We start from the raw sequence: 72,089 nt of genomic DNA, 5'->3' as shown, positions 1-72,089 counted from the left end.
CCCGGTTTGGCCGAAAGGGTGCGTTGGGAGCGCCACGTCGCGTCGCGTTCACTGGAACGCGCCCTTTGGTCCAAAGCCCCCGCCGGTTTGGACGAAAGGGTGTGTTTAATAATAATGAATAATTAAATACAAATATTCATAAGAAAGCTGAATATAAGGTATTTTGTCAAACATTGCCAATTTGCACGTAAAATAGTGGATTTTCAATCATTTAAAGCATTGACAATTTGAGGAAAAGAAAGAAAAGTTCAACTAAGAATAATAATGATGATAATAATAATAATAATAATAATAATGATAATAAAATCAGATACCCACCCTTGCAATAAGCCACTTGGCGTGAAAATTATTATTATTATCATTATTATAAGTATTATTATTATTGTTATTATTTTTATTATTATAAGTATTATTATTATTATACCGTGAAACAACACGCACATATTATTATTATTATTATACACACAACACGCACACATGCACAACAGATACATCTCACAAAATATACTGAGGCAGGGTCTCAAGTGTAAAATATAGTAAGGTAGGGTCTGAAGAGTTAAACGTTGTGAATGCTGACCCGACATCAATTTTGGCCTTGCCTTTCCAGGACACATCTGCCGTAAGTTTTATAATTTTGGGGACACCAAATATCTCCAGGTATACGAATGCTTTCCTTTGTAATAAACACACACCTGCTAAATATAAAATTGAAGGTAAGTTACTTTTATTTATTTGAAAGAACCTTGAAATCAGTCATAATTTTTACATGTATCAATATTATACCATGAAACATTTCCACCGAAAAAATCCTCATGCAGCATGCCGTCATTGTTTTTTTTTACCTTAAAAAGAATGTTTGTGCCATTTGATGATTTATGTTCCTATGCAAATTTCACATATCACTCGTCTTTTTTATTTGTTCAGCTTTCTTATAAATATTTGTATTTATTTATTCATTATTATTAAACACACCCTTTCGTCCAAACCTGGGGGGGGGGGGGCTTTGGACGAATCTTCGCGTTCGCGTTGACGCACCCTAACGCGACAGCACCCACCCTTTCGAAATAAGCAAATATGGAGTAGTGTGTGTGCAGCGCTTTGTAACCGAAAGGAAAAATGCGCTATATCAAATGACTTTTTGATTGGATTGGATTGGATTCAGGCTAAAAATGGGATACTTCTTGCGACGGCCTCCCTAATGTCTACATTGAAAAGGGCAAAATTAATAAGTCTACATTCATCGTATACCAAACAATCTTGTCAGTGTTTTGCTCTTAGTTTGTTCGCTGATAGAAACCTAATTGCTATTAGGATGGCAAGTAAAACTGATGAGATTGAAAGAGAGATGTGACACCAATGTTTAAATTAGAATTCTGGCAGGCTCATGGAAGTGAGGAAGTAAGTTAAACATTGTCAATGAAAAGAATGCTTATTCCGATCGAGGGTGAATGATTCTAATCTATTTTGTTTTATATATTCTTGTTCAATTTTATCATAAATCTTTTGAATCTTTTAAATTCTTGACTAAATTTATTCAGCCACTGCATTCAGTAAATTCTGATCAATGTCTGCACCTTCATATCATGAGTGTGTTTGATTATCTTTCAAATACTGGAAAATATATGAAATATGACATTATGCCATTATTTATTTTGATTTATTTTTATTCCTGCATTCACATCGGAATCAGAATGTCAAAACATAGAAAGGTTTTATATAACAAAACTGTAGTATTTTTTCAACAAGATGTATTATACATTTCACAAAACTATAATTTTTAATGGAAATCCATCGTGGGCGTTTAGGCTTGATGATGATGACGACCTTGTAATATTATATGCAATATGACCTCACCAATACTATTTTCAAATAATGATATAGAAACCTATTTCCTCATGTCTGATACATGTTCTTGGATACGGGAGTTTTGGGGGTTTATTTTTTCTAAGAAATGCCTATTGTTAACCGTGATGTTTGAAATGGGTCAGAGTTATTAGGTCTTATTAGGCCTCACTGCTACAGATATTTAAATTATCCAAAGATGGTATTATTCTGGTCAGCGTGTATATGCATCATAGTGAATGATCCCGACATATCGTTTAGAACGTGAGCCGCTTTTCGAATACAAGAATACTATCTCCATCACAAGTAATTATCTTGCCTGATGGTGAGATCATCACACGAGATAAGAAAAGGTGAAACAACCTATCATCCTCATCAGTCATTCTAGTTGATAGAGGGAATGATGTCACTCTTCTCATCTTCACTTCACTCCCACTCATCACCTGATCAATCACACACGTCTTGTACTCAACATCTGTTTTCACGACGTAGAGGTCGTCTGTTATAGGATCAACACTTACATCACCGATGACATCACTGTTGGGGATTTCCCTTTGACCACCTTGTCTGTCTATGATAGGTACTCTCTCATCAAACGGGATAGGTTGAGCGATGATGTGACCTGATGATAGCACACCTCGCATCCATACATCCTGTTTACATATGATGGTATTCACGATCTTACTATCAGCTGGGTTGATGACGTATATCTTAGACTGAAATCGCTCAGCAGCGATGATCATCCCATCACGATCAACAGCTACATCCACCCGTGAGAAAGAGGTCCCTGAGTTTTGGGGTATTGTGACGTCATTGATGCGCATCCATTGTCTGTCATACACACTGATGAATCCAGTCAAACTGTCCCCTGTACAACCTGTACAGCGTCTACCGCATACTATCTTGTCATCATTCAGTAATGCACAGGAGATAACCCATGATGTATAAGTACCTGTTATCACTCTCTGGATGTGTTTAGTGTTTATATCTAACATGTATGTATGCTTGCTATCTAACTCCAAATCTGTGATGATCACATTACATTCATCTATGCAGTCAACAATAGTTGGGTCTGTGAATTTATCTCTGACATTGATTGTATCACTAAGCATCCACTTGCCATCATACCCACCAATCCTACCATCATACTTCTCTCTCCCAACACCCTTCACAAACCTCACACCTGATATGCTATCAGTGACTTGTTTCACATTATTCTTATAAAGGGGTTTCTTTAGTTTATCACTCACTGACATGTTCACACTATGACCGTCTTTAACAATGTTTTTATCGTCTTCTAGTACTGTATCTATGGTCTGTATTGCATTCTCTAATGTTTTTGTGTAATCCTGCAATGATTTCATCAACTCTCTGATCTTCCTATCCTTCTCTTTAACAATGTTATCAATGTCTCTATGAAGACCAATCTTCTTATTGTCCATGTGTCTTTGTCTAATCTGTGCATTTGTATGGATTAATTCAAGTTGTTTCTCTCTCTCTTCATTGTTCTTTCGAATCTTCTCATTAATCTTCATAATCTCTTCTTCAAGTACTTGATTCTGATCATCAAATTTTTGGTTGATTTTGTCAGCCTCCATCTTCTCCTTGACTTTATCTATGTTGATCGCATCCTTGATTATGGAATTAACTTCATCTTTCAAAGCTTGTAGATGGGTGTCTGTGTCTTTCGTGCATTGGTCAATTTCATCTTCATAAAGACGACCTTCTTTTAATTTGTCCCTTCCCTTTTCTTTTATACTTGTAAGTTTTGCTTGAAGGTCTACGATTGCGACATCCATATTTTGTCGCACACAAGGGTCTAAATGATCTACTGCACAAAAAGAACATAAAGGTTTACCATGACCCTTACAATATAATTTTACCTTTTCATCATGTTCTTCACAATAAATATTTGGTACACCTCTTTTAACTCTTGCGATGCATCCTTCTTTAGAGGCGCAGTCATCACAGAGTCTCTTCTTCTCCTCCACGTAGTACGTCACATCTGTGATTGATTGACACTCCTTTCCTTCACATTGTTGGTCTGGGTTGAAGTTAGTTGCCATGGTGACCTGAGTAGTGATCTGATGGAAATGAATGGCAAAAAAATTAAGAAAGGAAGAAAGATAGCTAGATAGAAGAGAGAGAGGTGGGATGGGTGGGGGCGAGCATTGTGTTTGTATGTATAATTAGTGAAAAAGAAAGCTATACAAGATTGAACAACATTTTACCGATTTCAAAAATAATAATTCATAGAAACAATTTCTCTCCTTACGTTGGCAAATCCCTATTATGAACAATTCTTTTTCTTAATCTTAAAAAAATCTTACAATTAACGATGCCATAAATCACAAGAAAAAATATTTCTGATTGTTGTGAGAAAATAAGAAAACTTTTTGCTTTTCATAATTTGACATTTTACCTGTTGTGGTAAGCGCTCTCCAAGATACCTTATTCATCAAATATTCGGCGTGGTTCCTAATGCAGCAGAAAGATGAAGGTGTACTCGAGGCTGAAAATAATATGAATTGAATAGAATAGAAATAATAATGTCAGACAATAATTACGATGAAAATAGGGATTGATAAAGTTATGATTTTTCCTATTTCTATGGAACCCATCTATACATGGCTTTGTAAATACAAATCTCCTGACCATCAGGTTGTTATTAACTTACAAAATGAATCTAAAGTGATTTACTCAGGGTTTTTTTCCACAATGAGAAAATAGGATCTTCAACCTATAATGTTGATCGAGGTCTTTTGTGCTCGTTAAAGCTTTCTTGGTTTATATACATGTATATATGCAATCATATTCTTTACGCTTTGAGTAAGCATAACCAGTTAGATAAGTAACTGTGCGTAAGCCTTGATGTGGAATATTTAATACCTACATTCCCGAATATTGTTCCAACGAACTGAAATTTTGCAGCTCCGTTTTTAACGGATACTTCATTCTCATTTATACAGTGCGTATTGATAAGAATTTTACATTTTGATAAAGCTCTTAGAATTGAAAAAGAAACAATTTTGGGTAATCAATTCACATATATTCTTGAGTTTTGGTCTCATCTCTCAAATAAAAGTAAACATTTTGACAGAACGTTACACTTGGGTGAGCAATGCCCATTTTAATAAATCTCACAGAAATCGGTTTGCGCAGAAATGTTCATTGATCACGCTGTGTCAATTGAAAACGGAGAAAACAAACTGACCGTGCGGTTCACTTTGCATTTTTAGTCAATTGAATAAAAAGAAACATTTGAATATTCTGTAAAAAATTAGCAACCCAAACTAACATTTTTACCCCAGGTAAGCACAACCATTACCCTTTTATGCCAGCTTGATGTTGATCCGAATGAAAACAAACATGTAATTGAGATATTTCCAACATTTTTTTACTAATTACTAATTATATTCCGGAGCATAATGATTAACAAAAAGAAAATCAAGACAAGCAATTTCATCTGAATCACATCTCCGTGTAAAGCCAGATGCCATCATAATGGCCTCGGTGTGTGGGGGACAGGGAAATCGGGGCTCTATGAACTATTTCGGGCAAGGAAACAAATTAGAAACGGTAAAAGATATTTTTAAATAACTATTTTATAAAGTCAATGTACTCTTCATGATTAATGTTTACCTTTATTCATATAACTATTTATAATTTCTATGCAAATATTTTTTTACAAACTTTTCTAAAGTAAGTGGTGCTCACTCAAGCGGAAAGATTTTTACCAATTTTTAATTGTGGAAAAAAAAATTCAGGATATTTTACATAATATTTCAGGTTTCTCCTAAGTGCAATTTTTTTTATACGCACTGTAGAGGAAAGGAAGAGATGAGCAAGAAGAAAAAGAGGTTAAAACCTTAGTCATATCCCTTTCAACCGAAAAAAACATGCATCTGCAGACATTACTTACAAATCAACTAGTTTGGAATTATGCCACTACACGTACTCATAACTACCCAATCTAGTGAGATAAGAGTCTTCCTAGAGATCACCAAGATTGATAAAGGAAACAAAATACTCATCTGATAACCCAAACTACAAGAGTGTTTCCCCCTTTGCCATGGGAAATTATTCACTTTCAGATAATGTTTCAAACAAACTATGAATAGAAACTCGGCCAATATCGTTTTCTCAGAAGAGCATTTATAAAGTATCATTCTCTCACGATCATTGTCATATCGCCATCAACGACACAATGTGGAGAAGTCACTACTTAGAGGAGATAGTAGTCCTCCTGTCCGAAATCATTTCATCAATTATGAAAACAAATATTTTTATGAATTTACCAATCAGCTTGATAATACTCAGGATGTTCAATCAAATCTTATTGCGGGTGAAAAACGAAAAAAAAGTATTAACATTTTATAAAGAATTACAGTAGAAATGTAGTGTTTATTCTTATCACATGAATTTTGGGCTTGATTCATTTGGCACAAATATAAAAATGATATTCTTTTTTTCTATTCAAACATAATAGAACGTAATATTATCAGATGCAAACGGACAGATTTATACAGAAAACGGTAGAATATACACTGCATGTAAATGGATACCGATAAACTGATCGTTCTCAATTCTTAGATAAAATATTGTTTATTTCCTCGATATCAACCGACAAAGTGACATTGTAGGGTCTAACGACCTTTTTAACTCACCATATTGATCCTCCCCGATGTATTATGACGTCACCGTCTATGATGATCTCTTGAAAACAATTGGTGGTTTTGATGTTACTTTAAAACTTTGTATAAACTTCAGAGACCGATATGTTGAATAATAATTATCTATGCTGCGAGACAAGATGGCGTATGTACATGATCAATGTCGTTACACGTCTATGAATTACGCAGTGGTAATTCCCTTATTTCAGGGGTAATTTTCACACATGGCTAGGCTGTACTACTGTGTGTCGGATGAATATTGCATATGAATTGAGAGGAATGTCACAACTCAGTTTTCAGTAGTCACATGTTTACATAGAACATGATAATACTAGCTTCATGGTGGGAGCGTCGACAAGTGATGAACTTCATTGATTCCTCTGAATAGATTAGTATGAATATGAATTAAAGCAAAGCGATGGGGTAAGAGAGAAAGAGACAGTAGCAGTGAAAGAGAGAAGAAGAGAGAAGGAAAGATAGGGAGAGAGGACCAATTTCGCAAACAAAGTAGGAACGGCAAGTAAGTGGTGCAGAATATTAGCTACGATGGGAGCATCAATGATAGAAGGACGTGCTTCGGTGCTTCTTGTTAATATGCTGTATCAATATAAAAATTTATTTATATTTTATGTATTTATTTGTTTCAAAAACAGGGAAGCACATTCAACAATTTGTTGGTCTCCCATGGTCCCCTGTGACAGTGTACATAGTATAACATAACAATTATAACAAATCATTTACATAACAGTATCATAATAAGAGAGGCATAGATAAAATGGTAAGTACTTGAATGAAAGCATAGGAATGTTTATAAAAAGAGAGAAAAGAAACAGAAGGAACTTGCAGAAAACCGACATTTGACAAAAAACAGGAGCAGATGGGGGAAAAAGAAAGAGAGACAGAGAGTGAGAGAATAAAATCATGAACTATTTGGAATTTTACAAACAAAGTAGGAACTGAAAATGGTTGTAAAATCGGTACATGGCAATATCTTGTAGTGATTTAAGATTTCTATATTTATCTCAGTAGCTTTTTGTAATGTACGTGTATAAAATTGCATGGGTGGTGGCTCGTCTAGGGGGGGGGGGCAGACTGCCCCTCCCCCCGTAGGTACGCTAGTGCCCCCTTCCCTCAGGATTTTTTCAGGGTGTGTTGTGTGTGTTATTACCTATTTGGCAGCAAGCATCAACTGGGATTCAGGCGGACATCCCAAAATATAGAAATTTAACCCAAATCATCTCTTTTAAAGCGAAGACTTAAATTTTCTATCAGTTTTTGTTCGTCAAATGTAAAAAAAAGACTCTTTAACAATAATTTCAAGGCCCTTTGGGGAAACTTCACAACCACACCCTTTTCACTCGTCATATAATTAGAGCTGGTATGAGCTTCACAATGAGAGTATCGATGAGGGCGTGCTTCAGTGCTTCTTAGGAATGTATACACAACAAAAAAGTAAGTCTCCCTTAAACAAGCATCCATAACTTTCAAACCAATGGGAGTTTTTAATATAGTTCATTTAATTTGTATTTTATGCCATGCTTCAGTGAGCACCGCTAGAGGGCAAAATTTTCACTTTTCGAAAGGCACAAGCCAAGTATCATGACTTTGATTTTACTTTATTGGAACGAATTCCACATTCTCATCATAAGAAATAGTCAGAGGGCTTGTAAGATGTGTTTTCTGAAGACGATAGAACCTTTTCCCTAAATTTTACGGTTGAATAAACAGATCAAAATTTTTATAATTTGATGTTTACCCTTTTCTTTCGATAAAAAAAGAACAAATGTCACGACGGTTATTTTGGCAAAGATTATCTTCAACAATTCTCATCATTTTAACGGTTCAATGAACATTTAATGAAAACAAAAATACGATTTTCTAAATCATAGGCAACGATGGATATCTGTCACAAAACTCCTTGCATAATTCATTGAATTCGATTTTTATGAAAATCCCGATGTCTAAAGTTTCAGTGTGCACACAGTATTCGAAAATTTTGCAAATGAGATTAAAATTCAAGGCCTCGGCCCTACTCTGTGCCGTATCGGATTATTATTTCGGTGTGCGCACCTTTAGGATAGTGTTCCTCTGAAGCCATGTGCAAAGTTTCACGAAAAAAACTATTGGCAAAAGTAACAAAAATCGTCCATAAAACAAACCCTCATTTCCTTTTTGTTAAAAAATTTGACTTCCTCTCTCATACACATTGTGTACACTATGGTGTATTGCTTAACAATAATCAACCCTCATTCAATATGGTGGGACTCTTTTCAAGGCTGTCTTTAGCGATGTCATTTGACAGTAATGTTTATCAACCTATGGGCAGAATTTTGTGCAAAAATGAAATCGATTCTTTTTATTTGTGGATGAGTGAGCACGCATCAAAGTGGGAAAACGGGGCATTTTGAATGTCACTTACTCATATTGAGGGGTAATAAAGTGAATGATTGGGGCACATTCGGTTTCAAATGTGACTTAATTAACTTGGGAAAGAATACTGTTTATAGGCATAAATGTATTCTTTTCTTACTTATTTCTCAGGATCAATTGAATTTATGGACAAATAGTGGTGGATCCAGAATTCTAAAAAGGGGAAGGCCGAGTAATTGGGGGGGGGGGCATCAGCATTTTCAAATTTTTACATGTTTTAACATGTTTAACAAGTTGTAGAAGATACTACTCTAAACCCTATGATGATACGTCACAAAAAATTGTGCTCACTCAACCATAAACATACGTTATCAAAATTGTGTGTGGAGTGGCTAGATGATGGATAGAAAAACAGTAGTAACACCATAAAATTCACCTAAAAAGAACATTTGCCCAACTTTGTATTTACACAATCTGAAAAACGACTCTTATGACTTTCAAAAAGGTTATTTTTAATTCAATCATTGATTTCTCATGCGTGACTTCACCGATCAATATCATTTTTCACCAGGAGTTGTTTAATGACTGTAGAGAAATACCTACGAAATATAATATTTCAAAATTATTCCGTTCAAAAGTTACAGCGATTTGATTTAAGGGGGGTGGGGTTAAATTTTTGTTGTATATATATATCAATATGAATACGATTTAAAGCAAATTAATGTTTATCTAAAGGGGGAAACGAGAGACATAAGGAAGGTGAGACAGCATTTGAAACGTTTGAAACTCTATAAAGTAAGAAAGGAACAGTGAGCGTATAATGAACACATATGGCATGTATGTAGGGTGCTTTTATACGAGAACCAGTGCTGAATAACCGTTTCTGGAACAGTTTAAACTGGTTAAGAATTGATGACAATGAAATATGGATGTGATCCATGAGCAACGCGGTGATCGGAAATAGGACTACATTTTAATAACTCCATCTTAAAGGTATTGTTTAATTTTGTGAGCAGCCGATTTTAAAAATCTCAAACCAAGATGAAACATGTGCACAAGTGCATGTTTTAGAACTAATAGTCCCTGAAAACAACCATTATTGAGAACGAAAAGCTAAAACTACAAGGCAAAGTCTGATTTTATAAATAGGCGCCTTATAAACGCCTAAATAGTACACATAAGTGTATGGGATGAAATTAAGATGGTGTTTCTGGTCACTTTATATTTCAATTTTTAAAGCACTAAATATTTTTTTTCAAACGGAATTTTTGTCCTTGCTTCATTTTTGTAACATATCACAGACACAGGTGACAAGTGTGACCTTCTAGCTCAGATTTTTAAAAAGTCAAACCATTGTTAACCAATCTGGGTGTGTTTATGCTTCCATTGCGAGGACAGAATAAGCGATTTAAAACGTCGATTCAAAACGCCGATTGTAAACGTGGTTCGGGAGTGCTGCTTCATGCTTAACTTTTCTGAGCAAATCATGATCTCCAGTTGGCTTCGCATCGTAAAGCGAGGTCAAATTGGGCGCGCCTTTTTTGAAAGTTTTTTTCCCATTGTTGTTATTACGTAGAGATAGCATGGAGCAATACGACTGTATTTGCCCGCAGATTTTCATCTCACCGGAAGCAGGTAACAAATGACGTCATTTAAACACGTTTACGATCGCGGTTGTGTTTATGCTTCCCCAGAAAGCCTGATGCTGGTCAAACGACGTTTACAAACGCACCTTTTTGTGAGTTTACGATCGGCGTTTTGAAACAGCGTTTATATGAAAGTAAGCATGGACGCGACCGTGTTTGCACTAGTCACGTTTGGAAACGCCGATTCTGGCCTGAAAAATGGAAGCATAAACACGACCTTTGATACCTTTGCAATCCTGATTAAAAATTGATTGCATCTGTATTAATTAAATGGGGTAAAGAAGCAGCGACCGAAATAAAAGATTTTAAATTGCTGTTGACTTGCACTTGTTCAAGTGACTGGAGTCTACCATATCACGGTAAGACGACCTTTCCGGGCTTTATACTATCATTGAAATTCAATTCTGGCCTTTTCCATGCTTAACAAAATGACAAATCGAATTAAAGGGGAAGTTCACCCTGAAGAAAACTTTGTTGCAAAAATAGCAGAAAAATATAGTAAAAAATATTGGTGAAGGTTTGAGGAAAATCCGTTAAAGAGTAAGAAAGTTATTAGAGCTCAAAGTTTTGGATCTGTGACGTCATAAACGAGCAGCTGCCCCTTGTGTTATGTAATATAAAATGCATGAATTTCAAATTTTGCATGGTTCCTGATGACTTAATTTTGTTTTCTATTCATGTTTGGGTGTGAAATGATTTGTCTATTGATATACAAAAGGTACAGTGAAAACCATTTTCAATTTTCTTAGAAAATTGACATTTCATTGATTTTTTTTACCATTCGCTATGAAGGAATGCTGCTCGCATATGACGTCACAAATCAAATAATTGAAATTCTAATAACTTTTTAATTACTTAATGAATTTTTCTCAAACCTTCGGCAATATTTTTTATTATTTTTTCTGCTATTTTTACTATAAAGTTTTTGTCAGGGTGAACTTCCCCTTTAAATGCATTAAGTTTAAGATGGCGGACATTTTGACAGTATACAAACCTTTACTCTTAAGAAACTTGTTCTCTTAAACTAATTGCCAACATTATTTTATGTTGTCTCGTTTTGTTTCAAACTTGAAATTTGTCAACAACCACCTTCCCTCCCTATCACACACGCACGCACGCACCCGCACACACATCCACCCAAAACTCTTTTCTCTCTCCATTGTACTAACTCTCTCCCATTCTCTACCCCTCATCTCTGTCCTCCTTATCTCTCCTTCTTTTGTAATCCATTCATCCTTCATTCATTCATTCACACACACACAAGCGCGCGCACACACACACTCTCTCTCAATACTAAATCATTCATCTATCTCTTTTTCATCCCATCTCTTTCGACAAAACCCCTCAGCTGTCATTTGTGATTTGACTTGTAATATCAAATGAATTTCTGTGTTGTAGAAAGCGTGTGCGTAGTGATTGCTAAAGTATCCTTGTATAACCCGTTCTCTAGAATACACACACACCTATCAGCAGCCACATGCCCACTACGTACGTCTAAAGCACCTCGCCCACATAGCCTCACACACACTCGAACACCCCCACACACTCTCTCACTCTCTCCATTAAAATACACCTCCATTCCCCTTCGCCATCTCTGTTCTTCATCTTTATATTTCCTCTTTTGTTCTCCCTTCTCCCCCCACACACTCTCTCTCTCCATTCTAATTCACCTCCATTCCCCTTCGCCATCTCTGTTCTTCATCTTTATATTTCCTCTTTTGTTCTCCCTTCTCCCCCACACACTCTCTCTCTCCATTCTAATTCACCTCCATTCCCCTTCGCCATCTCTGTTCTTCATCTTTATATTTCCTCTATTTTTCTCCCTTCTCCCCCCCACACACTCTCTCTCTCCATTCCAATACACCTCCATTCCCCTTCGCCATCTCTGTTCTTCATCTTTATATTTCCTCTATTTTTCTCCCTTCTCCCCACATACACTCTCTCTCTCCATTCTAATACACCTCCATTCACCTTCGCCATTTCTGTTCTTCATCTTTATTTGTCCTCTATTATACTCCTTCTCTCCTCCCACACACGCACACACACACACACACACTTTCTCTCAAATCAATCATCTTTATCTCACAAACTATATCTTTGTCTCTGTTTAAAAGACAAATCTACCCCAACAAAAACTTGATTTGAATGAGAAGAGAAAAATTCAACAAGCATAACACTGAAAATTTCATCAAAATCGGATATTAAATAAGAAAGTTGTGACATTTTAAAGTTTCGCTTCATTTCACAAAACAGTTATATGCACATCTCGGTCGGTATGCAAATGAGACAACTGATGACATCACTCACTCACTATTTCTTTTGTATTTTATTACATGAAATATGAAATATTTTATTTTCTCGTCATTGTCATGATGTGAAATGAAGTTTCATTCCGCCCTGAAAACGTGGAATTCCATTATTTGAACATTTTGTGCTTTACGCAAGGAGGTTCTAATCATCAAATTCGTAAAAATTGAAATATTGCATAATTCAAACAATAAAAACAAAAGAAATAGTGAGTGACATCATCGACTCTCTCATTTGGATGTAACTGGCTCGTTCATATAACTATTTTGTTAGAAATAAGCGAAACTTTGAAATGTCATAACTTTCTTATTTTACATTCGATTTTGATGACATTTTCAACATTGTGCTTGTCCGATTTTTCTCTATTGATTCAAATTAACATTTATCTGAGGTGGACTTGACCTTTAATCAATGCACTAGCTCTCTCATTGGTCCTTTGCACTCTCTCATCAATAACCAACCTCAGTGTCTTGTAACAAAGAAATAAAACCAATCTTACGATCAGTCATATCACATTGCAGTAAATGTTGCTCGTTAAATTGATTTCTTTCATGTACATATACCATATATAACATATACCCCAGTCAGAACGTTAATGTGAAGCTGATCATTGCATTTTATTTTTCACCAACATTCACAAGTTCACAGATGTCACAGATGTCATGGAATAAAGCAAACGAGATTGAATGTGTGTCTGTATTCAATCATAAAGAAGTGATTTAACAATAGAGACCAAAGTACAACATCTACTCTCAGTGGCCGGTAACACACACATTTACGATCAATTGCTCATTATAAGCATTGATTCTGGTTGGTTCATTGTGATTATTCTAAACAATGATGTACGTGATCTTGTTATGCCATTTATGCCGTTTTACGATTGACTGTAAACTTTTGTGAAACGGTGACTAAACTGGGTATTCCCAACCTCATTCTCGACGTGCTCAAAGAGCCTACAATAACAACCTTTTGCTTCCAATTATTGTTCGAAATCAGCGTGTTGTAAATATAAACTGACAAAAGAGAAGAGACTGTGATTTATGCCAAACATTCCCCAGAACAATATACATTACGCGAAAGAGTCAAAGTGCGATAGAAAATGAAAACAAAACAAAAATCAAAGGTAAATATCCCACTGACGTCATGTTTCTTTTACTTAGAACCAAAAATTAACATGAAACATATCAATTTAGTTGGCGGAGATATATACATCGAGTAAAAGATATGTTGTGGCTTCCATTACCAGCTACTCAAAAACGCGACTTTATAAGCTTGAATAAATTTCCTAATTTATGATACATGATGAATAGATATTATCTTAATTACAACTTATATCATATAAGAGATATCAAGAAAAATAATTAGATCATGCACATATCAGACCTCTGAAACATATATTATTGTTTTTTTCTTGAAACGTTGGGCATTGCAGTCATGTCGAAAATAGCATTAACACATCATTATTATTTGGATATCATAGTCAAAATTATATCGAAAAATCTCTTCCATTAAAGAAAATCAAACACGTAGTTGATGTAAACACTGATTTTACTAGAAATGTGCAAAAAAAGATAATCAGTACATGTATTTTCAAAGATATACCATGAGACAACGCATAGAACTGAAATTTTAAAAATCAGTATTTTCCTGAAACCAACATTCTTATCATTTTCTGCTGTTTATCAGCACAACGCTTATAATAAATTAATGAGATCTCTACATTATATTCTAAAGATGAAAGAGTTTCAAAATTACAAAAGGAATGTAACTATTTTTCATTTATCAACATTATAAGCACGATCATTATGAATTTTCACAAAACGATAGATTACGAGGCTATCATATCACTATATATATATTCGTACAAAATAACACCATTTTCGAACAATAATAAGCTTATTACACCAATTCGAAAACAAGTATATACATGTAGCCAGAAACATTAAGTGCGATTTGATGATAATTGTTCTGCACTGTATAAAATGCAATCGATATCAATATCCTTTATACAATTATCTTTTGTCTAAGTTCTGTATTATAAAGTTATGTTCACTTTATTTTATTGACCCTTCTTACTCTTACAAATAACAAATTAGTATACTAGTCACTGTATTCCGGACCGTCGTCGACATCACTATCATTAACATTACCATCATCGTCATCGTCAACATGATCATTGTCACAATCTTGAGCAGTATGGTATCAGGCCTATTGATCAAAGAACTATCCCATGTATCATAGAAATACACACATTTCCTAAATTATATTGTATATACAGTATGTTATGTATGAAAGAATGAACTAGTTTTCAGATCGATTTAGCAATGGAACCATCAATCAAAGACGAATTCTTATCATCAGCACAATAATCATAATCATCATCATAATCACCATCATAATAATCACCATCACCATAATCATAATCATAATCACCATCATCACTATCATCATCATCATCGTTATCAGCATCATCATCATAATCACCATCATCATCAATATCATCTCTTGGCGGTAGGTACGTAACTTTATATAATAATAATAATAATAGACAAGTTTTATATACCGCTTTTCCCAGAGTGGCTCAAAGCGTTTACAGCATATTATTACATTGGTCATAGGATTTATTTCAATCCGCATGAAAAGTACACAGTTTCCACTCCCTGGGATCATTCCTTGCATTCATCGCAGCTTCATTATAGCGCTGGTAAATTCCAACATACAATATATTTCGCATCCTACCGGTGTAGATTAACGTCTTGCCAAAGGACTCTAGACCGCGGTAGGATTCGAACACACGACCATCTGTTAACAAGGCGAGAGTCAGAACCACTATACCACGGCTCTTCCATTTGTTCACTTCTCTCGTCCAGCGCTCATAATGATATAGATTTTGCTTCTTAATATACATCATGTTGAAATAACAATGCACATTCATTTTACCCTCTCAATACCATGTTTTGCAAACTTCATTGACTTACTGCATATCAACATAACTATATATCATGAGACAAGGGCGTAAATGAAGGGGTATGGGGTATACATCCTCCTTTGTGGAGAGGGGGGGGGGATGGCATGCACGATCATCCCCCCTTTTCAAGACAGTAATAAAATTATCAAATGATTGATATTACTGTAAATTCGTGACTCACCTTTGAATGCGGCCAAAGTGCTTACATGTAAATTTGCCTAATTTTGAATTCTGAAAAAAAAAATTTTTTTTTCGCGCAGTCGCTCCACTCCCGCGCTCAATCTAATCTGACAAGACTTTGGCCATGACAAATCCCTACGTTTAGCATATAGTAAATATCCTCTGCATAATGAGAGTAATACGTCCCGTTGTATTCATTGTGTATGATGCCATGGGCTTTTAAATATGATTATTACTTTGATCATAAACCAATCAAAACATCATTTATCATACACTGGTGGTTAAGGGTGTGTGTGTGTGTGTGGGGGGGTGTCATACTATCCTTGCATCTTTGTGGAAGCGGGGAAAACAGGTATACTCTATACTTCGAGAGTTAAGAGAACGATGAGTTACTGATGGCATTGACCAAATCAATGCCGTTAATTAAACACAGAGGCAAGTTTGCACATCACTATTTCCCTAACACTTTGCGATTTCATCCGTTTATAGGAGACTTTAATTAATTCCACAAAAATTGTTGAACATTTCAAATATGAATTCTGTTGCAAATTTTGAATATTGCATCACCTCTCAATATAATCTTAGCTTATTCAAAATCTTTTCTTTCTGCAATATTGTTATCGCATTTTTTCATCTGTTTGGAAGTTAATTTTGTGGCTTGTGATGACTTATAATCATTTCATAAGCACCCTTAATCCCGATAATGATGAATGCCTTTTTCATTCTCACCTCACCTCTAACCAGTCAGCACATGAGTTTTCATTGAATAGAATATGGACTGTTTGATACTTATTTGCTCTCTTTATTTCTTTTCATTTTCTTCTGTAGTTCTGTAATTTATTGCTAATTTACCTTAATCATCCTCTGAAATAATATTCACATCATTTTAAACGACTGAAGCATCTTTTCAAGGCTAGCAAAATGCGCCCATTCTATTACATACCCCTTGAAAGATGATTTGGTCATCATTTCGTCTTACGACTATCCAAAATTATATCTATCCCTCGCTTCGCTTGGTCGCATATTGATAATTGCTCTTATTCGTTTATTATAACCTAGCAAATCCTTTTCAACAAAGCCATCGAACGAATTCCTTATATGTCTTTAGTAATATATACATTTAAAGTATATACACAGTTATACACTGCCCGTGATGTGATAATTACATCCCAGTCTTGAAAGTGTTTTTTTTACATAACTTTGTCTTCCAAATACTCGCTCGCATAACTAGATTAAAATGTACACCATTACTCAGTTTACATCTATAAAAAAAAACCCGTTAAAGTCCTTAACTCCAAGATGGTAGCATTATGTACATAGACATATACCCCCGAATACATAGCTTTTAAAGGTGTCCCCACTTTGCCTGCATTTTCAGATCAGTATATTGCTATCACCCCCCCCCCCCCCCCCTTTGCTCGGATCGGATTTACGCCAGTGTTATAAGGGGAATGATGTCTAATGCTGAAACATAATCTACCCATTATCCCTGCGCCGTCAGCGCGTTTCCGTTTTACACCCTGGCGAAGGCATTTTCCGGAAAAGAAGCCAAAAAGCGACTAGTGAAGAGTCTACACACGTCGCTGGGTTGCATGCAGCGTGCGACACAGGCGAGTCCACCACCGCATGCAATTTGCAGTTACTGATCAGAGCACAGAGTTCCGCGGCAGTCAGGAGTGAAATCCGAACATGCTTTTGCAGTCGCGTTGTTTACGATAGTTTTTTTTTTCTAAAAATAAATTATTAACTAAATGAATAGAATGACAGACAAAATCAAAATAAAGAGATACTTATAATGGAAAGACAAATTTAAGTTTGATGGATTGATACACTTAGAAGCTGCCGAAAGATAGATATAGAAGACTGATAAATAGATAGAGACAAGATAGACAGATAGATAGATAGATAGAAATAGAGAAAGAGAGAGAGAGAGAGGTGGATAGATAGAAAGAGGGAGAGATGGATGGATAGATAGAGAGAGGGGGAGAGACAGAGAGGTCGATATATAGAGGGAGAGGGGGGAGAGAGAGAGAGAAGGATAGATAGATAGAGAGATAGATAGATAGATAGATAGAGGGGGAGAGATGTTGTAGAAAGACGGACAAAGAGAAAGAGAGAAAAAAGACAGACGGATGCTAGAGATGGAGAGAGATAGAGAATTTGAGAGACAGATAGATAGATGTTAGATAGAAAGATAAAGAATCAGAGAGACAGAGAATGTAGACAAATTAACAGATAGATACATACATAGATAGATAGAGAGAAATAGAGAAAGACAGACAGATGGATAGATAGAGATAGATAGATGAGAGATAGATAGATGTAAGAAAGATAAAGAGGGAGAGAGACAAAGAATATTAACAGATAGATAAGTTAAAAATAGATAGATAAATAGATAGAGAGAATAAGAGAAAGACAGACAGATGGATAGATAGATAGAGAGAGATATTAAATAGATAATTAAAGAATGAGAGAGACAGAGAAGATTATTAACAAATTAACAGATAGATAGATACTCTAGTTAAAAAATAGATAAATAGATAGAGAGAAATAGAGAAAGACAGACAGATGGATAGATAGATGGATAGAGAGATAGATAGAGAATTTGAGAGATAGATAGATGTCAGATAGATCAAGAATGAGAGAGTAGAGCGACAAATTAACAGATAGATACTGTAGTTACATAGGTAGGTAGAGAGAGAGAAATAGAGAAAGACAGACAGATGGATGGATAGATAGAGAGAGATAGATAGAGAATTTGAGATAGATAGATGTTAGATAAAGAATGAGAGAGACAGAGAAGATTATTAGATAGATAGATACTGCAGTTACATAGATAGATAGAGATAGAATTTGAGAGATAGATATATAGACAGATAGAGAGAAAGACAGACATCAGCAAATCGGCAAGGCAAATGATCAAGGTAAACATTCGTATTGAACCTGGAAAGTATAAGCTCAGCTGCATTTGCGAGTACGGTATGTTCTGTGTTGGAAGCTCCTTCGTTCTGCGGATAACTTCGGTGCGGACTTTGGATCGCGCGCCCAGCTGATAATGTAAACAAACGTAGACGTAGACTCTTCACTAGTCGCTTTTTGGCTACTTTTCCGGAAAATGCCTTCGCCAGGGTGTAAAACGGAAACGCGCGTCCCGCGCTATCCCTATATCTGTCCTTCTCTCTCTCTCTCTTTATGTTCAACCTTCCTCATTCCCTTGGTTTTCCTACCCTCCGTTTCTCTCTTTCTCTCTCTCCCCTCTAAGTCTATCATGCATCATAATATCAATATTCAACATGTTTTCCACCTTTATTATTTCAGTATCACATCATGTTTATTCTAAATATATCTATACCGTCCAACAACTGCAATTTCGTGAAACTTTAAGATCATTACAAGAGGGAAGATAAGTGAAAATGGTAAAATGAGATGCAGCATAATTAAATTTCTATGCATTTTATAATGGATCAATAATAAATGAACCGGAATCTTTGTCCAAGCATTGGAACTTGGCTTGCCAATTTCACTTTATATCACCATGTTTACTACTTTTTTTTTACTTTGTAACGTGTTGAATTCATTAAATATTGGTTGAAGCCTAATATTTCATGCAGCCACCTGGTTCATTGTTCGCAAAATAAAAGCCAAAAATTGAGATGATTATTTTACATTGATTTTTCCATCTTTTTGTTCGCTGATAGAAACATGAATGTTATTAGAATGACAGACGAAAGTCACGAAACAGATTATTTCAAACAGTGTCCGACAGCCCCATTGGTATATACATGTATTTCTGGAAATAGGTTACACTTTTTTCATGAAGAAAATGAACATTCCTCGCTTCATGCGAAATTCCAGTCATATTAAGCGTGAATGATTCCAATTTATTTTGTTTGATATCTTTTCATTTTTTTTTTTTTCTTTTTAAATCTCAGGAATCTTTTCCTAGTTAGTAAGTCCGAGTGCCCATTCTAAACTAAATTTGTTCGGTCACCGTGTTCAGTTGAATCTGATCAGTATCTGCCCCTCTATATCATGGTGTGTATGGCTATCTATCTTTCAATATGACACGGGAAAATAAGGAATTAGAAAATATGACATTACGAAATATTTCATCGCATATAATAGATTTAACAAATGATATTGAGACCTATTTCCATATGAGTGATATGTTCTTGAATGCGGACCTATTAAAAAAATGTTCATTTTCAACTGGGATGTTTAAAATGGCTGAGAGTTATTAGGCCTACAACTTAATAACATAATTGATGCAAATAATTCTCTAAAGATGGTATCACTGTGGTCATGGTATACAAAAATTGTCAAAGTTAATCCAATAATTGATCCCGATATATCATCATTCTATAGTGAGATTCTCTTTTCGAATACGAGAATACTATCTCCATCACAAGCAATTTTCTTGCCTGATGATGAGATCATTACACGGGAATTAACAAGGTAAAGCACCCTATCATCCTCATCAGTCATTCTAGTAGATAGAGGAAATGACGTCACTCTTCTTACCTTCACTTCATTCCCACTCATCACCTGATCAATCACACACGTCTTGTACTCATCATCTGATGTCACAACGTAGAGGTCGTCTGTTATAGGATCAACACTGACATTAAAGATGACATCACTGTGGGGGATTTCCTTTTGACCACCCTGTCTGTGTATGATTAGTACTTTTTTATCAACAGGTTGAGCGATGATGTGACCTGATGATAGCACACCTCGCATCAGTACTTCCTCTTTACATTTGATGGTATTTACGATCTTACTATCTGCTGGGTTGATGACGTATATCTTAGACCGAAGTCGCTCAGCAGCGATGATCATCCCATCACGGTCAACAGCTACATCCACCAATGAGGTATCGCGCGTTGTGGTTTTGGGTATTGTGACGTCATTGATGCGCATCCATTGTCTGTCATACACACTGATGCATCCAGTCAAACTGTCCCCTGTACAACCTCTACACCATCTACCGCACACTAACTTGTCATCATTCAGTAATGCACAGGAGACTACATATGATGTATCAGTACCCGTTATCACTCTCTGAATGTGTTTCGTGTTCATATCTAACATATATGTGTGGCTACCTAAAGCTCTGTCAGTGATGATCACATTACATTCATCTATGCAACCAACAATCCGTGGGGATGTGAATTTATCTTTGACACTGATTGTATCACTAAGCATCCACTCGCCATCATACCCACCAATCCTACCATCATACTTCTCTCTCTCAACACCCTTCACAAACCTCACATCTGATATTCTATGAGTGGTCTGTTTCACATCATTCTTATAAAGGGGTTTCTTTAGTTTATCACTCACTGACATGTTCACACTATGACCGTCTTTAACAATGTTTTTATCGTCCTCTAGTACTGTATCTATGGTCTGTATTGCATTCTCTATTGTTTTTGTGTCATCCTGTAATAATTTCATCAACTCTCTGATCTTCCTATCCTTCTCTTTAACAATGTTATCAATGTCTTTATGAAGACCAATCTTCTTATTGTCCATGTGTCTTTGTCTAATCTGTGCATTTGTATGGATTAATCCAAGTTGTTTTTCTCTCTCTTCATTGTTCTTTCGAATCTTCTCATTAATCTTCATAATCTCTTCTTCAAGTACTTGATTCTGATCATCAAAATTATGGTTGATTTTGTCAGCATCCATCTTCTCCTTTACTTTATCTATGTTGATCGCCTCCTTGATTATCGAATTAACTTCATCTTTCAAAGCTTGTAGATGGGTGTCTGTGTCTTTCGTGCATTGGTCTATTTCATCTTCATAAAGACGACCTTCTTTCAATTTGTCCCTCCCTTTTTCTTTTAGAACGGTTAGCCTTGCCCCACTGTCTTTTATTGCATCATTTATATCTTGTCTCTCGCAAGGCTGTAGATGTTTGATCATAGCGCATGAATAACACAATGGAACGCCATGATATTTACAATATAATTTTACCTTTTCATCATGTTCTTCACAATAAATATTTGGTACACCTCTTTTAACTCTTGCGTTGCGTCCTTCTTTAGAGGCGCAGTCATCACAGAGTCTCTTCTTCTCCTCCACGTAGTACGTCACATCTGTGATTGATTGACACTCCTTTCCTTCACATTGTTGGTCTGGGGTGAAGTTAGCCGCCATAATGATTAGAGTACTGATCTGAGAAATATGGGAAATATGAAAGACAGATATATCACAAGAGAAGGAGTATAATTGCAAGGGCGTAGGCTGGTTTCAGTAAGGATAGGTGCACATCAGGCCCGGGGGGGGGGATACCATGCGCGACCATGGGGTCTCGAAAAACAATCTAAACAAGTATTTTCCATATTCTGAAAATGCACCCCTTAATAAGAATTATTAAACAAGTACAGCAATATTTTATTGTTTTGTTTGGGACGTCGGTCGGACTCTGAAGTGTTGGAGCAAAAAGTACACCCTTTATAAAACATTTTAGTATCTTTTATAACCTCGCAAATTTGACCAAATATCTTGCAAAATTTAAATACCCCTCTATTCAGTATTTTTATATTTTGACACCCTTATTACATTAAGTACGTAACGTGCCCTATCTTGAAAAAGAGCCCCCTACTCCTTTTACGCGTTTCTTTGTTCGTGCATGGTATCCACTCGTCAATAGAAGTGCCCCCCCCCCCGACTTCCTGGGTAGGTCCGTGGAACTAAAGTGGCATGGGGTGCACAACTTGGGGGGGGTGGAAGCCTAGTTTAGAAAATCAGCTGTTGAAAGTAGAACAAGGGGAAGGTGCACATGCAACCAGTGTTAATTCCCCAGCGTACTATCTTGATAATACAAAGGAAAAAAGATGGATAGAGGTCATGGCCTTGGGAAGTGGGGTGCTGGGGTGTTTAAGCACCCCAATAAATTTCTTGGGGTGCCACGTGTATTATTCTCCACAGGCAGCCCCCCCCCGGTATTCTGAAAGATGTGTAAAAATGCCAAGGTAACCAAATGACCTTCCTTTTCTAGTTTACTTTCTTTTTTTTGTGCTTTCCGAAGTCCTCTGAACCAATTTAATCTTCATTTTGTAGTAAAAACCCTTTTTTTCTGCCTTCAAATTCCTAGGAACCAATAACCCTTTTTTCTTCTTTTTAAATCTCCTTCAGCAACCCAGTCAAAAAATCGTTCCCATGACACTGAAGGGGGGGGGGTATATGTGGACGTGATAATAGACAAATAGTAGTAGGAGCAGTCATGGGTGTCGATCACGGGGGGATGGGGGGATATATTCCCCAATATTTCAAGTGGGGGGGGGATGGCCTGTATAATCATCCCCCCAATAATTTAGGGTAGAAAAATTATAATGATGATGATGAAAAAATAAAGTTTGATCATGATGATTATAGTATACCATCAATCAGTTTGTTTCCCTCGCAATTTGTGTATATAGAATAAAAACCCTCCTTTTCAGGACTATTAAACAGATGGGTGGAGATTCAAATGAAAAAGAATGAAATGTTTATGTATATGATATTTTTTAGCACATGACATAAAAAGGACCCTTACGAAAAACAACTTTTGTTGATAGGGTGTTTCATCCCACCAGTGGTGAATAAATTAATTTTGATGAATCAATTAATTCAAAAGGGTGGAAAAATAAACCAGAGTAAAAGGGTGGCAAGATAAATCGTCTAAGGAATGACCGTATAGCTATTACAGTAATAGCTCTATGGAATGACGGTGAGCCCGATGGCGCACGAGAAGCCACAAGGTTTGTAATTTGTGCTAGTCTTAATAATTATTGGTCCGAATCTGCATTTTATCATCATGCATTAAGAAAAAAAAATATTGCCAGTCGGGTTAGATTTAAGAGAAGTTGTATACACAGAGGCGTCGATCGGGGGAGGGGACAGGGGGGAAAAGATATCGTTTTGCCCCCCCCATAATTCCCCATGTGCAACTAAAAATAGAATAAGATTGTAATGCTACACTGAAATCAGCAAGTGAGATTGAGATACCAACTCGATTTTCATTTAAAATCGTGCTCAAAATGTCTGCCTTTTCAGAATGGAATATATAAGTTTTCAGCTCGCGCTTCGCGCTCGCATGATTTCTGTACCAACAACCCATACTTTTCATCATTAAATAGGTGAATAGAATGTCCCGTTTTTAGTTCTAAACCTCAAAAGAACTCCCGCTTCTATTTGCAATAATCTTTTGATGGATATGATATATCTTGTTCTTTAGTAGAAGCGTCCATTAAACTATCTTTTTTCCAGGGGAGCGTTTCATGAAAGGACTTGTCAGACGTTTTATCCGACAGTTGCTATAGTAACAGTGCTTCTCAACCAATCAGAATCCAGGAAAGTTGTCAGATCTGACTACTTGCCGGACGAAAATATTGATGAAACGCCCCCCAGATCGAATTATCAAAATTTTCAGCTCGCGCTTTGCGCTCGCATCTATTGTTCTTCTAGATACCCATCTTAATCATTGGTACCAAAAATGCTTAGAATGTCAAGCTTTCAGGTCAGAATATAAAAGAAATTTTAGCTCGCTCTCTAGTGAGATACATACTAATCTATCCTCGTGAGTTACTAAAAACAAACCTAAACAGGTACATTTGTCCTGTTTTCATGTCATACTTAAAAATTTCAGCTCGCGCTTCGCGCTCGCACTGTTGGTGAGGGTGATATATATATAAATATATATATATACATATACGTGTGTGTCTATACATCATGCTCAATAAACGGATCACTATGTACATGGTCCAGACAATTTTTGTCATTTTTTTCTTTCGTATTAGTTTAGAATAGGCTTACTTGTGACAAATTGAATTTTCAGTACACTACAACAATAAAGGTATTTCCAAGCACTCCATGCCTATCAACCACTCTCAAATGTCCTAACTTGTGATTTTAGTGGGGGTAATATTGAAAGATCCCCATCCACATGAACATTTCTGTCAATCATCCCCCCCAACCAAGAATACCGATCGACACCCATGGCAGCAGTAGTTGTAGTAGTAGTAATAGTAGTATTAATAGTAGCAGTAGCAGTAGTAGTAGTAGTAGTAGTAGTAGTAGTAGTAATAGTAGTGGTAGTAGTAGTAGTAGTAGTAGTAGTAGTAGTAGTAGTAGTAGTAGTATTAATAGTAGTAGTAGCAGTAGTAGTAGTAGTAGTAGTAGTAGTAGTAGTAGTAGTGGTGGTAGTAGTAGTAGTAGTGGTAGTGGTAGTAGTAGTAGTAGTAGTAGTAGTAGTAGTAGTAGTAGTAGTAGTAGTAGTAGTGGTAGTGGTAGTAGTAGTAGTAGTAGTAGTAGTAGTAGTAGTAGTAGTAGTAGTAGTAAGTAGTAGTAGTAGTAGTAGTAGTAGTAGTAGTAGTAGTAATAGTAGTAGTAATAGTATTAATAGTAGAAGTAGCAGTAGTAGTAGTAGTAATAGTAGTATTAATAGTAGTAGTAGTAGTAGTAGTCGTAGTAGTAGTAGTAGTAGTAGTAGTAGTAGTAGTAGTAGTAGTATTAATAGTAGTATTAATAGTAGTAGCAGCAGCAGCAGCAGCAGCAGCAGTAGTAGTAGTAGTAGTAGTAGTAGTAGTAGTAGTAGTAGTAGTAATAGTAGTATTAATAGTAGTAGTAGCAGCAGCAGCAGCAGCAGCAGCAGCAGCAGTAGTAGTAGTAGTAGTAGTAGTAGTAGTAGTAGTAGTAGTAGTAGTAGTAGTAGTAGTAGTAGTAGTAGTAGTAGTAGTAGTAGTAGTAGTAGTAGTAGTAGTAGTAGTAGTAGTAGTAGTAGTAGTAGTAGTAGTGGTATTAATAGTAGTATTAATATTAGTAGCAGCAGCAGCAGCGCAGCAGTAGTAGTAGTAGTAGTAGTAGTAGTAGTAGTAGTAGTAGTAATGATAATAATAATGATGATGATAGTAATAATAATAACAATAATAATAATGGTAATAATACTGATAATAAAATGATAATAATGATGATGATAATAATAATACTAATAATACTACTAATGATAACATTTATAAGATGCTTTATATGGGTGTTTCAAAGCGCACAGGTTGCCTGACTAAAGTAAATAATAAAATATCCATTAATTAAATAAAATTAATAATAAAAAACTATGTCATCGTTGAGAAAAGGTGAGTTTTGAGTGAGGATGTGAAAATCTCAACAGAGAGAGCATTTTGAGTTTGGAGCTTGTTCCACAAAGAAGGGGCAATAATATACAAAGCACAATCACCGTATCTGATCTTCGTATGCGAGGGCCGTGGTTTAAATTACATGAAGATGAGCGACTGGATCTGATTGACGAAGAGGAACGAAGAAAGACTAGGTCTAGGGGATACTTGGCTGCCATATTATGATTAATTTGTTTACTTCTATACAATTTAGATGCTGAGCGCCTGGCAAGAAGTCAGGAGACGATTGCACGAAAGGGTCTTTGCAAGAAGTCAGGGGACGATTGCACGAAAGGGTCTTTGCAAGGACCGTCTTTCGTGTCGCCCATCTTTTATGATACGCTATAGACCAATTTCACGGCCGGTTTATGTATTTGGCCCTCTATCGGCGACGCCATTGCTGCGGTGGGCAAGTGCGCTGACCGCGATTGGCTCTGTGTACAAATTCAATGAAAGATTACAGATAAGCTCTGATATTGTGTCATTAACTTCATGATAAATCAATAAAATAAAACATGGACACCTGGGTAGACGATGTAAGACAATGGCCATATCTGACCGATGAAGGTATGATGAATTTTTGCACTTTGGCTACTTTTTCCCCTTAGTTTTGTCAGTAAAAGTGAGTTGATGATGACCAAGAATCGCTGTTGGTTTTCATCAGGGAGCTCACTTCTTGTTGCTAGTAAATTATGTTAGAGTAGCGGGAGAGTGAACGAGACATAGAGTGAGAGAGAGAGAGAGAGGGGATAGTGTGAGATAGAGAGGGAGAGAGAGAGAGACTATTATTTCCATCTAAGCATGATCAAATAAATCCCCCCTCCCTCCCCCCACAAAAAACCCACCACCACCACATTTTATGCAGGCCTATAAGTATCCAAAAGGAGGGGACAAGGCAAGAGAATAAAACAGATAGGAAGGAGAAAGGAGGAAGGGAAGAGAATAAAACAGAGAGGAAGGAGAAAGGAGGAAGGGGAAGAGAGGGCCACTGGCGACGCATTCCGTCATCACGGCCTGGAAACCTATGCAGGGAGTACGGCTTCACACACAAACAGGCTTCATGAGTCCAAGGCGAGTGAATTTCACATTCACTTTGCTTCCAATTCTGAAGCTTTCTCCAATTGTGGCAATTGAACACAGCACAGCTGCGACCTGAACTTCTCCAATTAATGCTCATTGCGAATCTTACAAGAAATCTGCTCAATTGGTCCAAAATAAAAAAAAAATCGAACGAATGTACCAAATACCCTATTGACTTGTGTACTATAAAAGTTGATTCGCCCACCGCAGCATGGCGACCAGTCTGCTGCCCTCTCACGTTATGAAATTGGTCTATAAGCGGGGTGTTTCTGAAATTTATGATAAAGAATAAGATTTGTTAGCTTGCTTTTAAATCAAATTTTATACAAGTTCATGATATATTACATCATTTTATAAACAAACATTTTGTTTATTTTAACAGACGAATTCAATATGTTTGCAGATGATTTATTCAAAATGCGTTCCACATAGAAATGGGCGACACGAAAGCCGGTCCTTGCAAAGACCCTTTCGTGCAATCGGTCCCAAAAGGTCTCATTTTATTAAAGTCTTTGGGATGATTCGGCAAGGGATCGAACTCACGACCTCCTATTCATGAGGCGCGCGATCTACCGTTGAGCCACCATGATCGATGTGTGAAAATAAAAAAAAAATAATAGGAAAAGGAAGAGGAAGGGAGAAATAGAATGGGCAAGAGGGGGCCGGAGAGAGAGAGAGAGAGAGGAGCCGTTAACAAAAGAAAAGAGAAGAATACAATGAAATGTAATGAACTGATGAAAGATAAACGATGAAGAATTTAAAAGAAAAGAGAAGAAGAACTATAGCACGAATAAGAAAGGAAATGGGGAGAAGAAGAAGAAGAGAAATGGATGGTAAAATGAGTATGAAAGTAAGATGAATGGATGGAGAGAAGGTAATAAATGATAACATTTTATCGATTTACATTAGCAAATATGCCCTATTATGAAACATATTTCTTAATCTTAAAATATTAAATCTTTTTAAATAAATGAAATGACATGATTTATAAAAAAACATGATTGTAAGGTGAAGGAGAAAACTTTCGATTTTTCATAAATATGAAATTTTACCTGATTTGGTAATCCCTGTCTTTAAGCTGTTACGTCTATCAGACATTCGCCGTAGATGGCGTAGTTCCCGATTCAGCACAACGTTGAAGGTGTAATCCAGACTGAAAATGACAATTTGAATAGAGAAAAAGTAAAATCAGACATACGTTCCCATTATAATCGATAAAAAATTGAAAACAGTTGTTTTCTATGGAACCTTTTACGCATGTCTTTGTAAAAATGAATATTTCCATCGTCTGACTGTTACATATATGAACTTACTAAATTAGAATTTGCTTATTTACTCAAGTTTGCCCACAAAAAATAAAACGCAATATAGGATTGACTTTTGATTTCATATGAAAGATCACATATGCTTTTTTTGTCAGTGGGAGACATGTTGCACGCGCATACACCATCAATTGCGAATATAGGCCTAAATCGTTTTCACCAAATACTGTCAGATTTTGAAATTCAATAACTTCGGTACTTGTTTTTTAAACTGGATTTTGATCAGGCTTTTAGTGTTGCGCTCGTTGAAGTTTTATTGGTTTATATCATATTCTTTAAGTCTTGAGCAGGCCTAACCTCTTAAATATGTGAATGTATATCAGCCTCGTAATGAAATGTTCCATACCCCCCCCCCCCGAATATTATTCTCATAAGCTGCAAGTTAACAGCTCCAATTTTTTTCAACGGAGACTATATTATACCATAGGAAGAGAAGGGATGAGCACAAACAAGAAGTTTAAACATTAGTCATATCCCCTTCCACTGATCTACAGACAATCTACAGACATTATTCATAATTCAGACGGTTTGGCTCTGCTCTCCCGGAATTCATTTTTCGGACTAACGAACCATTGGTACAACGAACCTTATTTTATTTTCGAATGAACTAACCTTCGGAACAACGAACCTTATTTCGTTTTCGGATTAACGAACCTTCGGGATTACGAACCTCATTTCGTTTTTGGATTGACGAACCTTCATAATTACGAACCTTCGGAAATACGAACCTTCGGAATAATCAAACCTTCGGAATAACGAAACTTCGGAATTACGAATGTATGCGTGGAGATAATTTCAATTATACTTCTCCATTATTGCACAACTTACAGATTACAAGGGGGTGGTGCTAATGGAGAATAACCGTGACACGCAAATATTCAGTACCCCCAGCACCCCTGTTCCCCAGCGCCATGTATAACACCTTTTGATGTAATGAAATAATACACGGTATTCTTCCTAGAGACGATCACCAAGATGGATAAACATGATAAAGGAATAAAAAATACTCATCTGAAAATCAAACACTACAGGGGCGTCCCCTTATGCAATGGGGAATTATTGCTTTCCTTGTGAGGGGGGGGGGGGGTCCTCGACTAAAAAAGTGGTGGTGGTGTGTCGCGGGCGAGACAAAAACGGGGGCCTTGGAGCGGGCTTATTGTAAAAAGAAGGGTCTTCGGAACGGGCTTCGGAATTACACATGTTTGTGAAAACGGGGGTCCATGGAACGGATCGCCAGCGTGTGATTGCGTATGCATCCCTATGGAACGGGCATATACGCGTATGCAGCTATCCCCTGATCCCGGTTGCACGGGTGCGCTAGCGCAAGATGCGATGGTTGGACAGCGCTCTGCCGCCGCTTTTCACCAAAATTGCAGCTCATTGTAGCAGATCAATGCGATCGGACCGGCGTAACGAAAAAATATGCGAAGCTTTTGAGCGAATTTCTTTCTTCTTTTTTCTCGATAAGAAGAAAATGCTATGCTTTGGAGCGGCTTTCTTTGTTCTTTTTCTCAATAAGACAATAATACTATGCCTTGAACAGAAATTTGAGTGTAAAATTGGGGGTCCCCTCCGCGGCACATGCCCACTATGCATTATATACTGAGTGCCCCCCCCCCCCTCTGGGGGAAGGGTGGTAGAAGCCCATTTTAGCTCCCCTGTCCCTGCAAAAATGAACTAGCTCCTAAAACGTATCATTATCTCATGATCAGTGTCATATATGCCGCCATCAACGACGCAATGTGGAGAAGCCATAACTTGGAGGAGGAAATACATGCCTACTCAGTTAGCTAGGAAATAATTTAGTCAATTATGAAATACAAATATTTTTATGAAATTAACAATTAGCTCGATAATACTCAGGATGTTCAATCAATTCTTATTGCAGTTATCCCAGCGAACAAAAATGTATGAAAACTTTATAAACAATAGTTGAGATTGTAAGTGTGCCTATTCTTATCACAGGAATGTGAGTTTTTATCCATTTTCCACAAAATGATGATATTCGATTCAATTCTTTTATTTCATTTCAGTTCAAACATAATAGAAAGGTCTTTGAATCTGCTACACTGTTAGAAAAAAATAAAAGAAGTTCCTGCAGCAGAGTCTCGAGAACACCTGTAATCTTACCAAATTGTGTAATAATCATTCTGTAAATTCATAAAACAAGAATTTTTCTGCAATTTAACAGAACAGGTCTGTTTAAAAAGGGGAAAAGGTTGTTTTATTCAAGGAAATTTGTAAGATTCCATACATCAAATACCAATTTCCTGTAAGATTACGCAATTCGGTAAGATTACAGGTGTTCTCGATACTCTGCTGCAGGAAGTTCTTTTATTTTTTCTAACATGTATCAGAAGTTAACAGATTATATTCAATAAAGCAGTATCATATATAGCATATACAGCACTTCCCCAAAAATATTATTCTGAAAATAGGGTTTAACTCATTCCAGAATGTGGTATAGTATTCTCAATCAAAATACAAGAGTAGAGAGATTATTTCATAATCTAACTTATATGAAAATTTCATTGATCTTTCTTCAGCAGTTTTGAATACACACCCTGCTACGTAACAGTGATGCATGTCGTTCCAAGTTTACAACACTGCTGTATTTCTGTATTGTCTTTAACATGTCACCCCTCTAAGCAGAAGGGTAAAAACCAAAACCAAAAAAAAACAATTAAAAAATCAAGATTTTTTCATGATTGATAGAGGATCCATGCACCAACTTGAAAGAAAATATGAATGACGGATAAGTACAATAAGGTGAACAATGAAAGGCAAACCAAAAGTGAATCACACTTTGCGAAAACGAACATAACTTGTGAAAATTGAACCTTTTACATACAAAAAGGTAAGTTAATAAACCTGAGTCTATTCATTTATAAATAAAAAAGGAATGAGATCAAGAATGTAATATTGTTGAAAAAAGGCATGCATGAAAGAGACATGGCATGTTGTCTTTATCATTGTACATCTCCCATTATCAAACTTGAAATGAATTGTCAAGTACTGTTTTTTTTTATCTTTGCAGTTTTTATTCGTCATAAAAATAATCAAAGTATACAAAACATATCGTTGCACTTCAATAAAAAAAACATTGTATAAGTACATACAACATAATATTAATTTACAAGAAAATTGTACCCTAGCGCTGCCGACAGGACGATCCATTAACCAAAGAAGAAAGGTAGTACGGTAATCAATACCCAACGGTTCAGTGTCGACCTGGCGGCATCGCCGGGGTATAGCGCAACCCCAAAAATTATGACATTTTCATGTATTAACATGACCGAAAACACCACAACAACATGAACAGAAGATAAAACAAAGTCACAAAATATTAATCTACAGTGGTTACAAGTTATGCAAAGGAAAAATACTTGTTTATGTTTTGCCATTTTACATTGTGTTTATTGAGTTTGTTTTTCTTTTTTGCAATAATTTCTTCAGTAACTTTATAAGATAAAAGATAATAATTAAATTGTTTTAAACTAGGGAGAGTCTCTTGGTATTTACATCGCAAAATGAATTGTTTACCAAGTAAAATTAGAAAATAAAATGCTAAGGTGGATGGACTAAGTGGTTCTAGTAATCCAAATAAAACAGTATCTCGTGAAAGGAAATAATTAGGATTAAAGTCAGTCACTCTCATACGCAACGCATTCCAAAAGGATGCTATTTTAGGGCATGCAAAAAACAAATGATCTAATGTCTCGGGTGTCGCATTGCAAAAAGAGCATAATGCATTGGTTTTCTTTCCTATTTTTGTGAGCCATTCATTTGTAGGTATTAAGTTATTAAAAATTTTATAGTGTGTGATTCGAAGTCTGGTGTCTATAGTGATTCGTAATGGAAGAGTGAACAATTTGGAAGTCTGTTGCCTATAGATGTTGTAAAGTTGATTAAAGCGAGTAAACACCTTGGAGGTTTCAGAGTTATTAATGTTTAAAAAAGTGCGATAAAATTGCTTTGTCGATATATTCTGAATTTGTCTAAATGCAGATTCACAGAAAAGAGAAGGGAAATCCTCAGGTTCTTTTACAAGACGATGGTAGTTTTGTTGTAAAAAGAAAACTTTCCATTTCCCTGGCATTATTTTATAGCAATCCAACAATTCAAAATACTCAGTAAACTTTGACCCCCTTTCCTTCGCTTCCCTCCAGCGTAGTGGGCGTCCAAATTCATCTAACATATCAGTAATTTTGGTGAATCCCTTTTCTTTTATGGTTGGTCTATAGATAGATTTTCCTTTAAATGTGATATATTGATTGTTCCATATAAACTCATTAGTAATATCTATTTTCCTTTCCAATAAACACCATGTTTGTAAAATGTCCATCAACCATTTTGACACTTCAATATTCAAATATTTCATATCAAAATTACAATAAATATGTATTCTCCACCGACAAGTGACAACAATTCTAAACATATACCTTTCCAGCCCTTCGAAGTTGAAGAGAAAAGTCTCGAAACCCATTTCATTTTCTGAGCTTGAATAATCGATTTGAGGCAATTCATCTTTAAACCCCCCTTCATCGTATTCTTTAACCAACACTTCACGTTTTACTCTATCAGGACCACCCCAAATAAATTCGCAGAATATATGTGTTCACCTTATGAATAAATGAATAAGGTATAGATAATATGCTGGCTGCATATAACAGCTGAGAGGTAGCAAAAGATTTACAATTTGGATTTTCCCGTATAATGATAAATTCCTGGCTTTCCATAAATTTAGTTGAGATTTAATGTTGGATAAATTTTTTTTGTATTTGCGCCATTCTACCCTCAAAAGAGTAATAGATGTCGATTCCAGGAATTGTCAAAACGTTAAAAAACTTTATATCTATTGGTATAGATGGCTTTTGCAAACTGAATTGTCCTATAAACATTGCTTTCGTCTTATCGTAATTCAGTGAGAGATGAACATAATTGAAAATTATTCAGAGCTTCCGTGAGGTGATGATACTACTCAAAGTTTGTCAAATAAACCGTTATGTCATCGGCGTACATAGACAACTTAATTTCATGAGTATTTTTTAATCTTATGCCTTGAATGTTTTCATTTTTTCTTATGTTTATGGCTAGCGTTTCTATAGCTAATATAAAAAGATATGGAGATAAAGGATCCCCTGTCGTATTCCTTTTCCTACCGTAAAATATCCAGTTGAAACGTTATTGTTCATCACACAGCTTTCAATATTTTTGTAAAGAACACTGAGAACATTGCAAAAATTATTTCCAAAGTTAAAACATTTCAAAACTTCTATCAAAAATTGGTGGTTCAATGAGTCAAATGCTTTTTTTTAAATCGAGGCTTAATAAAATACCGCCCAAACGCTTAAGCCTAGTATAGAACATTGTCTCAAGTACTGTTCTCACGGCTTCACCTATGTATCTATTTTTAACAAAAGCTTCTTGATTAGGATGAATGATAAATGGTAAAATATTTTTCAGTCTCTGTGCTAAGGCTTTGGAGCCGATCTGGATATCAACATTTAAGAGAGTTATGCGCCTATAATTTTCAATAAACATTTTATCCTTCCCTTTTTTGCTATATGTGTAATTATGCCTTGCCTCTGTAACGTAGACATCATTCCTCGTTCAAAACTGTAATTAAGAGTATCTACGACCAACGGTCCAAGTCTGCTCCAAAAATGACAATTAAATTCGACGGTTATTCCGTCGTTACCGGGTGATTTGTTCTTAGCCATGGCAAATAAAGAAGTACATTCCGAAAGTGTTAATTCTTTCTCGCATAAGTCACGCAGGTTTGGCGATAACTTGGGTATACAATTTGACTCAAATAACTTACAGTTACTAAACGATTTGGGGTCTTCTGTTTTATATAAGTTTGCATAGAAATTCTTAATGTGAGTAATCACTTTCGAAGTATCGGTTAAAATTTCACCTCCTACTTTTAGTCTGTTTATTGTTGATCAAGCCTTGTTGGCCTTTTCCAAGTTTAAAAAGAATGTGCTGTTTTTTTTCTCCATATTCTACCCAGATTGCGCGGGACCGTACTATTATACCATGAGTTATACGGTCCATGTGCGCTTCATAATCTAGCTTAGCCTTTTCATATTCGTCAACATATTTTTCACCATCTTTATCCACCAAAATCTGAAGATTTTTAATTTCCCTTTTAACTCCCTTTTCTGCTCTCTTAAAATTTTAGCTCTATTTATACTATATTTCCTGAAGAATAAACGGATATTATATTTCAGAAATTCCCATCTCATACGAATGTCTTCAAATTGAACTGAGGCGCTTATCAAATTGTCTATATTTTCAGACATTTTTACACGAAACTGTCCATCATCTAAAAGACTATTATTAAATTTCCAGTTGATTGACAAAGGTTGTTTCTTTGTGAAAATTCGATAATAAGTATAATTGCAGAATGATCTGAACTCATACCGGGTATAATATCAGTTTTTTGTATGAAATCTTGTAGATTATCAGAAATAAACAAAAAAAATCAAGTCTACTTTGTATTAACGTGGCATTGCCGCCAAGTGTATTGCCTCAATAACGGATTCCTTTAATCTTCAAATATCAACTAAATCAAAATTATTCTGTATCTCATTAATAGTATCACTGATATCATTATGAAGTTGAGGGTTTCCACCCATTCTATCCAAATCTACATCTAACATGGTATTAAAATCTCCCCCAATCACAACCGGTATAGTTTTTATGTCGTTTATTGATAGCAAATTATCATTTATTTGCTTGAAGAATTGTTTCTGATCTGCGTGTTTATCTGCCGTGGGTGCATATATGTTCAATGAAATATATTCATTGTCATGATTGTCATCTATGTTAACCCGTAAAAGGATAAACATTCCTTCACTCGATATTTGCTTGTACAATGTTGTATAGTTCAAGTCATATTTAAAAAGTATAGTTCCTCCACAACTATGACGAGACCCGTGGGAAAATACAATGTTCCCTTTCCATTGAGACGACCAAAAATTATATCATCAGAGCTATATGTCTCCTGCAGGAATATCACATCTGCATTAATATCTTCCAGCCAATGAAAAACTTTATTCCTTATAAAATTTGATCTAATGCCTCTTACATTTAGCGACAGAAATTTCAACTTTGTTTCTTTAATAATCATGAAAATAAGACATCTTGATTTGTCAACCTCATAAAGCCGAAATGACAAAAACGAAGGATTAAAAAAACAAGTACTGAAAATAGGAAAGTTTACCGGTACCCTAATGCCATGGCAAAGTGTATCTCGTGAACATGATTAATTCAAAGAGAATACGTGACAAGAGTATCACAATTAAAGAAGGATTTAACATAACAATGAAAATAAAAAATAAAATAATATCGATCCGGAAGCATGCGCAATGAATGACTGACTATATATTAGTCCCAATTAAAACATCTGCAATTCTTTGTGTAATTTGTATATCAAAAATTCTTTCTACTGGAAAAAAGGAGTATTTTAATATAAATGAAAGGTGTGTTAATGCATCTTAAGAGATGGCGGTAAAAACATAGCATGTATAACAAGCCTAGCTATTCGCCGAATTATCCAAACTCTAACTGCATAATCAACACCCAATTGATTATGTAATGTTTGTAAAAGAACCATGGCTTCGACATTGAGAAGCATGTTTAGTTGAGATATCACACAATGCAAACCATTATCACAATGGGGTAATTGAATAATTGAAAAACTCGACAGTCGAATGACCGTATAAGAATGCAATTTAAAGACCTCGAGTATGTTTTGCCTATTAGAGCTTTGAAGCCAATGTAAAAAATTCCATCCATTCAAACATGTAAACAAAAAACAACATGTATTTATATCACGTCCAAAGAATTTTGTGTGCAAGAATTGTTTACAGACTTTACAGTTTACTGAGAGCCAAGTATTGCGTGAAATATATGTATATATCATGTATATGTATACACCTTATCATCGTGATAATCGAAACTAGGAAACAATGTATCGAATTCCAGAAGAAGAGGTGGATTCAAGCAACCACTTTTTATCCAGTGTCTATGCCTAATTTGATTCCTCCAATTTCCTTTCGGTAGCATAAGAAAAAGAATCATTCTACAAGAAAACACTATAAAATCACCCGGTCGATTTATAATACGTGTATCTTTTTCGAAATATGCGTTATCATGAGAACGCAGATGTTCAACTACTAAACATGCTAAACTGGCGTGCATACTGAAAAGAGCATGCTGTATTTGCCATAAAGCCAAAGGCTGCATATGGAAAGAAACTATACTGACTTTCAATATGGTCATACCAATTATTGAACTCTCAAAATCTATTCTTTGTGCATGAATACCTTTCAGAGGCCTACATCCCACTCTGTGAAGTATTGTCATTGAACAGTTGAAAAAAAGTGCTAAACACCTGTCGTATATCATGTAAACAGTGCGTCCCAGAATAAAAGAAACCGAGATTTAGCGATCATTTATCATAACTTAATCATAAATAGAATAGACAAATGACCTACCAATTTAAAGCTCAGAATCTCCTCTTTCATCTGATATTACTTAGGTTATTTCTTATTCACGCATGAGTGAGCAAAAACAATTTGAAGAAAGGATACCAAAAACTCATTTGGCGGGGGTATCTGAGTTTCAAAAAGAAAATCACATTTCTGAAAAGTTCAATATCCGCTCTTTAATTTGGTACCTAAATCACAGAAAATGGTCAAGAAATAAAAAAGTTCTGGTCATTTGAAATAAGGCTTGTATTTCCATAATTTCATGAGATAAACGTGTTTTCACCGGTTTCCGACAGAAGCTTTCGCATGGTGAACAAAAGATTTAATGCATGGCTGATCGTCAACAAAACAGAGTGTCGAGTGAGTTTGAAAGCCAGCCTGGAGAACCTCTTCATTTTATGAAATTATTGAAATTCAAGCCTTATTTCAAATGACCAGAACTTTGTTATTTCATGACCATTTTCTGTAATTTAGGTATCAAATTAAAGAAACCCAGATACCCCCGAAAAATGAGTTTTTGATATCCTTTCTTCAAATTGTATTTGCTCACTCATGCGTGAATGAAAAAAAATCTAAGTAATATCAGATGAAAGAGGAGATTCTAAGCTTTAAATTGGTAGGTCATTTGTCTATTTTATGTATGATTAAGTAATGATAAATGATCGCTAAATCTCGGTTTCGTTTTTTCTGGGACACACTGTATAATTAGGATTTGAAATAAGGCAGATAAACCATTACCTCTTAACACTCCTATCATAATTGTGTTCGTTAATAAAGTACCTTGCGAAAACAAGACAATGTAGACTATTAACATTGCAAAACAAATCGTCAGAGATGCCTGTGCATTCTCCAAATGGGGAATTGCTTGATATAAATTGTAACGTTCTACAAGTAACACTTCATATAGATACATACATATATAAACCCCTCAAAAAAAATTTGCAACTCAGTTTTGGAGGATGATATCTTTTTGGCTAATGAAGTATAAAAATTAAACTGGTATCATTATGGAAAGCTGAATTATTCCTCTTTACAATGACATGCCATTTGCCGTGATTGTGTAATCATGGATTATGCAGTCACCCTGAACATTGACAAAAGTCAGAAGTGAAATGTTGCCAAATGCATTGATTTCTATCAGGAGTCTCCATTTCTATAGAATTTCCACCATGCAGATGACAGTGAATGCACTCGGTACATCCTGGAAACAATTGGAAATTCCCTATTGGAAGCGACGCATTTTGCAATATTTCATTTCTAACATTGCTGCGTATTATCATGTCTGTGTATTTCATGATTACACTAGCATTACAAATGACACATGATCGTAAAGAAGAATAATCATGCTTTCGAAAGATATTCCTTTTACACATGATGATGGCACATTAAGAAATTTATTAGCACTCAAACTTGCGGTTTGAGTTGCAGAACTCAAACATGACATGGCAACGAATTTTGCAACATTTCATTTTTTACATTGCTGCATATTTATCATGTCTGTGTATTTCATGATAGCACTAGCATTACAAATGACATGATCGTAAAGAGGAATAACCATACTTTCCATGTTCTCATTCAACATGTCCTATCTCTAAACCTCCCTGCTTCAGTCAGCCAAGCCTTCACCTCTGCTCACCCCTTCATCTTTGCCACTAGCCTTCTCGCACCTTTCTATCACTCTTGCTGCCAATGTTATGACCCACTGCCTCAGATACACTCTTAAAATTCATCATATTCGTGTAGAGAAATTACTTCTACTCAACACCCAACCTGCGGATAGCCGCTGATCCTCGAATACCGGGGGAAGAACAACTAAGAAGAAGAAGATACCACTTTTACATATCATGATGGCAAACTAAAAAAAATTATTAGCACTCAAACTTGAGTTGCAGAACTTTTATTGAGGGGTTTATATACAAACATAAAGACAATTATAACAGATTTTTTTCATGTTGTAGTCAGTAGTGCGTATCAAATCAAAGCATGACCTCTCCGAACGGAGACTCTGCTAGAAAAACCAACAATATTCGTGTTCACACTTATAATCAGTAGCAAAAAGGAATTAAGATAAAATGATCCTACCTAAGACTGACAGAATTTTTTCCCTTTCTTAGCTTTCAAATAAATCAGCTACATTGATTGGAGACTCCATCAGAAAGTATGATAGGATCGTCAATATATTCTTTTAAAATAGGTTACACATCAAATATCGAATACAGACGAGGCCTTTCTATTTAAGAAATATAAGGAATCCATATTTTTTCTTACGTATTTCCTCTTGTTTTATTGTTACATGTAGAATATTCATCGAGCAGGAAAGAGAAAGGAAAGAGAGTGTTTTAATTGTATAATTTCGTTCTTCTTATTTTGGTCTCATAAACAGATGAAATGTTGTTGTTTTTTCCTTTCATCGTATCTCATGCAATTTTTTTTTTTAAAACACTGAGTACTTTGGAAACTTAGCAGTCAAAGTTTAAAAGAAGAGGGGAAGGAAAACCCTCCATTACTATCAGGCATGACCATTCCTAAATTATAAGACCTGTATAGGTTACAAGTTTAAGAAGATAAGCTGGATGACATTTAGGCTAAAAAACACCCTCTTTCCTTTCTCATCCAAGTAAGAAATTAGAAATGTTATATGCATTTCATTTACATATTTCATCATTTCAATCTGTTATTGCCCTTCTGAACGTGCGATTTATATGTATCTATATGACAAGTAGGACCTAACATTTGAAATTCACTATCTTCGTATATACAAATTTGTAACAATAATTTATCATTTAAGAAGAATATAAACAATTTATTTATTTATATTTCGAAGTTGTTGAATGAGTGAAGAGACTCTGTCGTGGACTTTTTTCATCATTGCTTCATTTGGGTGGTGCACCGTGCAGGTACAAATGTGAATTGACTAAATACGACATGCATGACATGACAGGGTTGGTTACACTCCATCACCGGCACAATTCCCCCATTTTCCTTCCTCCATATCGCTTTCTTGTTCACTAGAGCTAGCATTTCTTCTTCTTCAACAACATTTGTTTCGAAATCCAAATCTAGATATAACTTTATGGTTTTCTACCATTTCATGATCGAACTACTCAGTGACAGTGTGGAGAAATCGCACGTTCACTACTATTCGCAATAGATTTTGCGCGCGTGTGTGGATCTTGATGTGTGAGAGCTATATCACGTCTCTGGTGACATCATACACGTCATCAAATTCGAATCAATTCAGAGACCAATGCCAGGCATTTTTCAGAGAGGCATTTTAGCGCTCTTTAATTGGCGATTTCCACCTCATATAAAATTTTCGTTATTTTCAAATGACCTAATGATAATCCCCATGTTACCTTTCCATTGATATTTAATAAGACCAGGACCTTATCGTTGGTCACGGCATGGGGGAGGGCACCAGCAAACAGTTTGAGTCACTTAGTGTCCGCGCGAAGCGCGCTCAGTTGCCAGGTATACTGACCTAATAGCGATTCCACACTAGAACTTCAAAAATATCATAAATTTCAACATGCTTTCAATAAGTCATAAGTAGTGTAATATTTTACTATGATACCTAAATTTTATGAAAATTATTAGTTTTAACCAAAAGTGAAGACAGATATAGTTTTTTTTGGGGGGGGGAGAACAATGGAATTTTAAATTTTCAATAATTTTGCTCATTGAATAGTCAAGTACAAATTCTACCTGAAACAATTATTTGCAAAGCAAGAGAAGACTGAAAATATTGCAGGTCAATAGAATAATATATCATTGATGGTTCCAAATACACACTGTAATATCTACAACATTTTCATGATCCATAATAGGGGCAGCCCTGATTTTTCCGAACCTATTTTTGGCAATGTCCCGTACGACACATGACAATGCAAAAGTTTTTCCTACAAGTTTATTTTTGATGATGCAATTTCATAAAATGAGTTTCTCTTTGTTTGACCCATGGGTGATCGATTTATCCCATAAGGATCTAATTACTGCCCTTCATTTTTTTATTTATTGTCCTATTAAAAATGTCCCGTACGACACACGCTGTGTCGTACGGGACATGTCCCGTACGACACGCGATATAATAATGCATCTAATTGCAGGATTTGGATTCAGAAACCATAAATAGTATGCATATTTAAATTCATTTAATTGAGTTAACATAAAGTGAACTGAAAAAGTACTTTGTTTATCTCCATAGAACATGAAATAGGTGATTCTAAACATTTTAATTGATTTCATGTAGGCTTATTCTTTTGTGAATCCCTTCAGCTAAACTTGTAATTTTCACTGCTCAGAGCAGGTTAATTTCTTTTCATTGAGCCTGAAAAGAAAACCTTTATGATTATTTCAACCTAGCCTGGAAGATAACTTCCTCTTGCATGCTAATGTAAAATGATTATAAGATGTAAAAAAAATCATATCAATCATCATGATCATCTATTTGGACTTCCCCTGATGATTACTATTTTTTATATACAATATTGAAACTCCTTACTTTTTTCAAGTTGTAAAAAAAATCTTAAAAATAAGACAAACCATATGGTTTCATGAAATGCAGATGGGTTTGAAAAAGTATAACCGCATTTCTTTAGACAAAAAAATTGTGACCAAAAAGGGAAAAAGTGACAGTTGTGACATATATCATGTAGATATACATTTTATATAAAAATCGTAACATCATGATTATTTAGCCCCATAATTTACACAAAGTTTCATTCATTTATTGTTTAAATAGTGTTTGGAAATCATCAATTAGTTCCCTAAAATATAACTTCACACAAAACCTGAAGTTTTTCAGCTCGTAAAAATGCTGTGAACACTTGTACATTTCCCATCATGAAAAAAATTATAACATATTGCTCCCAATTGTATATATTGAGGTTTGTCCTGAATGACTGCTTATTAAAAGATTATTCATAAATAAGCAAGAATTTAGGGGCAATGCTCCTTCTGATTGATAAAAAGTTCATGTTTATTTATTCAGGCTGCCCAGTACAACACGCAGTGCCTGTACAACACACAAGTGTCCCGTACGACACACAAGTGTCCCGTACGACACACAAGTGTCCTGTACGACACACAATTGTCCCGTACGACACATTATTTTGTTTATGATATATTGACAGAAATATTCACCTAATAGCGGTTTCTAACCTAATGAATGTCTTAGTTTGATGGGATTATCATTATCATCAGCCAAATAATGTGATTGAAGAAGCCAAAGTGACATAAAGTAAGAAAGTTTGGCTTCAATTTAGAGATGTCCCGTACGACACATTTTGAATGTCCCGTACGCCACAATGTTCTCGAAAATTATAATTTGCTTTATTTATTCATGAATGTTTATTTTGCTTTCTTTTGTAAATGTGTTTGTTCTTGGGTAATTGAGTGTCAATTTGAAATCAGTTTCTATGAACTTTATCTGCCCAACTCACGGACTTTTGAGTACAAACTTGAGGTTTCTAAAAAAGCCACTTTTTCTGCGTCCGTTCGACACATTACTATTTTTAATCTGTAATATACAGGATGTGAGTTCAAGTCATGTTAAGTCTTGGTTTTTCTTACACTCTGGTAGTAGTTGATGACCACCTATAGTTACTGGAATATTTTTTTGTTTTTTCTTGTCAAAAACTGTCAAATGTTTTCTAAATGTCCCGTAAGACACGTATGGAATCACCCCATAAAGGCATTTTAAGGACAGTGCCATTTAACAGATATGTATATCACTGATCAAACAATGCGAGCGCGAAGTCCGAGCTGAAAATTTGTGATATTTAGACCTAAAAAGAGACATTATAAGTATTCTTTTTTAAATTATGACACGTTCCTGTCTCGCTAAACAAACACAGCTGAAATTTTCTATATATTGATCCCAAACAAAGACATTTTAAGGACTATATTTTAGGAATCCATTGAGAGTATACATATCTCACCATTGTCATCTAAGGCGAGTGCCAAGCGCTTGCTGATTTTGTTATATTTACATCTAATCACATGGAGCACTTTCTGAAGTAATTGTGATAATGATTCTTATACGCATCTCAATATTACGAGCGCGAAGCGCGAGCTGAAAGTTCGGAAATTGAGGCCTGAAGATGGGCTTGTTTGTAGGAATTCACTAAGACCTTATGTGTTTCACTAACCAATTAATACGAGCGCAAAGCGCGAGATGTAATTTTTTAAATAATTATTCAGATCAGAAAACAGGACATTTAATGACTGATTTTAGGCATTGATGAAGAGCAGACATATTTCACTAATACACTCATGCGAACGTAACACGGAGACAGGATTTTTTTTCAAGACCTTAACATGGGGAATCACTTTAAGTAGTCATGACAAAGAAGCATAGTTCACTTCATAAAAAAATAATAACTCGGAGTGCAAGAATTGACTTGAAAACGGGAGGTTTTCGTACAACTCGATTATATATCTCTTTAAACAGACAATTCGAGCACCAGGAACAATAAAGACATAGGCCCTGGGCAAATTATGCTTCATAAAGTTGTGAAAAAATGTATTTATGTAATATAACATAAAATAATCATAATATAATATACCATTATTATGAACAATAATGCTTCTTTCTCACTGATGTTTCTTTTCATTTCTCCCTCTTTTTTTTCTTTTCCCCGTTGTTTTAGGGGGGGGCAGCCGATTAGGGGGGCATGTGCCCCCCCTTTCCCCCGTAGTTACACCACTGAATAATACTATTTTCATAATCAGTATATTTCTCCCTTAACAAAAGAAAAGAGAGGATGAAAGGAAGAATACAATTAAATGCAATTAAAGAATAACGAGGAGTAAGAATTTAAAAGAAAGGAGAACAACAACACAAATAGGAAAGGAAAAGGGGAGTAGTAGAAGAAGAGAGAGAGAGAGGGAGAGAGAAGAAAAGGATAGTAAAACGAGTAAGAAAGTGAGATGAATGGGAAGGAGGGGGAGAGGGGTCAATAAATGATCATGGTTTATCGATTTACGTTAGCAAATGGCCTATTATGAGATTTATTTCTTAATCTTGAAATATCAAATCGCTTGAAATAAATGAAAGGGCATGATTTATCAAAATGATTTATCTCATTGTAGGGTACGTTAAATGAGAGAAACAAATGAAATTTAACCTGATTGGGTAAACTCTCTCTTTAGGCTGTTAGGTTCCTCAGACATTCGCCGTAGATGGCGTAGTTCCCGATTCAGCACAACTTGAAGGTGTAATCCAGACTAAAAATGATATAATTTAAAGAGAAAAAGAATAAAATCAGACAAAGATTACAATAGAAAACAACAAGTTAAAAACATTTTTTTTTCTATGGAACCCTTCTATGCATGTAGTATGGCTACAGGGGTGCCCATTAAGACGCACTGGCTGAATATATGTAATGTGTTTGATTTGTACCTTTTTAAAGGTATTGTCACAAGTCGAGTTCCTAAATTGTCATTTTTTTTTAATATATTTTTTCTTACTTTTATCTCCCAAAATTTAACTGAGGAAAAGATTCCTTAATATTAACGTTTAAAAAAATACTGGTCAATGATCGGGCCTATTCAATTGTATAGCAAAATAGCTTCGTGGCAAATTGCCGCCGATTTTCTTTCTTCGCGCTCGTCGCTATGGTAATTATGCAAATTAGTTCACCGAGCGTACATGGCTCGTAATTGAATCTGTACAAATGTATATACGTACACGTATGTGCCACGCCCAAGTTGATAGGTCGGGTAAGGTGTATTGGTTGGTGTACAAGCTAGTAGCAGGCATTACGTTTTTTTTTTTTTTGCTTTCGTTGATTGAAGACATGAGAGCGGTGTTGGCTCAGTCCGTAACGCGTCTGCCCGTGGAACCAAAGGTCGTGGGTTCGAGTCCACCCCGGGCGGATGACTGAAGCCAGTGCGTTGTGTGTAAACGTCTCTCCCATGTTTCATGGATGCAGGCTATGTTACAATGGAAACCACTCCGTCCCTCGGATAGGACGTTAAATGGAGGCCCCGTGTAGAGGAGAGTCACCACCTTTGCACGTTAAGAACCCACTGCACTATTCGTATAAGAGTAGGGGGAAACCCTGGTGTAGTGGTCCACCTGCATTCCCCCAATCAGTTATATCGGGAGGAGAAACCCGTGGGTCATAGTGATTCAGTTCGCTTTTCGCCTCCCAGGCACAGGTGACGCCAAACAAATAATAATAATAATAAAAGTCGTCTTAGTTTAATTCCTGCCAGTCGCCATTTCATGTTTCCTGAGTTGTATCTTCGAGTTATTTTGTCACCAAATGAATCTTATTTTTGAAGTCTTCAGTAATTATTTACCAAGCTTTTAATCAATTTATGATCGAGACGTGTAGAGAAGTCGTCCTTTTTGGTGTATCTGAAAAACCCACTGCGGTGAGTTCCATCGTCGGGACTGGAGTCGGCTACCCTATCGGGTACGATTATGCAGCCAATACTGATCGTCAAGGACAGCTCAAGGTCGTCGTTTTGGGACGTCGCAACACTGTTCAGATCACAGATTTGTCGCAGAAATAACGACAGCGCCATCACCGGCAAGAGTTGGAACCGTGTTTCAAAACCAAGGGGCCCCACCCTACCGCGAACTGATAATCAGGTTTCGTGTGAATGCGTGTGTGTGATTGGGTGTGGGTGTTTCATTATATTTCCTCTTCAATTGATATATGATTCAAACTGTCAAACTTCAGCCGTCCCCTGAGGGGTTAACCGGACTTCGATATGCCATCACTTCGTTATGTAGCAGATACTGAAAATACTACTTTTTGTATCCAAGTGGTTTGCTGTATAAGAGAAATATCTTTTTTTCTCAATCATGGGGTCTACAAATTAGTAACACTCTTCTACCCAAGCCTATGATCGTGCCTAATAATGAAATATCTCAACTCCCCGTATTCTGGTTTACAATCTCTTTAAGGACCACGACCATTTTAAAAAGATACTCGACTTTCTCACCTCATTTCACTTCTCCCTCTATCAACTTTTCTTAGTCCTTACACATGGTGTACCGTAAACAACTATCACGATTGCTCATACCCCATGAAAACCTTCAAACATAATCTGACACATATCTTATACGATAAAGCACCATTCATATGTATATCGTAACATTCTTGGAACATATTCAAATAAACAAAAGAAATAGATCTAAATGACATTGATTCACATACTGTATGTACACTAGGACTAATGGAATAATGGAAAGATTAGAAGTGTCATTTATTTTATATTCGTTATCAAATTGTCTTGAAAGTTTCGGTATTTCCCCCTAATGTTACCCCTGATCTTAAAATGATCAAATCTTTAAAACGAATTTCACTGAATTAACCTATTAATCCAAATGTTATATTCATTTAAGTGTGAAACCTCGGTATCTTATAACATGTACCTTACCACTATATACAGGCTTGTACGGTCCACTGCTAAATTCAGCCTGCTTTATCTTTTTTTGTGTGTTTTTATCAACCTAGAACAGAAACTTGTAATTAATTGTAAATTCGAGTTGTATATGACAGGAGGTGCGTTACGATTATTTCTGTCCATCCCGGTTTTAATTACAATTGCATATACCTGACGATTCCACTCTATGTGGAGACTATGAAGAATCAGCAACACAATCGCTTACCTATTTGTTATTGATTCCTTCTTTGTCCTATAAGGGAATGATGATAAAAACCTTTATTACGAACTACTTACCTATATGTACTTATAATTCTGTAATGGAAACAAATCCAGTGGCCCAAAGAGATTATATAAATATGACTCAAACAAAATGGCGTGTCGTTGATTGTAATCACACGTTGCCATATGGTGACCTCGTATTAATAGTGAGAGATATTTCCCACATACAAGGTGAGATACCACACAAAAGAGAATGAAATGACAAAATATAAATGATATCACCAATTTTCTATGGTAATATTTTTACAGCCTCGAACTGGGTGTGGTTCAGCGCTTCTATCGATCGAATATGAATCAATACAAATCAGTGGTCATGATGATTATAAAGAGAAAGTGAAAGAGGGAGGGATGGAGGGGGGGGGGGGTAGTCAATCTCTTAATTACAGGGGGGGGGGACATACTGAATAGAACATTGTGTCATTCAGTGTAATCACAGTGTATACACATAGTGGATTATGTGAAAATATTATTAACCTAGCCCCAAAATACTTGTCCGATTGTTTAGAAATTTATATCCCAGGTAGAAGAACTAGATCCTCTGAAGACCCACTTAACATGCTTAAATTATCATATCCAACAGAAAACAGACGGGAGATAGAACATTCACCGTTGCATTCTCAATGAAATGGTACAAACTCCGTCTCACAATAAGACAATCCCCAACAATCGAATCCTTTAAGAAGTCCCTTAAAACTCTTTTGTTCTAGGCAACTGCCTTCATTTAATATGTACTTCTAATGTTTTGTTTGTATAAATATGTTAAAGGGGAATCCAGCCTTAGCCATAATATGTTGTGTTGGGAAGGAGAAAAATAAATAAGAATGAATGGTGAAAGTTTGAAAGAAATCGGACAAGCAATAAGAAACTTATAGCTGCTTTAGAACTGAGATCACTAATAATGCAGATTTCAAATTGGCTACCGGGTGAGTAAATTATGCAAAGGCAAGGACAACTTTCCCAAAGGCCATGTACTTTATTATCAGGGATTTGTGGTTTTCTCCCAAGTACCCATTCTCCTGGGGCAGTAATCTAAATATAACCCATGTAGTATATTGTTTTACGTCCTCATGGAAGAAATATAGAATTTGAAATTAAACTTTTGGGAAAAATGACATTTTAGCCATAATATGTACTGGAGTACATAGAAGAGACGTCCTTGCCTTACATCACTATGACATCCCATTTGCGGCCAATTTGAAGTCCCCATGTGTATAGTGATTACCAACATTTACAACTTTTAAAAAATCATAACTTTCTTGTTGTTTGTCCAATATTGTTCAAACTTTCACCTATCAACTTTTCTGATTTTTCTTTTCCTTATAAAAACAAGTTTTATTTGGGTTGGATTCCCCTTTAACTGAAATGGGGAGCGCTTGTGGGAAAACCGTGTTATAAATATTGAGTATATACTGAGTATTATACCTGATTAATTTCTTTATTTTTCATTATTATAACAAATACATGTATCGACATAATACATTTTGAAATGTGAGTGACCCCCATCATAAGCTTAGGAAAGGGGAAGGAAAACCAAACACACATAATAATATCAATAACAATAATAATAATAATAATAATGATAATAATAATAATGATAATACTACATGAATGAAGAATCATCTTGATTCTAAAAGATGAGGTAGTAGGCTTTGAATAACAGGTTATTTGTGAATTGTATCTATGACTTAGGATAGGATAAGTCAATATGTCAGGTGGGTTGGCTTGTGTTATCATCTCCAATAATTTACATTCAATATTGCTTATGATGAATCATATGACATGATTTACATTCAAACATGATATTGATTATGATGAATCATATGACAAGATTTACATTCGAACATGATATTGCTTATGATGAATCATATGACAAGATTTACATTCAAACATGATATTGCTTATGATGAATCATATGACAAGATTTACATTCGAACATGATATTGCTTATGATAAATCATATGATATGATTTACATTCGAACATGATATTGCTTATGATGAATCATATGATATGATTTATATTCGAACATGATATTGCTTATGATGAATCATATGACAAGATTTACATTCGAACATGATATTGCTTATGATGAATCATATGACAAGATTTACATTCAAACATGATATTGCTTATGATGAATCATATGACAAGATTTACATTCGAACATGATATTGCTTATGATAAATCATATGACAAGATTTACATTCGAACATGATATTGCTTATGATGAATCATATGACAAGATTTACATTCAAACATGATATTGCCTATGATGAATCATATGACAAGATTTACATTCAAACATGATATTGCTTATGATGAATCATATGATATGATTTACATTCGAACATGATATTGCTTATGATGAATCATATGACAAGATTTACATTCGAACATGATATTGCTTATGATGAATCATATGACAAGATTTACATTCGAACATGATATTGCTTATGATGAATCATATGACAAGATTTACATTCAAACGTGATATTCCTTATGATGAATCATATGATATGATTTACATTCGAACATGATATTGCTTATGATGAATCGTATGATATGATTTACATTCGAACATGATATTGCTTATGATGAATCATATGACAAGATTTACATTCGAACATGATATTGCTTATGATGAATCATATGACAAGATTTACATTCAAACGTGATATTCCTTATGATGAATCATATGATATGATTTACATTCGAACATGATATTGCTTATGATGAATCGTATGATATGATTTACATTCGAACATGATATTGCTTATGATGAATCATATGACAAGATTTACATTCGAACATGATATTGCTTATGATGAATCATATGAAATGATTTACATTCGAACATGATATTGCTTATGATGAATCATATGATATGATTTACATTTGAACATGATATTGCTTATGATAAATCATATGACAAGATTTACATTCGAACATGATATTGCTTATGATGAATCATATGACAAGATAGACATTCGAACATGATATTGCTTATGATAAATCATATGACAAGATTTACATTCGAACATGATATTGCTTATGATGAATCATATGACAAGATTTACATTCAAACATGATATTGCTGATGATGAATCATATGACAAGATTTACATTCAAACATGATATTGCTTATGATGAATCATATGATATGATTTACATTTGAACATGATATTGCTTATGATGAATCATATGACAAGATTTACATTCGAACATGATATTGCTTATGATAAATCATATGACAAGATTTACATTCGAACATGATATTGCTTATGATGAATCATATGACAAGATTTACATTCAAACGTGATATTCCTTATGATGAATCATATGATATGATTTACATTCGAACATGATATTGCTTATGATGAATCGTATGATATGATTTACATTCGAACATGATATTGCTTATGATGAATCATATGACAAGATTTACATTCGAACATGATATTGCTTATGATGAATCGTATGATATGATTTACATTCGAACATGATATTGCTTATGATGAATCATATGATATGATTTACATTCGAACATGATATTGCTTATGATTAATCATATGATATGATTTACATTCGAACATGATATTGCTGATGATGAATCATATGACAAGATTTACATTCGAACATGATATTGCTTATGATAAATCATATGACAAGATTTACATTCGAACATGATATTGCTGATGATGAATCATATGACAAGATTTACATTCGAACATGATATTGCTGATGATGAATCATATGATATGATTTACATTCGAACATGATATTGCTTATGATGAATCATATGACAAGATTTACATTCGAACATGATATTGATTATGATGAATCATATGACAAGATTTACATACAAACATGATATTGATCATGATGAATCATATGACAAGATTTACATTCAAACATGATATTGATTATGATGAATCATATGACAAGATTTACATTCGAACATGATATTAATTATGATGAATCATATGATAAGATTTACATTCAAACATGATATTGATTATGATGAATCATATGACAAGATTTACATTCGAACATGATATTGATTATGATCAATCATATGATAAGATTTACATTCGAACATGATATTGCTTATGATGAATCATATGATATGATTTATATTTGAACATGATATTGCTTATGATGAATCATATGACAAGATTTACATTCGAACATGATATTGCTTATGATGAATCATATGATAAGATTTACATTCGAACATGATATTGCTTATGATGAATCATATGACAAGATTTACATTCGAACATGATATTGCTTATGATGAATCATATGACAAGATTTACATTCGAACATGATATTGCTTATGATGAATCATATGATATGATTTATATTCGAACATGATATTGCTTATGATGAATCATATGACAAGATTTACATTCGAACATGATATTGCTTATGATGAATCATATGACAAGATTTACATTCGAACATGATATTGCTTATGATGAATCATATGACAAGATTTACATTCGAACATGATATTGCTTATGATGAATCATATGACAAGTATGGTCATGATGATAATGGAGGAGTATATGATGATCATGATGGTAATAATAATTGTCGTATTAACGCATGATGATCATCAATCTCTTTCCCCGTTTATTATTTTGTTTATTGTTATTGAGTGACACCATTTTTCAGGTCTTAATTCGAGTCTGTCATTTCCCCGAACAACGAACGTCGATCGACCCTCATGGTCCTGATAGAAATACCCCCCCCCACACACACACACAATCCCTCTCTCCATTGCACTGATCTCCCCCATTCTATATTCCTCATCTCTGTTCTCCATCTATATCTATTTCTCTTGTGGACTCTCTCCTCATCACACACTCACACACACACACACACTCCCACACACCTCTCTCTCTCCACTGTAGTAACATTCTCCCCCCCTTCCCTTATCCTCGCATCTTTGTCCTTCATCTGCATCTATCTTTCTCTTGTGGACTCCCTCCTCAACATACGCACGCACACACACACACACACACACACACACACACACACACACACACACACACACACACACACACCCATTCACACATATGCACACTCTTTCTCCACCTTCCCTCTCTCTCCCTCTCTCTCAAATCAATTCATTTCCTCTCTCTGTTCCCCTCTGTATAAAATGTGATATGAATGATCATAAAACATTGCACTCTCCCTGTTCGCTCTACTCCCGTACATCCCTCTCATTAATAACCAATAGTAGTGTCTTGTAACATAAAGAAATAAAATCAATCTTACTATCAATCGTATCACATTGCAGTAAATATTGCTCGTAAAATTGATTTCTTTCATGTACATATAGTATATATTACATATACCTCAGTTACAATGTCAATGTGAAGCCGATTATTGTTTTATTATTCACAAAATAATCTTCACAAGTGTTCAGATATCATGGAATAGAGCAAACGATATTTAATGTATGTCTACATTCAGCCACAAAGAAGTGATTTAACAACAGAGTCCAATGTACAACAATTACGATCAGTGGACCGGTAACACAAATATACAATCATTGCCAGTATTGATTCTGGTCGGTTCATTGTGATTATTCTGAACAATCATGTACATTCAACCGTGATCTTGATTAGTCATTTCCATTTTACGATTGTTTGTATGCCTATGTGAAGCGGTAACTCAATTGAATATTCCAAATAAGATTCTGTATTGAACAGTCATATCCATCTGGTTCAATTTATTGTTCGAAATCAGTTTGATCAAAACATACATCGACAATAAAACAACAACTGTGATTTAAAGCAAGATATTCCCTAGTACAATAGATTACAGGCAAACGATTTAAAGTGAGATAGAAAATTCAAGGGAAGATCTGACATCATGTTGCTTCTACACAAGACCAAAAGTCAACGAGAAAGAAATCAATAAATGTTCGGTGGAGATAGATCAAGCATAACAACCATTCAGAGTTTGTGCCTTCCATTAATAGCACCTACTCAATAACATGCCTAATAAATGAAATTGAATAAATTTCCTAATTTACGATTCATGACGAATAAATATAATTAATCTTTATTACAGCTTGTATAAAAAATAGTGATATTTACTTATTTTTACATATATGAATACGTGTTTGGTACTGCATAATCTTAAAAAAACTTTTTTGAATTGTTCCGGGCTGGAAATATTTAGTACCTAAGTAAATAGAGTAAAATTCACAGAGTGCTGAAAATTTCATCAATATCTGATAAAAAAGCAGCAAAGTTTATTGAATTTTAAAGTTTAACAATTTATTGTGAAAACAGTTATATGCACATTACATGAATATTCATTAGATGGACCGATAATGTAGCATTCCCACTTTAATTTTCTTATGTTATTACATGTGATAATAATTGTTTATCTTTCTTTCATACTGTACGTGTGTGAAAAATATATGTCCCTTGTAATGAAACAAGTTGCACCAATGAATATCTAATGCACTTAATCAGTTGTTATTCCAGTAGTTTTGGCTCTTGAAGGAAAAAAAAGAATAAACCAAATTCATAAAATAAAATACAAAGGAAAATGTGAGATATGACATAATCAGTTTGCTCACTGAATATTCATGAGGACATGCCTAGAACTGTCCCGGGAACAATGCAAATCTTTAAAATGCCTTAAGTTTTTATCAAATTTTCATCCAATTTTCGGTGTTTCGTTTGTGTTAATCTGTTGAAATCATATTATTTTCATCCCCGACCTTTTTAAAAACGATCATATGTAATGGTCAAGTCTACCCCAGACAAAGTGTTGATTTGAATACATAGAAACAAAATCACATTACCATAATGCTGAAAATTTCATCAAAATCGGATGTAGAATGAGAAAGTTATGACATTTTAAAGTTCGCTTATTTTTCCCCCAAAGTGACATACAATTACAGACAGTCGATGATGTCCCTCACTCACTATTTTTTTTAATAGTTTGAATTATACAATATTTCAATCTTTACAGATTTGACAGTAAGGACCAACTTGACAGAGCCATAATTATATGAAAAAAGGCTAATTCCACATGATCAGGATGGAATTAATCAATTTTTCACTTGACATTGAAAATAAAATTATAATATTTCATATTTCGCATAATAAAATACAAAAAATAGTGAGTGCATGACGTCATCAGTTCCTCATTTGCATACAGACCAGAATGTGCATTTAATTGTTTTGTGAAATCAAGGAAATCTTTAAATGTCATAATTTTTTTTACTCTTGTTATTCTTGTTCGATTTTACTCTTTTTTTTACCATTCTTTGGGGGTGGATTTGTCCTTTAATTTTTTTTCGACATGCACTTATCAGATACTCATTATTATATAAATTATGCTGAAGATGAAAGTGAATTATTTGCCATTAAAGAAAAGCATTGTGATTTCTAACAAATTGATAAATTATGAGTTTATGTAACATGGCTTTCATATTATTATATCACTGAATATATATATATATATATATATATATATAAACTGACACCATTGAATAATAAGCTCACTACACCACAGATACGAGAAACAAGTATATAGAAACGCACACACAAAATATATATTGAGAGAGTCAAATTTCAACATGCTTTCAGTAAGTCACAAGTAGTGTAATATTTTACTATGATACCAAAATTTATGAGAATTGTAAGTTTTGACCAAAAAGGAAGTCATATATATATATATATTTTTTTTTTTTTTTGGGGGGGAACAATTGAACTTTCAATTTTCATTAATTTTGCTGAATAAATAGTCAAGTACAAACACTGCCTGAAACGATTATTGGCAAATCACGAGAAGATATATTGCCGGTCAATTGAATAATGTATCATTGATGGTTCCAAATAATATCTACAACATTTTCATGATCCATAATGGGGCAGCCCTGATTTTTCTGAACCTATTGTTGGCAATGTCCCGTACGACACATGAAATGACCCATGGGTGATCGATTTATCCCATACCGATCTAATTACTGTCCTTCATTTTTCAATAATTGTCCTATTAAAAGTTGACCCGTACGACACACAATATAACTTATATTGCATTTAATTGCAGGATCTGGATTCAGAAACTATAAATATTAGGCCTATTTTAATATAAGTAATTGATTTGACATAAAGTGAACTGAAAAAGTACTTTTTTATTTCCATAAAACATGAAATAGTTGATTCTAACCATTTTAATTGACTTCATGTAGGCGTATTCTTTTGTGAATCCCTTCAACTATATGGGTGATTTTCACTGGTCAGAGCTGGTTAAAATCTTTGTCATTGAGCATGAAAAGAAAAACCTTTATAATTGATTCATCCTAGCCTGGAAGATGACTTCCTCTTGCATGCTAATGAGAAATTATTATAAGATGTAAAAAACAAATATTCACCTATCAATCATCTATTTGGACTTCCCTTGATGATCACTATTTTTTTATATACAGTATTGAAACTCCTTACTGTTTTCAAGTTGTAAAAAAAATCTGGAAAATAAGACAAATCAGGTTGTTAAAAAAAGTGGAAAATAAGACTAACCATATGGTTTCATGAAATGCAAAAAGGTTTGAAAAAGTAGAATCGCATTTCTTCAGAAAAAATATTTTGTGGAATTTCAAGTGACAGTTGTGACATAAATCATGTATATATACATTTTATAGAAAAAATCATAACATTTTAGCCCCACAATTTACACAAACAGTTTCATTCATTCATTGTTTAAATAGTGTATAGGAAATCATCAATTGATTCACTAATATATAACTTCACACAAAACCTCAAGTTTTTCGGCTCGTAAAAATTCTGTGAACCATTGTACATTTCCCATCATGAAAAACAAACGATAATATATTGCTCCCGATTGTACATAATAATTATTGAGGTTACTTATTATATTATCCTGAATGACTACTTATTAAAGGGCTTTTCATTAAAAGGAAGAATTTAGGGGCAATGCCCCCCTTATGATTGATAAAAAGTTTATTGTTTTATTCCGCATACATTCGTAATTCCGAAGCTTTGTTATTCCGAAGGTTCGTTTATTCCGAAGGTTCGTATTTCCGAATTTCCGTTAGTCCGAAAACGAAATGAATTTCGTAATTCCGAAGGTTCTTTTCGTAATTCCGAAAGTTCGTTAATCCGAAAACAAAATGAGGTTCGTATTTCCGAAGGTTCGTTAGTTCGAAAACGAAATAAGATTCGCATTTCCGAAAATGATATTAATTCATTTTGGTAACAAAAACAGTGTTGTCATTACAAAATAGCGATTGATGATACATACATGTGTGTGTTGTGGCCAAAGCATGTATTGCGTTAAAAATAGGCGCCCTGATCAGGTCAGAGTTTATATTTAAAATTTTTGTTCGCGCTTCTTGCTCGTAGTTACTATCTAGTTACATAGGCATCTCGTTATAAAGATCACAAACATATTGCCCATCAAATTTAAAATAAATAGCTCGCGCTTCGCGCTCGCATTGTTTAAAAAAGGGCTTAATGTTAATACATATTTACTTTATTTTATAAAAATAAAGCTAATTATGGACTGTTAGGACTACCCTTTCAAAGAAACATTCAAATCAACTTTCAGCTGCCGATCGAGGAAAATATGGGTGAAAAAAATTCGCCCCCCCCTATTGGCGAAAGTAGGATCCGCCGGGGGGGGGGGGGGCAGGGGGCACTTGCACCTCAAAGCGAAAAAGAAAAACGGGGAAATGCGATTTTTCCAAAATGGGAAATTCCTTTAAAAAAATGTGCCGTTTTTCGAAATAAAATACTCGTTTTAAAGTATGCTTTTTAAATTAGTTTTCAGGTTGGAGTATTAACAATTTTCAGCTCGCGCTGCACACTCTCAATCATTCGATTCTGGTGAAATATGTATAATAAAGAGGTCACTTTATGCATTCTTTAACAGGTTCCTTTCTGGTCAGTATATTTAAGCTCGCGTTTTACGCTCGTGTTAATTCTTTAGTTAGTTACATCTTTTTAATGACAGCAGAAACCTGCTCGGATATTTTTTTATTTTCATTTCTTGTTGAAATGCCCTAAAGATTTTAGCATGTGATTCACGCTCTCAACACCTCGCAATAGTGCCATTTTAAGAATAATTGACCACCCTAAACGAGCTTTGCAACTTCAAATTTGAAAAAAAAATCAAGCTGCTCGCTCATTATACTCTCTCGCGAAAAATAAAGCCTAAATATACATCTTTCCATAATCAGAAGTCAGTTCAAAAAGGATTTTCTCTACTTAATTACTATAAAAAACACACAATGACTTCACGCAGATGATAATCTCAAGGTAAAAGTATTACCAAAGTGCCCATATTGACGCATGAGTTTCATTTTTGGCTTTGACCCCCAAACGAAAATTCGTTCGGCCGCCCTTGCCTTCCCATCCTCATAACAATTGAACGGCAACAGTGTCCCCCGCCTTCCCCACTTGCCTCTGCTTTCCCAGTTTTCATTTTTCGGATTAACGAACCTTCGGAACAACTAACCTTATTTTGTTTTCGGATTAACGAACCTTCGGAACAACGAACCTTATTTCGTTTTCTGATTAACGAACCTTATTTCGTTTTTCGGATTGGTGAACCTTCGGAACAACGAACCTTATTCGTTTTCTGATTAACGAACCTTATTTCGTTTTCGGATTAACGAACCTTCGGAACAACGAACCTTATTTCGTTTTCGGATTATCGAACATCGATATAGGCAATTTACGTGTTTCGGAGTTACGAAGTGTAACCCTGTTATTCAAGTTGTCCAGTACAACTCTCAAGTGTCTGTTCAACACATATGTGTCCCGTATGACACACAAGTGTCCCGTACGACACATTATTTTGTTCATGATATATTGACAGAAATATTCAATCAAAAGTGGTTTCTAACGTAATGAATGTCTTGAGTTTGATAGGATTATCATTATCATCAGCCATATAAAGTGATCGAAGAAGTCAAAGAGACATAAAGTAAAAAAGTTTGGCTTCAAATTAGAGATGTCCCGTACGACACATTTTGATTTTCCCGTACGCCTCAATGTTCTCAAAATTGTAATTTGCTTTATTTATTAATGTACTAGTATTTGATGATCACCTTTAGTTAGTGGAATATTTTTTGTTTTTCTTGTCAAAAAACTGTCAAATGTTCTCTAAATGTCCCATCATCATCGTAACCACCATCATTATCACCATCGTCATCGTCGTAATCATCATCACTACCATCATCATCATCATCTTACCATTATCATCATCGTCATCATCATTATTGTCACCATCATTATCATAATCACCATTCCTACTAATTATTCTAAAACTTTTTTCAGAATACGTGCTATATTTAAAAAATTTTAATTTGCAAAACAAACCCCGGGAAATTATCATTGAATAAAGATGCAGAGTTATAAGGTTAAGCAAGGTTTCCACTTTGGCGAGTTGGAGTTGCGAGTCATATGCGAGCTGCGCGAGCTCTAACTCGCCTTAGCTCGCACAAGCTCGCGTGAAATTTACATTTTTTCCTGGAATTTGCTTCAGTGACATAAGACTCAACATCGAGTTCACTACGCTCGCTGTACGAGTGAACCGAGCGCGAAACGAGTCAGGCCGAGCTTAGTATGAGTTGCAGTGACCTTTATACGACTTAAAGCGAGCTATGAACGAGTTATCAAGATTTTGTTACGAGTGATAAGAGTTTCATACCACCAAGGGACGAGATATGCACATTTTTAGGCACTCAAAGATGGATGCCAGCGGCGAAGGCGTCAACACCAAATCTTAAAGGATACACACAAAGAAAATTCACGAAAGTGATGATTATAGACAAATTATATATGAATGGAAAGGTCTTGTCTTCTTATACACAAATATGTCACTAAAAAGTCTTACATATGTTGTGGAAATGCAAGAAATGAAATTAATAGAGACCCTTCTCAGCCCCCCAGCCGCCCCCAGGCAGACATTCACGCGATCGAAAACAGTCGAGAATAATGACGTCACATGATCGACTACACACTATCTCTCTGTGCATAATACACTGATACACCTTCCTGGTCTCTATTTTTCTTCGAATTTACCGTTTTCTTCATGTGCTGTGATATCCGATTTCGACATCTTCAGACTATAAGAGAACCAGAACTGTGTTACTTTGTCCATTTTTATTGAATTATGAACTGGAAAGACCGATTTTGTCCACTCGACAGTCTTCGTTGTGTTGCTCTGATTCCAAGCTGTACGGTCCCATTTACTTGCTGCCGATGCAGGTTACGCTGTTTGATCCAGTCAAAAGTCAAGGTAAGCATGTTTGGAAACTGTAGTCTGTACTTGTTCTGACGATGCATTCAGGTCAGATGACAGATACAGATCTGATATAATTTTAGAATCATGCATTTTGACATGACTACTATTAAAATTAAAAAGTCTTTATTTTAGAAATAATGTGGCATTATCATATAGGGAACCACCGTTCACTTCATACAGCAGCGCTTTATTCAGTCACACGCACGGTTCCCTATTTCCACCTCCATTCACTTTGTACACAAGTGCGCGTACACAAATCTACGAGTGGTTCCCAAAACCACGATTTGGCAAATAATGTTTTTGCACAATTCCAGCAGATTTTTCTTCACAAAGACTTCAGTCAGATTTCTAAATAAACTGGTCAGGACTCAGGCGATTAAATTATTTAGGAGCACTGGCATGGACCATGGCTGAAAATATGCTGTTTCAGAGGAATGTTTGGCATTATCGTAGTTTTTGTCACCAGTCCATTCACTACCGTTTATTTCGTCAACGGCGATGATCCACTCCCATTGACTTTGTACACAACGAGCGCACAAACACCAAATTTCACGATAAGGCCGAATGTTTTCACGATAAGGCCAAATGTTTAAGTTTTTATTATACACAGGTCTAGTACCCAATGCGTTTATGCTCAGGAGGGCCCTGTATCGTATACATCCAGATACACAGAATTATATCACCATAATGCCGATGTCATGAAGCAAGACAAATTTTCAGCAGTGGTTACCCTGATCATGCTGATTCTTGGCCAAAACTAGAGTCTGGTGTTTCTTTCTGATTAGAGTGCTTCTACATATGAATGCGTAGTGCCTTCAACATAAAACAATGAAGATAAATGCACTCTTTGTAATGACACAGAGTACCGTACCTCAAGTGATTCACTACCGCTAAGCGGTAAGTAGAGTGGGGCCTACACACACATCACTTGAGCGTTGAGGTAGAGCACCAGTGTTCTGAGTGGAATTTTTCAGGTGTCTAAACCTACTATTATTTGTTGTTGACCGGGAATTACATGCCACCGCACGTCGTCAATCATCAAGATAATGAAATTCATACTTTGATTTGATTATTTAAATTATTTCTTTATTTTTTCTCTCTTCTACACACAGATCTGCACACTTGCTGACTCTGGTGACTTCTGGTCTCTGCTCGCTACTTCAATCTGGGAGATTCCATCATGTCCTCTTACTGATTTGGATATAGCCATTTTTTTCACTCTTTCCAGGAGCTACGATGCAAGTTTTGGACTGATAATGATGCAACAGAAAATTTATCTTTATCGATCTTGGAAACGATTTTGAGCACAGTTTTGGAGAGAACTAAAAAAATTGACTTGGACAGGAATACAGCTTGTCGAAAATAAGAACACACAACTTAAAACGAAAAAAACAATTTTAATGTTATTAGGGCATTTTGCAAGAAATTTTCTAATCAATCACACGTCCCAAATCAAGGGTAAGTCCTTTGATTAAAGACAAACATGTACATGTAGTTGAACTGCTATTGCAACTCGACCTTATTACGCTTGAATTTGAATTTAAGACTTACGCTTGATTTGCAATGGAACATAAGTTTCTTGCAGTGCCCCATATTTGTGTTTTGTTATCAGATATCTAACGTGCTGATTTTTCTCGAAAGGTATAATATATTAGTCCTTTTAAACGGTATTTGAATATGGGTACGCCTTTTATTTGTTTTCCACAATATTTATTGCATGTACATGTATGAACAGAAGTGAAATATTTATTGTGAAGCACTGAATGTTGTGTGCTGTTGTGTGATGGTTCATCATTTTTTTTTGTTCTAAGACTGTAAGCCTGGTGGGTGTGAGGAAGTGGCCTGGATGAAAGAAAAGTGAACATGTGCCGAATTACAGATTTGCATATTTTAAGACCATTTTGTTTCTGGATAAATATTGCTATGCATTCCCTACATTAAGAGTAAAGGAGAAGTCCACACAATCAAAAATTCATTTGAATTTAAAGAAAAATAAGATATTGCAGGAAATTTCATAAAAACTTTGATTCAAATTAATATAATTACTACTCTAACATTGAGAAATTTTGCCTAATTTATAAAACGATGATATGCTCATCTGTGTCGATGTGCAAATTACACTAACCGTTATGTCACACGCACTAAGTTCTTTTGTATTTTGTTGTTTGATATATTTACATGACATGTAGATTTGATATTTAATTTTCTATTTATTTTCTGAAAAATTTTCAGAGGGATTTTAATTCCTCCAAATAACATTTAGAGTTACAGTTCCGTAAATGAAACCTATTGTGTTCGGATGAAGAAATTCCTATACTCAAATCTCCAAAGAATTAAAAAACAAAATGCCACAAAAAAATTAGAAACGAATGTGATGTGACAACACTAATTTGCATATCATTGTTTTGTGACTGTTTTGAGTAAAAACAGCAAGGGAAATTACTCTATTCAAATAATTTTTAGTTGATGTGGACTTGACTTTTAACTCATCCTGTACCCCTCCCATCCCAAATAAGAGTAGAATCTAATCAAGAACTTGAAAATCAAAAGCAGCAATTAAATAAGATTTGATAAATACAGGTCTGAATGGGATTTCACAAGAAAAAAAAGCTGGGTAGGGACGAGAAGGAATAAAAAAAAATAACCAAGTTAATCCGAGTTTTGAACCAGGGTCCTCGCACACGACAAAACGATGGCTAACACGTTTGGCCACAGACCACTCCCTACATTATGGTGTGCTTTTAAGATATATGAAACAAAGTCCGCTCGCCGCTGTGGGCTAATCATGTTTCGGCAATTCAACTGCAATTTCAATCATTTCGCGATGGATATTGCCATGTTATTTTGTGGTTCCTGACTTTGTTACGCAATGAAATTTCATAATTATTTTTTCAGTCGTGACGAAGAATGTCTATGCTTTATATTGATTATAATATCAATTTGTCGCAAGTGTGATTTCTAAGTGAAAATATGCTTTGTTTATTCAAATATATTTCTTGAAAAAAAATCATTTTTTCTAAGCTAAATATCGGTTACCAAAATACGTTAAATGTGCACTTTATTTCACTGTTCAGTAAATTCAAACTTTTATCTATATAACAAGACCAATCTTGTGAGGAATAAACAATTCTAAGAGCAAAAAACGCTGATTGGAAAGATCGTCTTCAATGGGCTGCTGTCAGCTCAGCTGCTCACGCTCATTGTGTGACGTCACTCAGCTGGAGCTCGCAAGAGGACCGATGGAAGGCAGAAATATGGCATGAAAATAAGTCATTTTTGAGAGCTGATTTCTGCAAACTCTAATGACTATTTTGAAAAGTGAAGTTATATATCTGATTAGTAATACTTCCCCTTTACAATGATGACCACAAAAAGGCATTATAAAATACTTTGGATTCTTCGGGTGTCTCCTTTAACCGAAGGTTAAGTTTTTGAAATTAAATGGCATCATAACTTAGAAAGTATATGGACCTAGTTCATAAAACTTGCCCATAAGGTTTATCAAGCATTACTGAACATCCTCATTGAGTTTCAGGTCACAAGACCAAGGTCAGAGGTCATTTGTGGTCAATGAACTTAGACCATGTTTAGGGAATCAACATCAAAATCTTCACCTACGGTTCAGTTTTTGAAATGTCATCATAACTTAGAAAATATATGAACCTAGTTCATGAAACGTGGACATAAGGTTATTAAAGAGAAACATCCTGCTTGAGTTTCAAGTCACATGTCTAAGGTCAAAGTTCAATTAGGGCCAATGGACTTTGGCTAATTGGGGTATCTGTTAAATTAACATTATAACTTTGAAAGTTTATGAATCTGATTCATGAAACTTGAACATAAGAGTAATCTGGGGAGCGTTTCATCAACATTTTTGTCCGACAAGTTGTCAGGTCTGACATCTTTCCCTGATGTTGATTGGCTGGAGGCACTGTTCCTATGGTAACTGTCGGATAAAATGGGACTTGTCGGATAAAACGCCTGACAAGTCCTTTCATGAAACGCTCCCCAGGTATCACTGAACATCCTGTGCAAATTTTAGGTCACATGTCCAAGGTTAAAGGTCAATGAATTTTAGTGATGTTCGGGTGATCTGTTGAATTACCATCATAACTTAGAAAGTTTATAGATCTGATTCATAAAACTTGGATATAAGAGTAATCAAGTATTACTGAACATCTTGTGATAGTTTCAGGTCACACGACGGTCAAAGGTCATTTACGGTCAACGAACTTTGGCCATGTTGGGGGTATTTGTGGAATTACCATCATAACTTTGAAAGCTTATGGATATGATTCATCAACTTGGATATTAAAGTAGTCAAGTATCACCGAATATCTCATGCCAGTTTCAGGTCACATGACCCAATCAAAGGTCATTTAAGGTTATTGAACTTTGGACATTTTGGAGATTAATACTATATTGCTGTCATAACTTTCAAAGTTTAGGTATAGTTTACAATGTGGAGATAGGGCAATCAAGTATCACTGACAACTGAAGTCTTAGGTCACATGATCAAGGTCAAATGTCATTTATTGTCAATGAACGTAGTATTGTATCATTGTGTGAATGGTGTTTTGTGAATAATTATTTTATAGTAGTTTTCAAAGTCAGCACTGCTACTATATTGGATAGCGTGATGCAGGTTAGACTGTAAGTAAGTGTACATTGCGTGGGTCAGTTAAAATGTTCACTTTAAAATAAACTACCTCCTCGGTTTCAATAAAATATCCATTGTTATTAATATCAATGATTAGATCATCTAATTTTCTTTAAAATGATACCCTACATGATATGATTATGGTTCACATGGATGTGCAGTGCCTTGAAATGTGGGGCAAGGTCAAAATTCAAAAATTAAGTTGAAAAGTGACACAATAATGAAAGTCACTGTTCCTTTTTCCGTGGTGATGAGTGAGTTTTTTAAGCGGTTTCTTTTGAGTTTGATCGGTAATCTCGCCTCGGTCTTAGTAAATATCAATGAATAGTTCATTTAATTTTCTTTAAAATGATACTTTCCATGATGTGATTTTGGCTCACATGGATGTGCAGTGCCTTGAAATGTGGGGCAGGGTCAAAATTCAAAAATTAAGTTGCAAAGTGACACAATAATGAAAGTCACTGTTCCCTTTTCCGTGCACGTGGTGATGAGTGAGTTTTTTAAGCGGTTTCTTTTGAGTTTGATCGGTAATCTCGCCTCGGTCTTAGTAGATATCAATGAATAGTTCATTTAATTTTCTTTAAAATGATACTTTCCATGTGTCACAGTGGAAGTGAGATTGTATTCACTTATTTTGTTTCTATGGATACAGGAGGAAAGTAGAAGTGCCATCGTGTGGTGTTGTATAGGGGTGTGTGTGAAGATGAGTAATAGGAGATAAAGAAGAGATTAAATTTCGAGTGTGAAAGGGTCTTCACATTATGACATGTGTGCACTAGGTGTGACCAAGGTTAATCTTTATAGTGTGAAAGTGTTTGTCTACAATATTGGAGCTAGTTTGAATACATACCTCATTTCTTTCAGCCGAGGAAAGGCTTTTCAAAGTAAATTCTTAGTTTTATTCAGCCCAGGATGGGCATTGTTTGAAGGAAATATCCAGGTGGTTAAATACAAATTAAATTTAATCATGCTCCTTGCACTGGGCAAGTAGTAAGGATTTTTGAGACAGACACACCTAGCCTATAGAGGAGACAGGTACCTTTTCCAAGGGCCTCTTTGACTTTTTTTCGACATGAGTTTCTCTACATGAGTTATTAATTTCAAGAGTTTATTTTCAAGTGATTTCAAGGCAAAAGGAAAGACCTGCAATTATTGTAATGACAGGCAAATTCTTCATTACGATGAATTTTCTCAAGCATTTATAAAGAGCACCAACGGTGAGTTAATTCTCATAATTATCTTGAGATTTGGAAGTAATTAAATAAATGTGTATGTTTCTAAGTGTGACAATAAAACAGGTCACGATAAAGCTTTAATTGAAATGTATTAATTAAGTAATTATATTGAGTAAAGTCTTATCTTTGAACTTTGAACAATGTGTCACTTTAAATCAGAATCTTGGAAGTCTTAAGATAGAAGAACTTTGTAGGAATGGATACAAATATGAGAGTATTAAAGATGAACTGCATTATTTGTGTGAACCATTTTAGATAGATTATTAGTTAATCAAGAACCGCATAGTAGAAATTGTTTATGAAATCTATTTTTAGATGGCACGTAGTCTGGGGCAGGAGACACACCCCATCCAACTCTGATCCAACTCTGATCCAACTACCAGTAAACTCAGCACTCAGGAGTCATGTACGATCATCACGACACAGCTTCGTCTTAACTACATAAAGGATTCTCAACGTCAAATCTTCAAGCGGTGACGTATGACATTTGATCAATTGAGAGAGTGACACAACTATGAAACATTTGGAACGATTTTGAGCGGTGTCATTTTGAGAGACTATAAATCCATCTTAGTTTGTGAGAGTTATAATGCGGTTCGTTTTTCAAGTTTAAAAAGGTTCATTTCATAAATCAGTTTATTGTTATATATTTTTTTTTAGGTTTGTACTCTGGTATATTATAAAGTCATAGAAGAATAGTAAAACAAACTTTGGATTGATGTTTGTTTGTAACCTGGTGTATTGAGAAGAAAAGGATAGCAAGACAAGACTTATGAATAATTAAATACATCAGTATTGGTGATAGAACATAGATCTTTTGAGTCTGTTAGTTTTTTTTTGTTTATCTTTGATGAGTGAATTTGCAAAGTATAGTTATTTTCATGTGACAATTTTTGGGGGCTTGTCCGGGAGCTAAGATTCACTCATCAGTCACATGAAAATGTTTTTCATTAATCTTGAGGCAAATTTATAGTTATAGGGATTAGTCATAGGAATTAGGTAGTAAACATTACAGATTAAGGAAGTGATAGAATTTGAATTGTTTTGTAAAGGTTGGTGTGTCTGAACCAAAGTCCTTGTTAGATTTTTGTTTGTATGGAAGTTTGAAATGGATCCAGAAAAATATTTGAGGGTTGGTCAAGCTCTTGGGTTTAGTGGAAAAGAACTCCAAGATTATGTAGAAAAAGAACAGAAAGATGCTCAGAGAGAAGCGAGAGGTGAGAGAGCTGAATTGTTAGAATTGAAGAGACAGGAGAAAGAGATATTAGAACTACAATTGGAATTAGCAAAGGCTAAGCAGGATGGTACTTCAGACCCAGGAGGTCAGTCTAGTAGTAATCGAAGTTCGGCTAGGACCCCTAAACTCCCAGCATTTAATGATGGAAAAGATGATATTGATGCGTATTTGCATCGTTTTGAGAGATATGCGATAGGGCAAGGTTGGAAGAAAGAAGATTGGGCAATGAATTTAAGCGCCCTTTTGAGTGGGAAGGCTCTAGATGTTTATTCTCGTTTACCAGATAGGGATGCTAGTGACTTTGATGAACTTAAGGCAGCCTTACTGCAGAGATATGATTATACAGCAGAGGGATTTCGGAATAAGTTATTCACTAGTAAACCAGAAGCGGGTGAGACTGGTCACCAATATGCAGCCAGAATTGGGAAGTATTTTGATAGGTGGATAAAGTTAGCTGGAATAAAGGAGAATTTCGTAGAGTTGAGAGATCTCATAATAAAGGGACAATTTGTAGATAGTTGTAGTAAAGAACTGTCACTCTTCCTTAGGGAAAGACAACCTTCTGATTTAGAGACTACCGCTGAACTAACAGAACAATACTTAACAGCCCGTGGGGGTATGTTCACTCAGTCAGGTTCTAGACAAATCAGAAACCAGGATAGATTTGTAAAGAAACCCGAAGGTAAGATTTATAACTCAGAACCCAAAGGTGCTTTCGCAAATCAACCAATTGAATGTTACAATTGCCACAGAAATGGACACTTAGCCAGAAATTGTACAGTAAAACCTATGACTAACACTCAAACCAGTCCTAACATGCCAAAGACATGTTATTTGTGTCACAAACCGGGACACTTCGCAAGGAATTGTAATTACAATCGACCTAGACTAGGTGCTGCTTTTTCTAATATGAACCAAACTATTGATAGCAATGCAAGTCCACATATGCAGCAGTTTAGGACATACCCAGAGCAATCTAGGTCACTGTCTGCAGAAGCCCCACCATTTAGGACAGATCAAGGTCATGCTATGTCTTATCATGTGCCCAACGAGCTTAGGACAAATAATCATGAATACTTACCAGGCCAACCAAGTTTAAATGACCAATCATCCCACACAGATGTTAGATTCGACCCAGTAGCATCATGTATGGAGATAAATGATTCACCGCAATCACTCCATTCTTGTTGTTTGCCAGATAACCAAGATCACATCACCCTACAGTGTGGTCATTCACTTCCAATTGTAAGTGCCGCATGTAATAGCAAAGTAAATATAGATAAACGAATGCCAGTAACAAAAGGTATTGTTGGAAATAAACAGGTCTCAGTACTTCGGGACAGCGGCTGCAGCAGTGCTGTGATCCGTCAAAGTTTGGTACTTCCAGAACAAATGACAGGTAAGGAAACCACATGTATTTTAATAGATGGGACTGTAAGGAAAGTTCCAGTTGCAAGAATCCATGTTGATACACCCTACTTAGTCAAAACAATTGATGTACTTTGCATGAAGAACACCTTGTATGATCTTATTCTAGGTAACGTGCAAGACATCCTCCCTCCAGATCACCCAGACCTCAATTGGACTCCAACGACACAGGCAAATGCTGTTCAAACTAGGAATCAAGTCAAGAATGAAGGTAAACCACTTCGACCACTTAAAGTTCCTAAACCCTTACAGGATGTTGTCACCCCAGAGAAACTTAAGGACGCTCAGCAGACTGACGAATCACTTCGTCGTGCTAGAGAACTAGCAGATTCCCAACAAGAGAAAACTAATAATCGAAATGCAACTTCTTCCTATTATTACAGAGATGGTATATTATTTCGCAAGTTTCATTCCCCTAATGTTGAACATGACAGTGTCTTCCACCAGGTAGTTGTGCCCAAGTCACTTCGAACTCGAGTGATGCGCCTAGCTCATGAAACCTTATTTGGAGGCCACCAAGGTGCCAAGAAGACTACTGACAAAATATTAACCAATTTCTTTTGGCCAGGAATCACCTCTGATGTCACCAGGTATTGTCAATCATGTGACGTATGCCAACGCACCCTACCGAAAGGTAAAGTAAGCAGGGTTCCTCTCGGTACCATGCCACTAATAGAAATTCCATTTCAACGTATTGCAGTTGATATTGTAGGTCCAATACAGCCCATGACAGAACGCCGGAACAGATACATCCTCACTATCGTAGACTACGCAACTCGGTATCCAGAGGCCATACCACTACCAAGTATCGAAGCTGAACGGGTAGCTGAAGCCTTAGTAAGTGTATTCACAAGAGTAGGTATTCCTAGTGAAATGCTAACTGATCAAGGCTCTCAGTTTACGTCTGAAGTAATGAACCATATCAGTAGACTTCTCTCTATCAAACAGATAACCACTTCACCATATCATCCCATTGCCAATGGATTAGTGGACCGTTTCAACGGCACACTGAAACAGATGCTGAAACGCATGTGCGCTGAACGTCCATCAGATTGGGACAGGTACGTTGAACCTTTGCTTTTTGCCATTAGAGAATCTCCACAGGAAAGCTTTGGCTTTTCTCCTTTTGAACTTCTTTACGGCAGGAAGGTTCGTGGACCAATGGCGATCTTGAAAGAACTATGGACAGGTAATGTGGACGTAGCCGAAACCAAGACAACATATGAGTATGTATTAGAATTAAGAAACAGGTTAGAAGAGACATGCCAGGAAGCTCATCGATCACTCCAGAAGTCAGCTACTCGCTACAAGAAACAGTACGACAAGAAGAGTAAGGTACGTTCCTTTGTACCAGGTGACAAAGTCCTTCTCTTACTCCCCACAGATCGAAGCAAACTACTCCTTCAGTGGAAAGGACCTTTCAACGTGATTGCCAAAATCGGTGCATCTGACTACCGGATAGATCTGAATGGCAAGACGAAGGTCTTTCATATCAACCTTCTGAAGAAGTATAACGTACGACAAGACGAGGTAAGTTCTCTTTCTCACCCACTAATGACCCTCACAGAACCAGAGATAGTTGCTACCGCCGTCATAGAATGCGAAGAGGATACAACAGAGACATCTCTTTCTAACAAAGCTTTACTCCAACCATTTCCTCTTGATTCACAGGAAACCGTAGCCGATGTGACGATCAACCAAGATCTAACCTCTACCCAAAGGAAAGAAATTAATCAAATACTAACTGAATTTCAAGATACCCTTACAGATCTTCCAGGCCAGACTACACTAGGTCACCATGACATCAAACTGACAGAGGATGAACCACGCAGGAGCAAACCATACCCCATTCCTCACGCTCTCCGACAGACAGTCAAAGATGAAGTACAGAAAATGCTTGCACTTGGAGTAATTGAACCCTCTAACAGTCCATTTGCTTCTCCCATAGTGTTAGTTAAGAAACCGGATGGCAGTAACAGATTCTGCGTTGATTACCGCAGGCTCAATCAAATCACAGTCTTTGACGCCGAACCAATCCCTGACCAAGAAGAACTCTTCACCAAGTTATCACATGCCAGGTACTTCACCAAATTAGACCTCAGTAAGGGCTACTGGCAGGTCCCCATGTCAGAGTCAGCCAAGCACCTTACTGCGTTCCTAACACCCGATGGTTTATTTCAGTTCACCATGATGCCGTTTGGCTTAGTCAATGCCCCGGCGACTTTCAGTAGACTTATGAGGAAAGCCCTCGAGGGTCTCCATGGAACAATCAATTACATAGATGATATACTAATCTATTCCTCCACTTGGTCAGAACATGTACAGGCACTGAAAGAGCTTTTCCAGCGACTCCGTGCTGCTAACCTCACTGCCAAACCAAGTAAGTGTCATGTAGCTCAAGAACAGGTAGAATTCCTAGGACATGTCATAGGTAAAGGTGAACTAGCACCAAGACCGCAGAAGGTAACTGCAATCAACGAAATCAGTAAGCCTCAAACTAAGAAACAGTTGAGATCATTCCTAGGTACTACAAATTACTATCGTAAGTTCATTCCGAACTACTCGGCAATCGCCGCCCCCTTGACTGACAAGTTGAAAAACAGTGAACGAAATCAGGTAATATGGGGAGAGAATGAAGAGCAAGCTTTCCATACTCTCAAGTCCAAATTGAGTAATTTTCCCATATTACGACTTCCCGACCTCACAAAGAAATTTGTGTTGAGAACAGATGCATCCGACAACGGCATAGGCGCCGTTTTGTTACAAAAGCATGCTAACGAGAAATTCCCAGTCGCATATGCTAGTAGAAAGTTGAAGGATAGTGAAAAGGATTACGCCGTGATCGAAAAAGAATGTTTGGCGATCATTTGGGCCGTCAAGAAGTTTGAGACATATCTCTATGGAAACCAGTTCGATCTCGAAACCGATCACCAGTCCTTAACGTACATTCATCGTACTAAAGTAGCCAATCCAATGGTCATGCGATGGGCACTAGCTTTGCAGCCCTATCGATTTCGACTAGTGTCAATAAAAGGTAGTGATAACGTAGGGGCAGATCTCCTCAGCCGCTTGTAAATAAATTAAGGAACGTCGGGAAATGACACAAGTTTAAAAAAAAGTGTCTTCTTAACGTTAATTGAAAGTAGGTTGAGAAACAAATGTGAAAAATAAAATTCCCAGAATAAAGCTCATTTGGGATTTATTTTCAGAATTAATGAAGAAAATGACAAATTAAAGCAGTGTCATGAAAAAGATAAAGTAGATTTTGTTATTTGGTACATTTGATAAATATGTGTGTTTATTTTTCTTTTGAGACCTAAATGATAATTTTATTGTAAAATAAGCATATGATGCAAAAAGGACGAATTAATGCTTATCTTTCTAAATTAGTGAATACAATTTTAGATTGGGGGGTAAAATGTCACAGTGGAAGTGAGATTGTATTCACTTATTTTGTTTCTATGGATACAGGAGGAAAGTAGAAGTGCCATCGTGTGGTGTTGTATAGGGGTGTGTGTGAAGATGAGTAATAGGAGATAAAGAAGAGATTAAATTTCGAGTGTGAAAGGGTCTTCACATTATGACATGTGTGCACTAGGTGTGACCAAGGTTAATCTTTATAGTGTGAAAGTGTTTGTCTACAATATTGGAGCTAGTTTGAATACATACCTCATTTCTTTCAGCCGAGGAAAGGCTTTTCAAAGTAAATTCTTAGTTTTATTCAGCCCAGGATGGGCATTGTTTGAAGGAAATATCCAGGTGGTTAAATACAAATTAAATTTAATCATGCTCCTTGCACTGGGCAAGTAGTAAGGATTTTTGAGACAGACACACCTAGCCTATAGAGGAGACAGGTACCTTTTCCAAGGGCCTCTTTGACTTTTTTTCGACATGAGTTTCTCTACATGAGTTATTAATTTCAAGAGTTTATTTTCAAGTGATTTCAAGGCAAAAGGAAAGACCTGCAATTATTGTAATGACAGGCAAATTCTTCATTACGATGAATTTTCTCAAGCATTTATAAAGAGCACCAACGGTGAGTTAATTCTCATAATTATCTTGAGATTTGGAAGTAATTAAATAAATGTGTATGTTTCTAAGTGTGACAATAAAACAGGTCACGATAAAGCTTTAATTGAAATGTATTAATTAAGTAATTATATTGAGTAAAGTCTTATCTTTGAACTTTGAACAATGTGTCACTTTAAATCAGAATCTTGGAAGTCTTAAGATAGAAGAACTTTGTAGGAATGGATACAAATATGAGAGTATTAAAGATGAACTGCATTATTTGTGTGAACCATTTTAGATAGATTATTAGTTAATCAAGAACCGCATAGTAGAAATTGTTTATGAAATCTATTTTTAGATGGCACGTAGTCTGGGGCAGGAGACACACCCCATCCAACTCTGATCCAACTACCAGTAAACTCAGCACTCAGGAGTCATGTACGATCATCACGACACAGCTTCGTCTTAACTACATAAAGGATT

The 72,089-nt window shown here is 35.5% G+C and overlaps 2 protein-coding genes and 1 long non-coding RNA gene across 3 annotated transcripts in view; 2 read left to right on the top strand and 1 right to left on the bottom strand.

The window, feature by feature from the left end:
• Positions 1 to 20,107: 20,107 nt before the first annotated feature.
• LOC121416682 lies at positions 20,108 to 44,269 on the bottom strand. Its single transcript, XM_041610153.1, has 3 exons — positions 44,174 to 44,269; positions 28,276 to 28,376; positions 20,108 to 22,166 (listed from the first exon to the last, which is right to left on the bottom strand). The coding sequence occupies exon 3, from the start codon at positions 22,146 to 22,148 to the stop codon at positions 20,346 to 20,348; it is 1,803 nt and encodes a 600-aa protein (XP_041466087.1). The 5' UTR covers positions 22,149 to 22,166; positions 28,276 to 28,376; positions 44,174 to 44,269; the 3' UTR covers positions 20,108 to 20,345.
• A 21,769-nt stretch (positions 44,270 to 66,038) lies between these two features.
• On the top strand, positions 66,039 to 70,670 carry LOC121417894. The gene is made up of 2 exons (XM_041611628.1): positions 66,039 to 66,849; positions 67,366 to 70,670. Exons 1-2 carry the CDS (start codon positions 66,039 to 66,041, stop codon positions 70,668 to 70,670), a joined length of 4,116 nt encoding a protein of 1,371 aa, XP_041467562.1.
• An 84-nt stretch (positions 70,671 to 70,754) lies between these two features.
• The window catches only part of LOC121417522, a 1,694-nt gene continuing 359 nt past the window's right edge, over positions 70,755 to 72,089 (top strand). Inside the window, exons 1-2 of the long non-coding RNA XR_005970372.1 lie at positions 70,755 to 71,631; positions 71,965 to 72,089. The exon at positions 71,965 to 72,089 is cut by the window's right edge and continues 359 nt beyond it. This is a non-coding gene — a long non-coding RNA (uncharacterized LOC121417522). The remainder of the gene's footprint in view (positions 71,632 to 71,964) is intronic.

The sequence above is a fragment of the Lytechinus variegatus genome, chromosome 6 (assembly GCF_018143015.1).
Source record: "Lytechinus variegatus isolate NC3 chromosome 6, Lvar_3.0, whole genome shotgun sequence".
NCBI classification, from domain to species: Eukaryota; Metazoa; Echinodermata; class Echinoidea; order Temnopleuroida; family Toxopneustidae; genus Lytechinus; species Lytechinus variegatus.
Note: the sequence above shows the minus strand (reverse complement) of the source record. Positions and strands in the feature narration are given on the sequence as shown.

Bases quoted from the DNA above. Each gene is read 5' to 3' on its own strand.
- LOC121416682 (XM_041610153.1), bottom strand. From the start codon at position 22,148: ATGGCGGCTAACTTCACCCCAGACCAACAATGTGAAGGAAAGGAGTGT.
- LOC121417894 (XM_041611628.1), top strand. From the start codon at position 66,039: ATGGATCCAGAAAAATATTTGAGGGTTGGTCAAGCTCTTGGGTTTAGT. The intron at 66,850-67,365 runs GTAAGATTTATA...GTTGTTTGCCAG, and splicing joins ATTTGTAAAGAAACCCGAAG to ATAACCAAGATCACATCACC.